The sequence below is a fragment of the Chrysoperla carnea genome, chromosome 4 (assembly GCF_905475395.1).
Source record: "Chrysoperla carnea chromosome 4, inChrCarn1.1, whole genome shotgun sequence".
Lineage (NCBI taxonomy): Eukaryota > Metazoa > Arthropoda > Insecta > Neuroptera > Chrysopidae > Chrysoperla > Chrysoperla carnea.
The window spans coordinates 54,194,251-54,265,785 of NC_058340.1; the positions used below are offsets into that span (position 1 = coordinate 54,194,251).

General features: G+C 29.0%; 8 protein-coding genes and 1 non-coding gene across 14 annotated transcripts; 7 read left to right on the forward strand and 2 right to left on the reverse strand.

Moving 5' to 3' along the window:
- The first annotated feature begins 1,258 nt into the window (after positions 1–1,258).
- On the forward strand, positions 1,259–5,586 carry LOC123298794 (ankyrin repeat and LEM domain-containing protein 2 homolog). The gene is made up of 6 exons (XM_044880890.1): positions 1,259–1,337; positions 1,654–1,988; positions 3,048–3,359; positions 4,635–4,787; positions 4,857–5,529; positions 5,576–5,586. The coding sequence occupies exons 1-6, from the start codon at positions 1,265–1,267 to the stop codon at positions 5,584–5,586; spliced, it is 1,557 nt and encodes a 518-aa protein (XP_044736825.1). The 5' UTR covers positions 1,259–1,264.
- A 46-nt stretch (positions 5,587–5,632) lies between these two features.
- On the forward strand, positions 5,633–8,279 carry LOC123298364 (ankyrin repeat and LEM domain-containing protein 2 homolog). The gene is made up of 3 exons (XM_044880347.1): positions 5,633–6,238; positions 7,342–7,473; positions 8,015–8,279. Exons 1-3 carry the CDS (start codon positions 5,748–5,750, stop codon positions 8,229–8,231), a joined length of 840 nt encoding a protein of 279 aa, XP_044736282.1. The 5' UTR covers positions 5,633–5,747; the 3' UTR covers positions 8,232–8,279.
- A 3,112-nt stretch (positions 8,280–11,391) lies between these two features.
- LOC123298370 (MATH and LRR domain-containing protein PFE0570w-like) lies at positions 11,392–14,215 on the reverse strand. The gene is made up of 3 exons (XM_044880356.1): positions 13,143–14,215; positions 11,795–12,425; positions 11,392–11,551 (listed from the first exon to the last, which is right to left on the reverse strand). The coding sequence occupies exons 1-2, from the start codon at positions 14,202–14,204 to the stop codon at positions 11,796–11,798; spliced, it is 1,692 nt and encodes a 563-aa protein (XP_044736291.1). The 5' UTR covers positions 14,205–14,215; the 3' UTR covers positions 11,392–11,551; position 11,795.
- A 3,181-nt stretch (positions 14,216–17,396) lies between these two features.
- Positions 17,397–17,469, forward strand: Trnar-ucu. Its single transcript has one exon. It is a non-coding gene; the product is annotated as a tRNA-Arg (tRNA).
- Positions 17,470–19,507: 2,038 nt separating this feature from the next.
- On the reverse strand, positions 19,508–38,337 carry LOC123299231 (SWI/SNF-related matrix-associated actin-dependent regulator of chromatin subfamily E member 1-like). 4 transcript variants are annotated; one of them, XM_044881536.1, is made up of 14 exons: positions 38,202–38,337; positions 38,055–38,141; positions 33,754–33,798; positions 30,590–30,636; positions 29,363–29,446; positions 28,644–28,850; positions 28,138–28,222; positions 27,958–28,050; positions 27,476–27,750; positions 26,653–26,850; positions 24,112–24,174; positions 20,956–21,285; positions 19,635–20,391; positions 19,508–19,570 (listed from the first exon to the last, which is right to left on the reverse strand). In XM_044881536.1, exons 2-14 carry the CDS (start codon positions 38,113–38,115, stop codon positions 19,524–19,526), a joined length of 2,292 nt encoding a protein of 763 aa, XP_044737471.1. In that variant the 5' UTR covers positions 38,116–38,141; positions 38,202–38,337; the 3' UTR covers positions 19,508–19,523. The 4 variants fall into 4 exon arrangements, with proteins under 4 accessions (XP_044737471.1, XP_044737470.1, XP_044737472.1 ...); XM_044881535.1 differs by having other exon boundaries at positions 27,958–28,065; XM_044881537.1 differs by lacking the exon at positions 33,754–33,798 and having other exon boundaries at positions 27,958–28,065.
- Positions 38,338–38,390: 53 nt separating this feature from the next.
- On the forward strand, positions 38,391–44,341 carry LOC123299230 (zinc finger protein 568-like). Its single transcript, XM_044881533.1, has 4 exons — positions 38,391–38,418; positions 39,793–40,044; positions 41,146–42,407; positions 43,228–44,341. The coding sequence occupies exons 2-4, from the start codon at positions 39,901–39,903 to the stop codon at positions 44,306–44,308; spliced, it is 2,487 nt and encodes an 828-aa protein (XP_044737468.1). The 5' UTR covers positions 38,391–38,418; positions 39,793–39,900; the 3' UTR covers positions 44,309–44,341.
- A 10,154-nt stretch (positions 44,342–54,495) lies between these two features.
- Positions 54,496–60,217, forward strand: LOC123298453. Of its 2 annotated transcripts, none has more exons than XM_044880454.1 (4): positions 54,496–54,689; positions 59,026–59,178; positions 59,243–59,383; positions 60,076–60,217. In XM_044880454.1, exons 1-4 carry the CDS (start codon positions 54,612–54,614, stop codon positions 60,187–60,189), a joined length of 486 nt encoding a protein of 161 aa, XP_044736389.1. In that variant the 5' UTR covers positions 54,496–54,611; the 3' UTR covers positions 60,190–60,217. The 2 variants fall into 2 exon arrangements, with proteins under 2 accessions (XP_044736389.1, XP_044736388.1); XM_044880453.1 differs by having other exon boundaries at positions 60,025–60,211.
- Positions 60,218–61,966: 1,749 nt separating this feature from the next.
- LOC123297488 (40S ribosomal protein S10-like) lies at positions 61,967–63,404 on the forward strand. 2 transcript variants are annotated; one of them, XM_044879161.1, is made up of 4 exons: positions 61,967–62,042; positions 62,289–62,489; positions 62,828–63,074; positions 63,321–63,404. In XM_044879161.1, the coding sequence occupies exons 2-4, from the start codon at positions 62,290–62,292 to the stop codon at positions 63,351–63,353; spliced, it is 480 nt and encodes a 159-aa protein (XP_044735096.1). In that variant the 5' UTR covers positions 61,967–62,042; position 62,289; the 3' UTR covers positions 63,354–63,404. The 2 variants fall into 2 exon arrangements, with proteins under 2 accessions (XP_044735096.1, XP_044735097.1); XM_044879162.1 differs by having other exon boundaries at positions 62,024–62,140.
- A 1,726-nt stretch (positions 63,405–65,130) lies between these two features.
- LOC123298795 (lipid droplet-regulating VLDL assembly factor AUP1-like) lies at positions 65,131–69,688 on the forward strand. The gene is made up of 4 exons (XM_044880891.1): positions 65,131–65,254; positions 66,240–66,505; positions 67,981–68,382; positions 69,040–69,688. The coding sequence occupies exons 1-4, from the start codon at positions 65,131–65,133 to the stop codon at positions 69,529–69,531; spliced, it is 1,284 nt and encodes a 427-aa protein (XP_044736826.1). The 3' UTR covers positions 69,532–69,688.
- The last annotated feature ends 1,847 nt before the right edge of the window (positions 69,689–71,535 follow it).

Here is a 71,535-nt window from a genome sequence, read left to right on the forward strand (position 1 = left end):
ATCACGATATCTCTGGAACTATAAGACCTAGAGACTTGAAATTTGGCAGGAATATTCCTTTTGCCAAGTAGAGGTCAACTAAGAACGGATTTTACGAAATTCCACCCACAAGGGGAGTTGCGGGGGTGTTCATGAATAAAAAATTCATATTTTTCAATTATGGCTTTTAATAGTTCAAAACTTGGTCAGAATGTTTTAAATTACATTTAGAAATTTTCTTAGCCTTCGGAGGGTAGAAAGATGTAGCGAGAAAGTGGGAAGGAAATATCGAATATTTACAAATATACCTAAGTGGGGTATCAAATAAAAGAGCATGACGTGTACATTACAAAACTGTTATCCAACGCAAGGAAATGTGGAGGGAGGGGTGCAAGTGGGGATGTTGCCCAGCAGAGCGGGTAGTTCCCAGCTAGTATATTATAAATACGAAAGTAAGGATGTTTGTTTGTTTGTGTGTTTTTTTATTTGTTATGCGCTTTCACCCAAAAACTAACGAATGGATTTTAATGAAACTGTACAACAACATAGCTGATACATAAGACTAACAGACTAACACATGGGCTATAATTTATAACAATATATATTTTTTAAATTTAAGACATTTTACTGCTCCATCTATGATCAACATTTTGAATCATAAATGAATAGATCAAAATAATGCAAGGGTTAATAATGACGGATTGAAATTAAATTGCTCTCAGTGCTATTCTACGCAAAAAGGTGTTTTTTTTCTGATAGCATGATTTAGCTTACAATGTTGCTTATAATTGGTTCAATTTTATTTCATCCAATTGTACTTTTTAAAATTATTACCAAAGAATACAATACGCGCGCTATTATATTCTATATTAGTACGCTAGTAAAAATTAAAACTGTAATAAAAAGTTTTAAAAATAATCAATATAAAACTTTATTAAGTTTACGTTTGATGGGGTGCCCATTTAATGAATAATTCGGGAACATAATATATAAAAATAATTTAACGCCCAAATGTTCATAGATTCGAAAAAAGGATAGTTTAGCCCTCTATTAATGTAAATTATAACTAAGAGGCTATATACAAAATACAACTTTTTCTATTTAATTTGACGTTTAACGACGTTTCAGTTAAAATATGATACGTTTTAACCATTTTTCAGTAATTTAATGTACTTTAAAAGTTATACAGTTTATTTTCTCATTATTTTTTCTAAAATTATTTTATTAAATAAATTAAATATAGCTAGCAATCGTAAATAATATAAAATAAATTTGAACGAAAAATATGAATTCAGAAATCAGTTACTATGGAGTTTTTATACCTTCCGATTATAATAAGCAGATTGATAACGATAGCTGTAAGTACTTTTTAATTTCAAAAAGTAAATATAAAAGTTTATATTTTAATTTTTTAAAACCAAAATATCCCATATCCGAATCTACAAAATACAAAATATCCGAATCTACAAAATACAATTTTTTTTCAAATTTTGTCTTGCTTTTGGACGTAATTAATTCTGAAATTTCTAAAATACATAATATTTTAAATAAAAAAGGTTTCCACAAATTTCATGATTAGTCTGAATAATTAAAAATATGAAACTATCTACTTTTGTAACTGTTTTACTAAATTTATGAGACATTTCTTATTCAGGCAATTCTTTTACGATTTAGGTGATCCGGTTTTTTCAAGTATTCATGTATACACAGAAAAAGAAGATGCTTTAAAAATAGTCAAACAATCGAAGAAAGCACGTTTTAAAGTCTTTAAAACACGAGGTGAAGCAGAAAATTTTGCATTGAATGGTTCCGAACAAGTTCATAGTGAACTTGAAGTGAAAAATGTTATTGTCGGTGAAAAACCAATACAATTTCGTGGTCCAACATCACAAGATCTCGTAAAATTAAGGAAAATGATTGAAAATGGTGATATTGAATTGTTTAAAAAAACTATTTGGGATAATCCAAGATATTTAATTAGTAGTGGTGATACACCGTCAATTTTAAAAGTATGACCATTTTATATCGTCAATTTATAATAGAAATTAATATTTTCATTTCAATTTTTGTCCAACTACTGTGTTAAGTGAAGGCCGGATTAACCCTCAACGGGGCCCTAGGCAATATCAATTTGGGGGTCCTTTTTATCACGTCCGTTCCCTTCTTTTTTCGATTAAAAAATACAAACTTACATCTTTCATAAAAATTTTATTATCACAATGTAATAATATCAATAAAATTACTATCTACATTTTAAACATGTCGTTTTCTACATTTGTTTTCGGCAAATTCATCAATTATATCATCAATATCGATTTTGTTCAATAAATCTGGCTCAATGCAAAGTATACCTAACATCTCGAGTCACTCTTGTCGCGTTGTAGCTCTTTCAGCAGCTTTGATTCTTTATAATTGCGAGAAGGATCGTTCGGCAGAACAATTTGTGATCATTAATGTTAAAAAAATCCGAAGAGCTATTTCTGTGTTAGGAAATACATCGGCTAATTGATCTTCTATTAGAATCTTATACAAATGACTATAAGTTTTTTGTGCATCAGTGTATCTGGAGTTCACGTAACTTTGGAATTGTTTAATTTCAACGAAAAATTCATCATTCTAGTTGAAATTTCCGCTTGAAGGCTTCTACACCCTCTGTTCCAAAAATAACCGAAATTTTTCAAAATAAAAACAACCAGTGTACATTTTGAGATAATTCTTTTTTATTATTCAATATACTCTCCTTTCACTTCGATACACTTCTTTGCACGCTCATACAATTTGTCAAATGAGTCGGAAATGTCCTTTTTATGAACCTTGTCTAGTTCGTCGGTCCTCGCCTTATGAAAGCGGTCAATTGAGTTTTAATCATTTGAGTAAAATTTATTTTCAGTTCTGGTTATATTTTTCTTTCATTCTCTAGAATTTTATGTTTGTAAGAAAATTTTAGAAGTCTTTTTCATTTTTCGGGGGCCCCATGCAACTGCCTATTCTGCCTACTTGTTAATCCGGTCCTGAGTGTTAATGAGACTAACATATAAACTAAACTATAAGAAAATTGTTATTTTTAGGAAGGTTACCGCTATAATTCATTGCATGTAGCGGCAATTTCGTTAAATGCCTCTATATGTGATGTAATATTACAAACAGTATCGAGTCCAGAGTTTATTCAGTTATTATATGGAGAAGATAACTTAGAAATATGTCAAGAAAGAGCCAATATTTTACTAGATTTATATTTAAATACACCAGATAAAGGTTTAAATGAAACACCATTACATTTTGCTGTTAAATATGGTGGAGCTGATTGTGTGGAAGTTTTAACGTCTTATGTACAATGTGATAAAAATTTAAAAAATCAATATGGCCTATACCCAAAAGATGTAAGTATATCTTTTATTTACTAGCTTATAAACTATTCACAGGATGTTAGTCGATTGAGATCTTCTCAATATCTTATTTATTAATGTTATTTTAGCAATAACTTCAGGATATGTAGCCAAAATCATTCCAAATATTTTTAACCAATTCATTGTCGATACAACCCATCTTTTGTTTGTAGCAGGGGTAGGAATTGAATCTTCGAGTTAGTTTAATTCTTGGATTACTCGTGATCAAAATAGGTATTGACATCCGTAAGAACTTAAGATAGAAGATAAATAATCAGTAACTCGGTTCGGAAATATTACACCAGGTGTGTTACATAGCTTGATTTAGTCGCTGAGAAAATATATCATAAATTACTAGCCAAATTTGCGCGATAATGCATATTTTTCTCTCGCAAATTTTAAAATTCAATGTCATTTGACCATGTGAATATGTGAATACATTAAGGTAGTTGGTTCAAACAAACAAAAACTTAAAAAATCTTCAAAACTTTGAATATAAGTAATTAAAAGCCAAAGTGTACACTCTGTTAAAATTTGAAGGCAATAGGGTATTATCGTTAGTCAAAAATAAATCATGAAATTTGAAAAAAATTAAAATTAATGTAAAAATATACTTAAATATTCTGATTTCGAGTCATAAAAGCACTTTTTTCTTTTATAATAGTAAAATTAAAAATAGCAATTTTTAAACTGTATATCACTTGACCTAAAACGCGGGTAAGCCCTGTTGTGATGTCATAGCGGTATGAGTCATAGACCATCAGTTAGTTCAGTGTAGACAGCTGGGTATAATATATACATAGATAAGTATTTATATTTATTATAATCAGATGTCTATGAATATATCTTTCAAACTTATTCGTCTTATTTCGTATAGTGATACCCATATTACGTCATCAAATTGGATGCCCGCGTTTTTTACAGTTTAAAAAAGGTTTAAAATTTAATAAGTTTTTGGCAAGAAAATGTGTGCATTTTTCCGAAATAAATTTTTGGTAGCTTTTTATTAGCAAAATCAATTCACCATTGAGTTTCCATTAATTATTACATTTAGAGGATTATTTTTAATGGAGAGGCAGTATGTGCGTATTAATTCTAGTTTATATGTGTGATACAGTATATGTAGAGGTACAGTAACAATAAAAAAATCTTGGTTTATAACCTTAGTTATATACACACGTATAGCATGGGTAGAACTACCTTAATATATTTCTTCTATTCCTTTTCAATAAAACATCTATTAGAGTTTGATGTATTATCTTATTATAGATAATTTGCCAAAGATGCACGAAAGATGATCCAGTATTACGTAAAAGAATTGCAACTTTATTAGAAGAACGATATTATGTTCCTGTTTACCGATCTGAAGATGGTGTTACTGTTCCACAAATAGGTGCTCCATTTTCACCAGCAAGCCCACCGGTAAATTACTTAACGTTTACAAAAAAAAATTTTACAAATGAAAATTAATTAATATGCTCCTTATTTCAGCAATTAAACCATGATCCAATAAGTCCACGAGTCGAAATTCACGCTTATGCTGGTCCAATGAAATTAGACGAAGCAATCGAATTTCGTAAAAAATGGAAAACCCCACCAAGATTAATGCAATCATCATTACAACGTAGAACACAGCATGGAATAACTCCACGTAATCCATTTCGACAAATTCACGATCCAGAAAAAGGTTTAGAGCATATTGGTCGTGAATTAGCACGCGAACAAAAAATCGAATGGAAAGAATATTGGCCATTTTTAGAAACATTCATTGATCTAACAACACCTGAAGGTTTAAATATTCTAGAAGAACATATTGGTCGTAAATATAAAAATGTTGTCACTCAAATTTATACACCACCAGAAAAATTCGAAAAAATTATACCCAAATTTGAATATGAAAGTGATACTGAGAATGATGTTAAGGAGATTGTTAGTCCAATGACAGATTTATGTCGTGCATTTAAAAATTGTACAATCACTGATAATTCAACAAATTGTATTGACCGTCAGAAAATATTTCGTATTTCAAATAATAATCATGACGATGAAAATTTATTTACAAATAATCCAAATATCAGTCCATATTTATGTGTGGAAAAATCCTTACAAGTATTTGCTACACGAATTTATAATATTTTAATAAATACATCGTTGGATAATTTAAGTGGATTAAAAATTGAAATACGCCATTTAAATTCATTAATCTGTAGCTATTTACTAGATGATCGATTTACTCCAGTCGATTTTCAATTTGTTCATTTTAAAATTGCATCCATCGTTTGTGATAAAATTCAAGATGAATACCTACAATCTGAGTTTGATAGTGTTATACAATTTTTATTTTCAATTATTGAAAACAAAAATGGTTACGATAGTACGGCAATGTCACCGATTGAATTTGTCAAAAATCAAACACCATTACTCAATCAACATATTACTTGTATCATTCAAAATATAATCAATACGTTACAAAAACGTGGTGAAAATTCACGCGGTGAAAATAATAATACAGAAGATGAGTGTAAATCATCTTGGAATCAAGGTGATAAATGTAAATGTACGTGGGAGCGGAATATGTTTAAACAACGTAATAATACTAGAAAATCATTGAAACGTGGTGGATTTCAACGATATCAACGTTCAACATCTGAGTCATCGGATTTATCACCAGACGTATCAAGACGTTTAATTTTTAATGAAAATAAAAAAGGAGAGACTGAAGATTTATTAACTGATGATTCGAATTTATCATCGGATGATGAAGATGTTTTTTATACACCTCCATCAAGCCCTACAGGTAGTGTTAAGGCCGATTCGGATGATGAGATGTTGGATGTTACCGATGAAGGAGCTGTGGATGTTTTCTTAGATGGGTAAGTTTAATTCTAGTTAATGTTGGTTCACGCACACTGTCATCATTTCTCGATTCTGTCTGAGAGCTAGGCGGCTCGAAATAATATTAATCATTTTTACTGTCTTTTTGTTCCTATTTTCTATTATCAGTTCTTAAAAGAACTATAAACAGATCTAGTGACTAAAAAGTTGACTTGAACGGTAATCTACTCACTGGTAGTCAACTAAAAGAAATTAAACTAAGTGTATAAAGTCACTTAATTTAATGATTATGTTAAATAAATCTAAATTTTTAATCTAGCACGTTTTGCGTGTTAAGTCTGTTCACTCTGTCACAATAGGGAATATTCATTAAATTTAAATTTGGTTCAAATATTTTTCTTCCGTAACTTTAATGACTGGACATTTTAACTAAACCATTATTTTAGTAATTAATATCTTTTTAATTACTTAAAATTAATTAATAAAAGTACAAATTCAATGAGGGCATTTAAAAATTTCTAAAACGGAAATTCAAATTTTTATACGGACGTGACATCATAGTACGGGCTTGTCAAATTTGTTGACATACTGTATGATATTAATTTCTTACATTTTATATGGTATTTCATTAAATTATACTATTCTACGGCTTTTTATTAGAAAACTTAATAATAACGAGTGTAAATTCTGTGTTGTAAATGCATTTTTTTAAAGTGTAAATTATACATTGAACTGTCACCAATTGACAGATCACGTACTTATACGTTATCAACAGAGAGCGCCAAAAAAATGCGTTTAAATATCTCAAAATTATAATGTATTTTAAATATTTTTTTACACTTAAATACAGCATTTTTAAACAGTATTTATATTTTGTACTTTGTTATAACGGTGTAAAAAATGAATTAATTATATAAAAAAAAAATACATTAATATTCCCTATTGTCTAAGAGCAAAATTTCGATATTACTATTGCTAGCAGTTCCCCGTAGTTGAATGTCATAGATCCACACAGGCTATTAAAAAACACTCGATATAATATCCCTGTTAGGTTTTGTAATATTACATTGATTACGTTGAGAAAATATTAATATTTTGAGAAATAGAACAAAAATTTAAATTAATTTTGTTTTGTTTTCAGTAATCATCCAACAAAAACAGATGCACATGTATATTACGCTATTAGAGATATTCCAATTCAACCAACAGAGTATCCTAATATCTACAGATGGAAACATTCGATACAATTATATACCGACGATGAAAGATCAAAGTGAGTATATTTTTTATAGACGTATTAACACAACACAATTAAATAGAAATTTCTTGCTAAATTTATACTGTACACCTACCAAACATAAATTGTATAAATAATTCTCTAGGAATTAGATTATATCCAAAAATTTATCAAGACGAGGAGTCTTCCGGTAGGAGGTGCTATTAAAATCAGATGAAGCTAAAAGATTCTGTCGAGGCCTGACGCCACTCAGAAAGCCCACAGCTTCTCCGTCGGAAGCTGTCCCAAGATAGATGGATCGGATCCAAGGTTTCGGACCCGAACATACAGGCGCTTCAAGTGGGATCATTATAGATTCAAGTGGGACCATATTGTGAAGGTGATAGTTCAATCGACAGTGTCCTGCCAAGAGTCCCACTACCCTTCTCTGGGTTTGATTTACTTTTGCGATTCATTTTTACCATGTAATCGAATATTTCTATATTTTTCACTTAATTATGATAATAAAAAACTCTTAGGGAACAGGCTTCCAAATCAATGCAATATATTATTCAACAAAAATTTTGTTTGTTTCAAGATGGTCAAATTCTTCACGATATTTTCAACATAATACACCAACAACACCACCAAGATATACTAATTTAAATAATTCTTGTTCATCTGTATCACCAATGTCACAATCGTGGGCAAGAATTACGGGCATTCATAACTCACCAATAACATCAAAATTATGTCATACACCATCGTCTACAAGTTCAACAGCATCAAGACGTTTATGGAAAAAAGAGAATTGAAGAAATGAAAACTAATAACTATAAAAGATAAGAATAATTATTATAAAAGCACACTTATTTTTTATATTTTTTTATTATTAAAAGCTATTATTATTATTATTATTAAATATAATTTATATACAGAATGTTTTTCTAATAAATATGCTAACAAATAATTCAGCATTTTGATATAAAATTGAATAGCACAGAATTTGGGACCAAGGGTAATATTTTGCGCGTAATATTACCCGTTGTTTTAAGTAAAAGAAATTCTGAGAGATCTCTATAGCTGTACAGAAGAATTGAAGACTTATCTAGTTGTCGATGAGTTACAAATAAAGTAACAGCTGTTACATTTTCACTGAACTTGAGATGGCTTTCTGTGTTGACCAGAACGTCCCAAGTGTAAGCTTAAATACGGGCTACAATATCAGTGTGTTCATTGATACGTCAAAATCTTGGAATATAGAAGAAATGAGATAAATTACTGGTAAATATCTTCTACTGTTGGAATTCACACCTCATAATGAGATGTAAATTTGTTTTTGCATGAAAAATAATATGCTTATCTCTGAAGGCGTTTGTCTTTCTACAAAATTGTAAAAATGTTTTGGATTATATGCACAATAAGAGTATATATATGCTTGTAATGCAATAATGGTCTAATTAGGTGATTTTATGAACACCTATACTAAAATTTCGTTTTTCGTATCATCAATATTTCAAAGCGTTACAAACTTGGGACTAAAATTAGTATACCTTGATATATGTTTCATATATATAAGATAATATAAAAACTAATGAATAACATATCTTCTATTATTAAAATATTATTTGAAAAGAAATATCTTGTATCTTTGTCCAACTTATTACTGACTGTGATTGTCATGAAATGTCAAGGCATCTCATTTAAAATTAATTATTTTACCCCAATTTCTGTGCCTATCAGTATATTTCAATAGATTTCATTGCCAGTTAATGATTTGATGAAGATAAAACAAAAATATTGGTAGTTTCATACTATATTTTTTTACAGCAAAAAATTCAATTTTTTTTTCATAGAATTCTTAAAATTTAGTGATTATTTAAAAGAAAGCAAATTAATGAACTTCTGAATTTTATATATTAAAAATAAAAGATAACACGCTTTTAAATTACGATTCGCTTTTCTCATTCGGATGTCTCAAAAAAATACTATATTAACAAAATACCAAATATCTTTTATCTTTATGAAACTTTAGCGCTGATTGAAAGAGATAAAAAATAATTAGTGGAATATTTTTATTAGTATAGTTTCTTGATAAATTATCCAAACACAAATCGTAATTTAAAATAAAGAGATCTATTATGAAAAGTTCTACTTTTACAAGTAGCTTTTATATTTTGAGAATGTATTTCTATTTCGCAATAGAAAATAATTTAAAATAAAAAAAAGTCTATTAAAGTAGTCCGGCTGTTTGAACAAGTACGGTGAATCACAGATTCTGTTTATGTTTATTTAATAAAACATTATTTTACGGCGCTTTCCAAAAAGAAAACATGAAAAAACTTTGGTTTTTGACGCTTTTGCGATATTGTTAGAGCATTTTACTACACAACAGCCGGACTACTTTAAAAAGGATCTTTTTCCACTCAATCCCTACTTTGAATGGAGTTATACTTAAGCTAATCTGCAACAATTTTAACGGTATTAATTGGGAATGGAAAATAAACTGTTCTCGATCTGTATTTTAGTTTTATCAAAGTTTGTAGTAAAACAACGATTGCTTTTTTGGGTATCATATTTGTTCTATTGATCAACATCGTTACAAATTAGCTTAAGGATGACGGTGTTTTGATAAGAATCTTTGAGCATAAACAGAAATTTTAAAAAGAACCATTATATAAGAATAAAAATTAAGTAATTATTTTTTTAATAGTTCTTTACAAAAAAAAAGTAATGTTTAATTCATGACTGATGAGCTGATGACTCATGTTGCCACTAGCTCCCTAATTATCAGTGATCAGTAAGAAATCTAAATAAAGACTGTCTTCGAAAAAAAATAATAAAGTATTTTATCTCAAGTAAAATAAAATAACATTTTCCTAATAACAGATGCACATTTTTTTTTAGTAAATTTCGCAATTTTAAAATCAATCTGTTGAAAAAGACAAAAAATAATATAATTATTGTAATGTAAGGAAGTCGAAACATTTTGATACCTTCCTTAAATATTTAACTAATAACAACAAAAGTACAGAATGGTCCACTAAAAATGATACATATAAAAAAACAGCATTTGTTGTTTGCAGAACAAAACTGTCACCATTGATTGCAATTTTAGTAACTTAATATAATATTATTTTTTTAAATAGATATTCAAAAGTTATTGTGTAACGAACATTGTGCAGTAATAAGTATGGTAAGCTGTACATTTGCATTTGATACGCAGTTATCTTCCTAATGGATTAAAGAAAAAGCAGGTATCTGTCAAATTGAAGCCTGCGGACGCGATCAAAACATTTCCAAGTCGCTTCAAAGAATAACAATTATATAGTACAAGAGAGACGGTACGGTATAAGGTCGATCTTCACCCATCTGATAATCAGATAAGACATAGTTTTTATGAAATTGTATTAACTTAAACACTCCTATCATAGTTTTTCTATCGAAAAGTGTTCATGGCTATTTTTATTTAATTTATTTTAATCAATTTTTACCATGAACGGTTTTTTTTTTCAGGTATCAGGAGAAAGATAATTTAATTACGAAAATAATGGTATAGTTCATGAAAAAATTGATTAAAATTAATTTAATTAAAAATAGCCATGAACACTTTTCGGTCTAGAAAAATAAAAATCAATTTCATTATTTTGGAAAAATTTTTGAATTTTTATTCTATGCATATCATATAGTTGGCCAGTCTGTATGTAAAAAAAATAAAGGCTGTGTAAGGCTTTTTTAATAAGAACGATTTATTAAAAAAAATTTTTTTTGTAAAATAACACTTTTTAATAAAGAAATTTTATACTTGTTTATAACATTTTTTGAATAATCACAAATACGTCGGCTTATAAGTGACACAAACTAAGTCAGTGTTATTTTCATTTTTGAATTATTTGGTTTTTCTGTAACTAAAAAAAAATCGTCTAAATTCAGTAATCATTGGGCACAAATTAGTAAATTTTATAAACGTGTTGTTGAGTTAGTACAGATAGCTTTTTTATAACTTGCGAACCAACTTTATTGCCATTGAAATTTAAAAAAAATTTACTTAGTTTTGTTTCACGTGTAAACCGACAGTATGCTACAAAATTTTAATACACAAAAAATCACTACCACAAGTTAGAAGAACACGTACCTGAAAATTAAATGTTATTTTTAAATACAAGTCATATTACTTGAAAATTTAAGGACAAATGTATATAAATTCTAAGGTGGAAAGTTATTTGGGTTTTTCCAATCTGCACTCTTAACGAGGTAGGACATTGATAATTTTTAATAAATTTGAAATTTGACACTTTGACATGGTTAGTCAGGAAGTAATGATCGAAATGTTATTAAATTTAGAAAAGTATCATATCGTTTGAATGTTGGTACTTACCTCACATCCAAAAATCATCGTTCTTATTGTCAAATCCAGTAGAAATTGGAGAATTTAAAGAATTCGTATTTGAATTGGAAGACTTATTATTCGGGATATCTTCAATACTAATCTGCTCCAAAATATGCACTAATTGTTCTTTTTCTTGCTGTTTTTTATCTTTATCATCAATAATTGCTACAATATCTTCCGTCGAACTATATACTTTATTTACTAAACTTTCAATAATATTTTGTAACGAATGTGAAGCGGTATTGTTTGTTTCTTCTTGGTCTTTAACTTGTGAAATTATCGAATCGGAGTCATGTTTAGAATTCGTTGGTTCGTTCATACGACTATACTCGCTATTATTATAGTTTTTCGAACTAGTTGCTTGATCAATATCTGAATGACGTGAACAAATTGGTTTTGTACTATGATTAGATGGTGAATAGTTTTTGGTTTGATCTTCAATACTACCAGCATCGCATTGTAATGGAAGCGAAAATGCTTTAAATGGTTCAATAACGTATTCAGATCCAACTTCTTTTACTTCACTAATATTTTCAGTTTCTATAGTTTTTGTATTATTATTTTCCATGTTTACTATTTCTTGGATAATTTCTAATTGGGATTGAATTCCATTACCGGACTGATAAACAAAATAGAAAAAAACGTCAAAGGCTAAAAGTTTTTAATTTAAAAAAAAATATCGCATCTAACGATATAGAGATCATCAAAAAACTTGCCAATCTGACCAAGTTAACCGGACCAATTCGGATTTAAACTTTGAATGTGAATGTTGAATAATCTTTTTTGTTATATTTATGTAAAGTTGAGATTCCTTTATGTAAGGAATCTAAAATAATAATTTCCAAATTTACTTATCGCATGCATTGGGTAGAATTAGTTATTTATCATTGCAAGGAAAATCGTACAAAAAGAGAGAACTAAAAACCTGCATTCGGAAAAAGCAACTCGTGCCGATTGTCTATTACACACTCGCTAAGTATTAAAAATGGTGCATCATTGTTCGAATTTCTAACTTCACTCTCGTGTGTAATTTACCGCATAAGTTGAGTAATATACTATTTTAAAACAAATTAACATATAAGGGGGGCTTTGAATAAAGCACAACTTTCTAATTTACAGTATTCTGCATTTTTTTTTTGTTCAAAAAAATATTTTTGTGTTTCAAGTATATGTCAAGTTAAAAAAACACTCCGTATAGTTCGAAAATTAAAACTTTAAGACTATATGTAACTTTTCTGCTTCTTTTGATGCAAGGATCCTATGCCCCAAATTTGTAACTGAATTTTTTAATTACAGAATTAAAAAACGACCTAGAATGCTAGAATGTGCTACTTACATAATGGCCGGATTGATTATCTTCCATATTTTGTTCATAAATAAATTCCATCGAATTTGTCTCATAAATATCCAATTTAAATTCCTCTTCATTTTGATATGGTTTATTTTGTAACTGATCATCAGATTTTACAAAATCTACATTATCAAGTGTTTGTATACTTTTCGAAACATTTATACTATCAAAAGTTTGAACACTAGACGATACGTGTGAAGTTTTCTCATTCTCCAACCGGAAAAACCAATCATTATTAATCAATGGTGCATCAATTTTCGAATTGGCAGTTTTAAAAGTTGGAACACTTGCAGTTTTCTCATTCTCTAATCGATACCATCCTCGATCAGTTAATGGATCAATTTTTGATATAAAATCATCCATGATATCATTTTCTATATCATTCAACGGCAGAAAACTCGATTCTAATTCTTTTGCTTTTAAATTTATTTTATGCTCCTGTTGGAGAGTATCGCTTTTCGGTTTAATTAAATTATCGGATAACTTTGATGTACTTTGAACAAACGTATTCAAATCCCTAGATACCTCTAAAACCGTTGATTGAAAATTCTGAAATGAAGATAGGATATTTGTGTGTAATTCCTCAAACAATGGTGGTAATTTTGATGCACCAAATTGAGGTGGTTCAGGAATTTGTTGTAATTCATCTTCTGTACCAACTTTCACATCATGTGTAGAATCGTTTTTTACTCTTTCATAATCTGTTAAAGCATGTTCATTAAGTGTCTCAACTTTATCTGTAGTGTGCGTAGAAGTAGAAACGTTTTGATTAGCAACTATTTGTGTTGTACGCCATAAATCCGCGTATCGTACAGATGTTTGAATACAATGCTTATCATAATTCTCCTCAACTAATTGAGTTTCAACTTGTAAATTATCAAGTCGCTGTTTTGTTTCATTCAAAATGTCAATAATTGAGGCTGCTGGACTTGCCGATTCAGAATCACTTAAAAAAGTTTTTTCATTTAATTTAATATTCGATTTTTTACTATGTAAAATTTCATTTTCAAACCTTTTATGTTTATCAATTGTTTGTATCGATTTCATTGTATTCTGAAATTGACGATTTAATTCATCGGAACGTTTATTTAATTCATTTAAATAATTCTCTAATGTTTGATTCTTTGTTTTTAATTCAGTAATTTCAGCTAATAATGAATTATTTCTCGAAATTTCTTCTTGATGTTTTACTTGCGTTAAAATTGCGCCCGTTTTTTCTTGATCCAATTCATTTTTCAATTTAATATTTGTTAATTTTAAATCACTGATTTCTATGTCATATATTTTCAATTTATTGTCGAAATCTTCTTGCATTTTACGAATAGTCTCTTTTAAACTCAATATTTCTGAATCTGTTTTGCTAGTTTGTTCTTTACTGGCCATTAATTGTTCTTGCAATTTTAAACACTCATGTTTTAAAAGTTGGGCAGTTTCTTTATATCGTTTTTTGTTTTCTTCCTCTTTTGAATATTTCTGAAACATATAAAACTGCATAAAAAAAAAGAAAACCATACAACTAGCCTGACAAATGTTATTGCAACCGCTGGTAATTGCAACCCCGCCAAATGGCGATAATAATTCGTACTAATTAAAACAGGAAGTGGACTGTTCTCAGTAGTTCCAATTTAGACTACCTTGTACTTACCATTTTGAAAAGCCAATAAAAATATTCAAATCAGATAAACCCCGCCTAACTTTCGTAATAATAATTCGTACTAATTAATACGAGAAGGGTAGCCTTTTTCAGTAGTCCTAATTTAGACTACCATGTTACTTACCATTTATTAATAGGTATATAAAATATAATCAGAAGATAAATTGTCAAAAAATTTATATTCTAACATTTTGATTATGATACTATTATGATACTATTAGCAAAACATTAAAATTTTCATTTTACTAATACCGAGAAATTTCAAATGTTGTGATGTACCCTTTCCTCTTTTTCTGCATACAAATTTTGTTCATTAATGAATTTGACTTTTCTAATATCACAGATATACCAAATTTCATCTGATCGGGTGCTAAAGGGTCAACAACGAAAATAATTTTTAACATCTATGAGGATTTTAGAGATATTGCCGTTATTTGAAACCAATCCCTAAAATAACCCAATTTAGGTTCGTTTTGGATTTAATTCCCAAATAATACGGATTTATTAAAAAAATTTCAAGAAGAGTAGGTTTTAGCGGGTTTTAGAAGGGTATCTCACTTTGTTTAGCGATATATCTAATCCTGTGGATAACAGTTAACTTCATCCTGTTATGTTCGCACTTTATAAGAAAAATAAAATCATTTTTCCAAAGAAGTATATCTTACAAAATGTTCGTTCAGTACTTACTTGTTTCAATTTTTGAATATTATCGTTAAAATTTTCAAATTTTTTAAGTTCACAACGTAATTTTTCAATAACTTCATCTTTACTGGTAAGTGTATTTATATAAAAACTCATTTCCTTATTAAATTGTTGTTCCATTTCTAATAAATTCTCTTTTAAATGCATTTCCTTGCATTCAAATTCATTTTCAATAGCATCTTTCATTTTATCAAATTCAATTTTCTGTTTTGTTTCCGTATCATTTTGAAACTTATCAAATTCATTCATAAAAAATTTTACAATATTATCACGTATGAAATAAATGTTTGAATTCTTTAAGAGTGCCTTTTTGAGTAACGCAAAAACCGCATTGTTCCATTTACTATATATAGTTTCATTTTTATCAGTCGTTTCTAAATCCAAGCTTTTACTCGACGAGTCAGATGTTATAACCGTACGTTCGATTAACACTCGTAAAATTATCGTTAACAGTGAATAATTCGAATTTTTTAAATAAAATTTACAAATTTGTTCAGCTTCTAAACTATTTTTAAATATGCCTAAAGATTGTATAAATTCCATTATATCATTCTTATCAAATCGAAATAGTTCTTGTGATTTTGTTAGAGATGTATTTGACTTTTTAATTGCAGACATATCAGGAAATACATTTAAAAATGTTACTTCCGAAACTAATATCGATAAACTATAATAATATTGATTATGTAATAAATATTCAGCAACTAAAAAATGTATTGTCCGTTCCTTCGGTAATATTGGTTGTTGTGTGGTTTTCTCTGCTAATGCATTACCAATTTGGGTGTCTTTCAGATATGTAATCATTTGACATCTCATGTATGTTCTCATTTCCGATAAAAGACCACGATCTTTAAACCATTTTATAATTTTTGTTTTAAATTCATCTTCACTTAATTCATCCACTTTTAGTATATTTTCTATACTCGGTATCGAATCTATTGTTGCAGTATTTAGCTCCATGATTTTAATAGAGTACGTGTTTTATTTAAGACTATTTTTTACATTAATTTTTATAGTTATTTTTGTGTAACATTTTACCTAAAGTATTTTCGATAAGTATCTGCATGAAATTTTGTAGTCAACATCATCCGATGATATTTTTAAACATAGGGGAACAGCTTTTGTTTTGAATTTAACAGACGGTATCCATGGATACCGTTATACATCGTTTAAATATGCATAATGTATACAGGGTGCAAAACTATTTTATTAAGAGTGAAATGATGCAGAATAAAATTCTAAGCAAAATTTTCATAAAATTCCCGTGCAGTTTATGAGGCCGATATAAAAAAAAGAAAACGAAGTAAATCTATAGACGAGTGATATAATAGACTGTCCCAAAAGTATTCAGGATATAAAAGTATTCATCTCGTGGTCGAGGCGAAAAAGCAAAAATTAACATAATGATTGTTGATTCGCCACCGCGATGGACTTGACCTCAGCAACTATAGTAGTGAGAATTGATTTTGTTCATGGTTTTATATGTATCACGATAAGAAGGCGGCTGTAAAACTTTTATATTCGTTAAGTTACGTTCGTGCAGAATTTTCATGTTTGTTCGTTTTGTCCGAGCCATGCTTGTGTAAAATTTTTATGTCTGTACCTTGTGATTATAAGTGTTGATAGATACTTAAGGATTAATGCCAAAACAAACTGACTGGTAGTTTTCGTGCAAAATGATGGACAAAATGTTCAACTTCCTAATATATTTATATTACTTCATACTTAAATATGACGAAATTGGACTTTTTAGAGTTTTCCACTTCTCCTGACCTGACTGAGGTGGCAGCCCTAGTATTAATAAAAATCATCGAAAAATTACTAAAATCGTTATCAGAAACAGTATTTAAATAAATACTGACTATGAAACATAATCGGTTACGGTCCTTGTGGCGCAGAGGATAGCGCGTTGGACTTCTAATCCAAAGGTCGTGGGTTCGATCCCCACCAAGGATGCATGAAATTTTAATCGAAAAATATAATAGAATGACCTTTATATTTTTGTAACTGTACATGTTTTCATTTTACTGATAAAAATTACCTTATCTAATACGGAAATAACACCCTAAAATAATTTCAACATTTTCATATTAAAATACATAATTATTACAAATTTATTAATAAGTCAGCCTGACAAGTAATTTTTAATTTAATTTTTTTTTTTTTTATATAATTTTAAGTACTAAACTTTTTTAATTAAGGTAATGTTAATAATTTCCATATGTAATTCATTTAATTGTAAAAAATTTTCCATTTTCAGACCATACATATTATCAAGTTTCTGACATGATTTTAGTTTGATAATGAATAAATATTTTAAACACGAAGATACATTTTGAAAATATGAGCACGAACTTTTCATGTCCCAAGGTAATTAGACAATCAATTTCTTTGATATTGCATACTCATTTTTCAAATAATAATCGAGTTAATGAAGATTTCCTCTCTTTATTTTCAAGAAATGAACTTCTTTGATGAACATTTATTTTAATGTTTTTACAATTGTTACAAATATTTTTTAAGTTTAAAAGGTATAGATCGAATTTCCCATCTTTTCGGCGTGTTTGATGATTCGCTATAACTTTAAGGTAAAGTAACTTATCTATTCGCCATTTTTCAATTGTTTATTCTTTATCAATGATATAAATGACAGTCTGATCAAATTGTTCACACTAAGCTAAAATTATTATTTAAAAAAATCTTAAGAATTCGGATTAATCGTAGTCAACGGATCTTTCAAATTGGAATAAAAGTCTATTATAATTCAAAATTTAATGACTCTCAAACTCCTTGAAATCAGTTTTAGAGTATTTCGTCTTATTTCTAGTATGGAAACTTGTAGCTGATATCTTTCAAATATTTCTCTTAATTTTATAAAATTGAGAAGGGTAAACTATTGATCTCATGTTTTTTATGTAAAATTTTTTTGAGTATGCATGCCAGTCTTTAATAATAATTTAAAATAAGTTTCAATCTTATTAATCAACATTGGATAAATTTCACTCAAAACGATGTTTCAATTAAAAACTATTACCTTAATTTTTAAAGCATGAGTTTGTTTAAAACATAAGTGCAATATTTCAGGATTAAGCTATGTAAAGTTATTTTTAAATATTAGAAAAGTTGAGCTTTTATAAAATAATTTGAATAAATCAGATTCCAGTTGAAATAATTGTAAGCTGTTGTGAATTTTATCTAATGTGACTACGCCGTGGCTTAGTTAACGTCAAAAAAGCACATATTTTTTTATCTCAGCCCAACATCAAGATAATATTTTAAATGAACTTAAAATATTTATTTTAAGTCATTAATACACTACAGCTAAATTTTATCCAATTAGCAAAATCTAGACTAGCTTTAGCATGTAAATTTGCTCTACAAACTAGCGTAATAAAGTTGTTTCAATTGTACGTAGCAATAAGTACTAACTAGATTAATAGCTAGCTTTATGTATACTTTATCTAAGTTCAGTATGAACAACAGTTCTATAATGTTTGTCTAACTAGAAAAAAGTGTTGTCTGTTCTTTATCGTTTTAATCTATTCCCATCTCCGATGGGTCTTGGTAACAATTTCTTCAATCCCATGTTTTACTATCCTAGTGTTTGTGTTTTCCTCATTTATTTTTAAAATTTTTGTTTTTATTTGATGTCTGTAACATATCAATAATCTGTTAATCCCAAAATAACCCTTGCCTTGGTTTCCAGACATGAAAATATACCTGGCTATATAAGTATTTTATTTCAAAAACTATAATTGAGTTGAAAATTTAAAATTTCTTGTGATTTTATATTGAGAAGAACAGACTCTGAATGCGGCAAAAAGTATACATAATTTAAAATTAAAAAAGGTTTGTATTTAAATAAAAACATTTCATACGCAAAGAAAATTTACTTTTATTATTGTTTTAAAATTAATTAAAATATGTGTGTTAAAAAAACATTTAATTACAAAAATTAATTACCTGTTTATACCATTAAATAAAAATTTCATATAGGTAAGTATGTCTAATTAATCTTTATTTTCATTTTTTTCATTGTCTTCATTTTTCTTGGTATCTGTAAAAAGAAAGTTGTTTTTTATTCACTGTTCATTAAAATCGTTATATTTTATTTTTTGTACCTTTTCCATCATCTTTGTTCGAATCTGAAGGATTTGAGTCTTCATTATGAGCTCCATCAGCTGACGGTGGACCTGCCGCTGTTGGATGATATGGAGCATCACCTGGACCACCAGGTCCAGGTCCTTCAAGTGGCCCTGGTCCTGCAGGTGGATGGCCTGGATGAAAATGTGGATGCGGTGGTCTGCCCATTGCATGAGGTGGATACTGAGGGTATTGTGGATGATGATAATATGGATGCGGAGGATATTGGGGGTAAAAATGGGGTGGTTGTTGTTGAGAATATGGAGGATATCCTCCGGGAACACCGGGATGTGGTGGTCTTGGTGGTAGCGGTACTGACTGTGGACTGCCTTGAGGTCCTGGGAATGATCCCGGTTGCTGTTGATAAACAACGCCTGGTCCTGGTGGTGGAGGAGGTTGCATGTGTGGTGGAGGTTGCATGTGAGGTGGTGGAGGCCCTCCTGGTTGATTTGGAGGAGGAAGGTTACCTGGTGGAGGATGTACACCGTGAGTAGGAGGACCGGGTGGCCCTGGAGGTCCATGCATTCCATGAGGTTGGGGTGGGGCGGGCCCTGGCATAGCTTGAGTATGGGGAGGCATACCAGGATGAGGATGGGGAGAGCCTGGTTGCATTTGAAGTGGTGGTCCATGTGGTGGTGGCCCATGCGGCATCATTTGTGGCATTGGCTGTTGTGCAGGCGGTGGAGGTTGTTGAGATTGTTCTTGAGTAGGAGGCATTGCACCAGGTGGTGGTTGCTGTGATATACAAAACTAGTTATCTTAAGAACTTCCTAAACTTTTTTTAAACAAATTTCATAGTAAGTAAATCAAGTTACTTTTTAAAATTAGTGAAATTATCTACACTTGATTTGTATCTATTAAATCGCTATATCATGCTCATGATATATTTTATGGATTAGTTGTGTAATGGGATAGCGTATTTAAGTAAAATTGGTTATAATTCAAGAGGATGATAGGAAATGACCCTTTTTCAAGTTTCAAAAAAGTCGCTGGATTTTCGAAATTTTTTAAAAGATGTACGTAACTTTTTTAAATTTGTTTAGGACATATGTCAGATAATTGCATCGACATTTTAATACTCGTCAAATATATCATCCTATCTGCCGTTTTACACCAAGATTCGGTTTCGTAACTTCCAATCAGAAGGGAGATATAAACCTTCAAAAATTGAAACAACTCTAGAGAGGTTTTATTCGACATAGGGCATCGTGCAACATGGACATATAGATAGCGTATATAATAGACCGCTAGCACTTTGCATTTCCATTTATCTTCTTACTACAAATTATTGTTGTATACCTGATTGTGGGGTGGCAAGTGAGGTGCACTATGCATAGGAGGTGGTTGTTGCTGCATTGGTGGATGGCCTGGTGGATTATGTTGTATATGTGAATGAGGTGGTGTTGTTTCCATTGGCACAGGCGAAGCAGATGATTGCGGGGGTTGTTGATTTAATATCGGACGTGTCGGTTCGGGAGGTCCAACCTTCGATGATGGTTCATTATTTACAGTATTATTAGCACTGTTAGCGTTACTGCCACCATGCATACCACTTGATGAAGAGCTATCTTGACTATTATCACGATCCATTTCACCAGCTGATTTTTGAGGATTATCTTGTTCCATTGGCTGAAGAAGTGTAGCAACAAAATATTATAGTAATAAATGGATATTCTATAAAATTTACTTTTAATTCATGCTTGTAATACTTGATGATAGGTAAGTATTCTACGGAAAAATTTACAAAAAAAAAAAAAAACAACATGCTTCATTTTTTTAAAGTTAGTTATACATTTATAATTTTACGACCATATGACCTCAATTTATCTTGGAGTGACGATAAAAATTATAAAAATGATCAGGCGTGAGTAGGTGAAAAAGTTTAGTATTCGAAAATAAAATCCCAAATACTATGTTGAACGTAATTAAGACGTTTGAGGAATATAATATATCAGAAGCTTTCAAACACTTGCCGACAGAAATTAATTAAAGTATTTGTTTTTTTAATGATACTACATTTCTTAATAAATAAATAAATAGTCCGGTAAAATTTACAGAAATTATAGAAGAATAAAACAAAAAGTTTCAATGGTCACAAACATCAAAAGTTCTTTTGTTTTTCAAAAGCTGTATTTATATATTGTATACTTTTGTCTACATTACAAAGTTTCCATATCGTGAAAATTACATTAACTAAATTTTGTGTGGTAAAAAGGTAATTGTATGAAAAACTAAATATCATTTTGTCTGACACCCTGTTTGTTGCCTGACACCTTAACAATTTTTGCTTTCAGGGAGTCGGTCGAAAGGACATCTTGCTTTGTTGAGAATCGGACAAAATGATTTTTGAATTTTCTATTCAATTATATTCTTATTTTAAAGCGCCCTCAATGAAAATTCATCTATTTTAAACTTGCAACGCAATCGAAGCTCTCTGAAGAGAACGAGAACTCCTCGGCTCATTATGATTGTTTTCAACCATGAGTTTTCGTACAGGAAGAATTTGTTTGGTACGACATTTACAATAGCCTCTCAAATTTCTAATCGTAAATTACTGTCTAACGCTACGTCTAGAAGCAAGAATTAAAAAAAATTTCGATCGCCATAAGCCCCGAATTAAAACCCTTTTTGCAATAAGTTTTGTTTCCCAAAAATCTTTAATTAATAATAGCAACTTTAATTCTTGGTTACAATAAAACTGGAAAAGTCTGAAAAATTGTAATTATTCGTGCGGTTTTAATATTAAAATATTTTAAAATTACATTTCACATAAAACATTTTCATAAAAATAAAAAACAAAACAAAAATATAAATTTAAAATTGTTTTCATAATTTTAAACAAATTGTTTAAAATCAGAATATACAATCATTACTTATAACAGAATAAAATCTACTGAAACATCGATTTTCCGTTCATTGGTGAACATGTGTTTTAATAGAATACCCTAGATTTCGTCAACAATAGTAATAATACAAGTTGAACTCTGTTCAAAAAGGAAATTATGGAGTATTAGGGTATGCATTCGATGTTTTTCGCTGTGCATTATTTCGTATGTCGTAAATTATCTGTGAATAATTTATAGTAAAATTACAAATTAATGCTCGTCCCAAAGAAACTAATACCATAATACTAATAATACCATAACCATATTTGTACTTATACATCCATCCCTTTTTGACTCCTCTGCGATTACTAATTGAAAGAAAAAAAGATTGTTAATCTCTTGCCCTTACACTTAGTCTACTAAGAACTCTAAAATTTTAGAGTTGCGGTGAGAGATCGTCTACAGAAAAACGTTATTCCTATTATTTCAGTTAATTTACTGCAAGAAAAGGCACTCCATCAAATATGGTGGACCTATTTTAAGCCTTTTTAGGAATTGATTTATTATAAAACTATTCTAAGCTAAAAATTATTTTTTCTACTCTGAAGTTCTTTTAGAAAGTCTCAATGAACGGAAAATCATTAATACATTAAAAGATTACATAACCCAATCTATTGATGATTCTGAATTGTATTAAGTGAGATAGTTCTGAGAGAATGAAAAAGGTAAGATTTGTTTGCCAGATAGACAAACTGTCTCGAAATTTAAAAGATGATAAAATTACTTTTACAACTTTTATTTTTTATTAGCAAATTATCCACTTTTATTTTATAAAATTGTTGAAATTTTGTTGATTATTTATTTTTTTATTAGGAACATTTTTTTATATATAAACTTTTGTTCTATCTATAACGGTTTACAAGATGAGTCCTACGGATCCAAGACCCAATTAACCTAAGTTGTTTATTTACAAACTCGACCCCGTTTTACTCTTTTTAGCTTGATATCTCTTTTCGTTTTTGAGTTATCGTGCTTACAGACGGGCAGACAATCGGAAATGTACTAATTAGGTGATTTTATGAACACCTATACCAAAATTTTTTTGCTAGCATCAATATTTTTAAGCGTTACAAACTTGGGACTAAACTTAACATACTATGATATATTTCATATATACATGGTATAAAAACACACTTTAGAATAATGTATTGCAATTTATTCCTTACTTATATCTATAACAATTGGCTTCGGTACAAAACAAAAGAAATTATTTTTGTTTAAAAATTATTAAATTATTAAATCTATTTTTTTAGATTGAAAGAATCGTCTGTGTGTCACATTTTCTCTATATTATCAAAATTACCTCACTTAATCCAATTTTGATATTTGTTTTGCTACGTATAGATTGGGCTATTAAATATGAGGTTTGGTTTAATTAGTAATTTTATTAAAATTATTGACCTATTAAAATAATTTGGCGCATTATACATTCAGCAAATCACACTTTTATTATTAAAAAAAAAAAAAAAAAAACGTTAAGATATTATGAAAATGTACTCAAAACAAAAAATAAATAATTCAAACAAATTAAGAAAGTTTTGTTATTAGTGTTAGATGCGAGGCGATTTACCTGAATAAAATGAAGTTCTACCATCTGTTTAGATGCGACAGAACACAAGGCATCCTTTACTATCTACATAACATACTATTAGACTATCTCATTTGAAGAAAACATTATTTTGATAATTATCATTTTGATTTTGAAAATGAATGTCTGTCTTGCTATAAGATCTTGCTCTTGTAATACCAAATTTTGATCGAGTGAAGAGCTTGTTGCAGTAGCGTAAAGGTAGACAAGACATGCTTACTTTCCACCAGATTAGAAAATGCTTTACTAGATATTATATGTTTTAATTATTGAACTACTAAATTTGACGTTAAGGGGGGCATTTTGATTTGCGGGTTGTTCATTAATGTATGCTTCTGAATTCTTCTGCGTAATTTACTTTAATATAAAATTATTTCCACCCGGTTTTTCCAACCACTAAGATGAATTTACCCACCCTATCTTGACTGTTTAAAAAAATTTAGACGAATCCTTTACTTCATTTGATTTAATAACTTTTGCGTTTTTAAAATATAGTTTAAAGAGAGAAATTTTCTAAAATTTTTATCTGTAACAAAAAAGTTATTTTGAAAAATCATGAACCTTAAAAATCTCAGCTCCTCAAACTGAGAAATTGAGGTTTTACGAAAGCATTTTTTAGGTTTTTTAATTGCATCAAAAGGCTAACATTGCAGATAATGTTGAAAAATTAAATTTTTATTCTTGCTAATATATTCTACACGTCTTGACTTTCCGTACTAACGCAAGAACTTCTGTATGCGATCAAAACTTGGTGGTTCAAGTTCTTCTAATATTTTAGCAACAAACAATTTTATTAGAACAAAAGTTGTTTTTGTTTTCTTAAAGTAAGATATACTTAATTTATTTTTAAATAAAATATTTTATTTAAAAAAAAAAGAAACACTTGTGAAAATTACACAAAGCATTCTTAAGTTTTCTTTGTGTATTTTCCAAATCAAACAAAAAAATTTACATATTTATTTTAGTTCATTGTAATAAGCAGTATTCAAAATCGCCTAGATTTAAATTTAGAATTAAATCTAAATACCAATAAAAAAAGTCTATAAAAATTATGTTTTGTTACCAGTGATAATTTTTAATTTTTCTGATTGGTTATTTATTAAATCTCGCATTATAAGAAAAATGGCTTGGTTAACTTGGTAAAATTAGACGTATCCTTTTTTTAAAAAAATCTCTAGGAATACAAACAAGGTTCCATGTTATAAAAGTAAAAGTAGTTTAATTTTTACGTCCTAGCTTCTCCTAAATAAATATCAGTTATTAGAATTAAGATTTTTATTTTAAATACTGCCTTCAATTGATTATAACTCTATACCACGAAAAAAAATCTTTTATTTTTCATTAAATAATAAAATAAATAAAACGTAAACAGAATTTAAAAAAAATATATATTAATGAGGCCAATCATACTAAAAAAACTTGTGCTTAAAAGCTTTTCTAAACTACACTAATTTCTATGTTTTGATTCAGATTACTAAAACAATACAATTAAAATTGGACTAAAAAGTTTAAACAAGCGTTTTCGAAAATTTTAGTTATTTTAATTTTCATAAATAATTTTAATTCGTAAAAAATTACTAATAAACCACGAATCTTTCCAAGAATCCAAATAAACTTGAATAAAATTAAAACGTGAGAATTTTGTGTATACATAGAAGAGATGCTATGATAAAGTATTTCTGCATCCCTTAAATATTTTTCCAACCAAAAATAATATGTAACATTACAAGGGTAGAAAGTTTAACTTCGAATCAAGCATCATTATCGCGCAGTTCAGGGCCCTAAAACTTTCTGCCCTTGTGATGTATACTATTTTTCTTTATTTTCGACGTCGTCCATCATTCTTGTAAACATGGATTTTGAAACTTTTTGTAGCATTTAGCTAAAATTATTCAATTTTGTTCGCAGTGAAAAATGTTTGAATAATAAGCAGTAGAAAATTAAATCTTTCTGCATTGAACAGTTCTCAAGTTACGACTAATGCACTTGGTCTGTTTTCCCTCATGCCTTATACTCTCCACCGTTTTTATGTAGCTTTCCAGCGGCAATAAGCATCTAATTTATCTTCTATACCACCCTACCGCCTTTATTATTACATTTTTGGCTTATTAATAAACTAGTTTAGAAATAGTTAAATTTCGTCTAACTTGTTTTCGATAACGCTTGAATATTTTTGAAAATTTTCGACCACTCAAGAAATTAGAGTAGTTAAAAAAACTACACATAAATTTAGTTTTAAATAATTTACATAAACAAAATTTTTGTATAACATTTACATAATTTGTTTCTAAAAAATGGAAATATCCGATACATATTTTCTCATAAGAATTAGAAAATTTTAATATCTTCTAGATATCAAGACACATTAAATTTTTAAAAAATGTGCCTTAATATCAACTCTCGTTCGTATATGAGAAAATAATTTTTAAAAACACATTTTTAAATAAAAATCAAAAGAATAAAAACTAAGTTCTAAATTAATTAATTTATCCAAGATGAAGTAGTAATTTGTGTTGAACTTACTTCTTGATTTGAATGTCCATCTTCGGATGTAGCATTAACAGCAGCTGGTACTGGTTCAGCTGTTGAAGACATAGTATCTTCATTTGAGCGTGGTTTATTTCCATCTTCATTACCTTTCGTACGTTCTTTACGCAATAATTCATATTGTCGATCAACCATTTTTTGGAATGTATCTTCATCAACAGCTTGACGACAATGCTAAATATTTTAGAACAAAACAGTATATGCATTAAAAAATTAAAAGTATTAAATATGGAAATAGTAAATTAAATCATATATTTGCATTGCTACACAGCATTTTGTAGGCCAGGCAGAGCTGCAGTCCAGACCCAGAATGTCGGTGGTTATTCTTTTAAATGATATTTCATAACTGATAACTAACAATTTTAATTTTGTATGTGGCTTTATCTTGGCGAGTCGGAAATATTTTTTATTTGAAACAAGTGAAAACAAACAATTGAGTTAATTGTTGAAATACCCTATATAGAAAGTGATGAATGTGAGAGCTTGCAGTAGTTTTTTTTTAAATTAGTAGAGTTTAAAATACCAACACAATTATGTCGGCCTTTCAGCCACCATTTAAATGGTTTTCCAAAATTTCGAAAGACTAGAATTTTTTCGTTTTTCGAGACCACTGGTTGAAGCTACCTGCAAATTTTTAACGCCCTATCTTTTATAGTTTTTACCCTCACGAGTAAACAGTGATGTTTACGAAAAAAGATGTTATCAATCTCGCTATAATGAAGTTTCAGTCTCAGTTCAGACTTGCGATTAATGATTTATAATTGTTGAAAATTTAAATTTTAATGATTACGTGACAAACCTTTTTCAATTCTTCTTGAAATAATTCACTACTTTCAATAAATTTACGTTTTTTCGCTTCAAATTTTTTCTCAATTTGTTGTAATTCAGCCTCAAGTTTTTCCTGATGCATTGTTAATGATAATACTTGACGCTTTAATACTTGCATTCGAGCAGTAGTTACAACAGATCTAACATCCGGTACAACCGTATCTGAAAATATTTCATTTATCAAACGATGATTACGTAAATAACGAGCATATGCAACATGTTTCACAGAATATCCATCATCTTGATCTGAAAAATAAAATAATATTTAAATTAATTTAGTATATATACTAGAAACAGCTGGAATTCTGAAATGCCCACCCAAAGATTAAGTTTAAAGAGACTCACGAAAAAAATTCTTTTTTGGGAATTATTATCGGTAATATAAAGTTTTTGAGGTCAATCGGAAGTAGGGCACTTTTGAAATTCCAGCCATAGTAATAAAATTTAACTTACCATCTTCGTCTTCAGCAGGTTGAATATCAATTCGACGGTCTGTAGATGATGATTTCCCTGTTGTTTGTCTGGCATCATGAGGCTCTCGTTCATCTGAGGACGGTTGGGCTAATATAAAATGACATTTGGAAAAACCTTGGTTCATTTTAAAACCTTGGTGATATTGTAAATTTTACTTACCTGATTTGCCACGATTTTTAGCAGCTATATAAGCTAAATATGCTGGTGAATTATGGTAAGTTTTCAATGATTTTTCATACTCAATCTAGAAAATTTTCCATTAAATATAATACACAACTTCTATTCACAGGCAACATTGTTGCATCAGTTAGCTTAGAGAAAAAAATAGACGGATTAAACTTTTGTCGAGAGGTGATATATTTTAATGTGGTTTTATAGACAGACTGGCCACGGATTAAGATCCTGATCAAGAACCGAATCCGATGGCAAAAACTCGTTGAAGCCTTATGCTCTATCAAGAATTTTCAATTCCTATTATTATATTAGACTAGAAAAATTATAAAACAAAGGTAAAAATAGGTTCGAAAACCTGGGACAGTTAAAACTACTTTAATTTTTTCTCTTAATTTAACTGATAAAAACAATCTTTGTCTAGAAATAAAAGTATGCAGAAAGCTGTAACAGAAGTCATGTTTAGAATCAATATTTCAAAAATAATAATTTACTTTTTCTGTTTCATATTCTTCTATGTATTCATTTTTCTCTTCTTCGGGCAAATCTCGCCACATTTGTCCAATGATACGTCCAATTTCCCATAACTTTAACTCTGGATTCTGTGCTTTCACTATATCCCATATTTTACGACTGTATCTCATATAGGGCATAAGCGGTTTCTCTGGAGGTTTAGGTGGTTTTGGCAATCTTGGATCATTCTAAATACATAACGATTATGTAAAAACTATTTTCAATATTCGTATAATAACATTTAACCCTTTGTATGCTTGGTGGAATAAATTTCTTCACATACTCAATTTCAAAGCACTAAAACTTTTTATTTACTAATCCGGTAAAACAAAACGATTTCTGGCATTCCAGTAGTTGATTAATAATATATTCTTTGTATAGACTAACACATTCAAAATAGTTGTACTACTACAATTGAGTTGAGAGGATACTCTTAAACTTACACAGAATGTAATAAATCAGGCTAGGCATGTTGCTTTTGGGTGCTTTAGTTATCCAAGCAAAAAAAAATTTGTTACTATTTGGGCTCTCAGCATTGAGTTTAGACATTGTTTACTCAGATTATGTAAAACTTAATTCATATAACATAGAACATAGATTAATTTTCATTCTAATCTGAGATCATTCCAAATTTTTCGTATGCTCTCCAACTTGATAATCCAACCAGGCGTCATATAAAGGGTTTAAAAAATATACATACTGCAGTATTTTTGCCAACTTTCTGTGGTGTAAAATTAACGTTGCCATGAGAACTGTGTACAAATGGACTTCCAGCTGGTTCCTTCTAGAAATCGAAACAACATCGTTTAAGAAGCGAAAATTTTACTATTGTGAATAATATAGACAAGTCATTTTTAACGTCACATTCGTTATAATAAAACAATTATTTTCACATATATATTATCTAACGATACATCATTTGATGACATCTGTTAATTTGTTTGGGCTTTAAAGCGTGATAGATATTACTATGTCAAGCGGGCTATGGTCATTAAATGGCCACTGCTACGAAAAAATATCTCTGATCTTCATTTAAGACGATTACTTCAGCTAAAATTAGTTACTAAACATTTATTAGCTAACACTTCATCATTTCCACAGAATATTTTGTCGAACATTGTACGATTATTCACTCAATTTCGTCCATAAAGATAAACCGAGTTTGGTATTTCAGTCGAATACCTGACTCATAAAAACGCTTCATAATATTTCTATTTTTCAATCACTTAGCGAACGTTATTAACGACTTATACTGCATTAGTAAATAGACAAAGAAAAAAAGCACTAACAACGAGTCAGCTGTCGAATGAAAAACTGGAAAAGGTGGGAAAACTAGAAATTAAATATCGATGGAAATGAATTTTATAATTCGGTAGTTTTTGGGGCCGCTGAACTCGAATGTCACAACGAAAATGGCCCCTGAAATACCTGGTGCCCACGGTGAGAAGTATACACCTCGCCTCTTTGAGTTTGACTAGAATATGTAACATATTTCATCGGAACTCGTTACTCGGGTTGTTTTCAGGGTCGTTAAATACGATTACCACTAAAAAATTTACCTTGAGGTACTTGATGCTCAGAGCGGACGAAAGGGTGACTACCAAGTACGAAATATGTTACAAATTCTCGTAAAGCTTCGAAAGACATGCGCTTCGTTTTGCCCTCCATGGATACCAGGTACCTCGGGAGCCATTTTGGTTGTCATATTCGAGTTCAGCGATCCCAAAAACCATTGACTAACAAAATTAGATTTCCATCTCTATTTAGTTTCCAGATTTATATTTCTCCCATCATCACTTTTGTTCACAAAGTTTGTATACGAATCGAATGCAAAAAACCGCATCCCAATCCATCATAATGCTCACAAAATCGACAGTTCATTGCTTTATTTCTTCGACTAAAATTATTTATTGCAAATTTAACTTACCGTCGATCCAGTTGAGGAATTCGAATTACCCGATGCTCTTAATCGTTCTAGATAATGCAAAAAATATAAAATATGAATTAAAATAATTTGAATATACTAAATCCATAATGAAATCAAATGATTGAACTAAAATTATATGTACTACACCAATATATTTTACACAAACGAACGATAACGAACAACACTGAAATATATCCCTATATGAAATATACTTACCAGTTGTGGGATCAATATTTTATATTTATGTGAACTATTGTATGAATGATTAAAAGCTGATCCTAAGCATTTGTTTATTTGATAAAAAGCCATATTTATAATTAAATAACAAAAAGCATAAGGTTTAGTACAATGGCCAGAAACATTTTTGTGTTAAAATCTCATAAAAATTTTAAACGTAATTGAAAATATTTAATAGTTTTTGATTAGTAAAATTTAAAAAAAGTATTTTTTGTGATTTAGATGGTGGTGCCTTCAAATAAATATTTAATTGCTAGTTTTATAATAAATACACTAGTCATCAAAAATTTCGAGCAGTATCTTTGATCTAACCGAGATCATCATAACTCATTCAGTTGGACAAATCTACTGGATCATAAATTCGGTAAATTTTGGGAAATACCTAATTTTTTTTTAATAGGTTTCTTTCGTTGTAAAAAATACAGAAAAGGAGTTTTTGATCCGAAAAGGTTTCGGAACGATTCACACAACCTTCTCCATGTGGTTTGAGTCTCTACATTGATTTCATTGGTGACGTTTTCTTGAATATCTCTGCTTCAATTGACCGGATTGAGACGAGTAAAAAAAAAAGAATTCTTAAGTCGCAGTTACCTCATATTTTCAACTTTCTCTGATAACTTTTCGAAAAATGAAGGAATTGTGTTGCAATTCTGGAAAAAGATGTAACTTATGGTCATAAATAAGGGCGTTAAATTTTAGTCCGATACATAAACTCAATTTTGAGAAAAACAGTTCGTACAGTTCAGACAAATCATCGAATTTTAACTTTTTTTTTTTGCAGGTTTTTTATGTACTTTTGGATTTTTTTTCAAAACCTGATTATGAGCCGAAACATTACAAAACAAAAATGCGAAAAACAGCTGCGATCAGAATGCCTTGAATCGCGATTCATTCGGTTTTTGTTCTTTTTCAAGGAGTTTGTGGTTTTTAAACTATTTACAATTTGTCTTAATATTTTAGATATTTACGAAGAGATTTCCAGCTAAAAATTTTTATAAATTGAAAATATCTTGTTTTGAAAAAGATTAATAGGAAACACTTTTTTAATTTACCCTTCAAAAACTATTTTCTTTCAAATTTTCAATTAGTTTTCAATTTTCATGTGGTTAAAACCTTAGATAACTGTACTAACAAATCAGTTATTTTTAGTTATTATAACGCAAGCGCTGCTAATTACATTTCTACAGTTATTTGATTACTTGTTCTTTTAATAACAACAATTAAAATAACTAAAGCATTTAAAAATATTATCATTTGTTTTATTAACGATGTACATTTTTGTTTTCAATAAAAGATCCAATTTTATTAAAGAATTTATTAAATTCTTGATAAAAGTGTTAAATTTTGTGTGTTTTTAATCGTAATCGTAAAATTTTGATAAACTATATTCTATACCAACCGATACACTTCATGAAACAATAATTAATGTAGGGAAAATATAAGAGTGTCTTCATCTTAAATGCAACACACTGTATATCGAAAACGGTGAGGTTAGATAAAAAATGACAAGTGTCAAAAATTGTTTAGAATTATCCAAAATGTAAGACCATACGATTTTTACATCAAATTTTTGGCCAGAACCACTGTAATCTTCAGTAATCTTTATTTTCGCCAATAACGAATTTACGGCAAAAGCCCTGTACTTTTTTTTCTCAAACTCTTATAAATCGAAAACGGTCAGGTTTGGTAAAGATTGTCAAGAATAAAAAAAAATAGTATCGCATGGATAAAATTTTATTCAGTACACTTAGACAAACATTTTCCTCCGGCTCCCACAAAAATCAACCAGCGAGGAATCGATTCTTGAGTTTTTCTGTTTTATTTCCTCGATTATTAGGTCTGCTTCGCTTGAGTATTTCAATACTAGGTTATTCGTCAAGATCAATATAACTATTCAATTGTATAGAGGTACTGATTATAATGCTATATTGAATTTTGTGACGTCATCTATCGCTACGATATATCTGAAGAAAATACGAACTTAATGATAATTGTCAAAATCGATACAATTAATCACCAGAAGTTTGAATACGACCCGTTGTTAAAATCTTTTACCACTCATAATTTCATTTTATGAATGATATATTATCCCTTAGGTGGTTTCTTAGACCTTTGATGCGATTTTATTGGAGAACATTTGTCGCGTTCTTACGTTTAGATAGGTCAGTTTGGTTACTCGACGTAAGCGATTCGTATTTCAAAATCAGTTCTTTTTTCTAAGTTGCATTAATCGTAAGGTGATCGCAAGTAAGGAATTATTTTAGAAAATATAGGTAATATCAACAAGACCTAGAATTCAAAAATTTAAAATATCAAAAAATTATTACTTGTTTTCAAATAGAAATTCGAGAGATTTGGCGCAAGTTGCTTTTATTGTTAGTGTGAATAGATAGTTCTATTGGTCGAATTTTATTGCATTGGAAGGTTTATTGCAAACTAGCTGTGAACTACCCGCTATACCGGGCTACATCCCCACTTTCACCATTCCCCCATTAGTCTTTGCGTAGGGGTTGCAGTTTTATAATGTACACGTCATTTTCTTTTATTATGCATGTATTATACATTATAAAAACCTTCCCCTTGAATCACTCTATCTCCTTGAAAAAACCGCATCAAAATCCGTTGCGTAGTTTTAAAGATCTAAGCAAATAATTTAGGGATTAGGGACAGACAGACGGAAACGATTTTGTTTTATACTGTGTATTGATTTTCAATACACGTGCAACCAGGATAATATTTGTTGGTTAAATAATTTTAGCGACAATTAGAAATTACATTAAAAACAAAGGCGAGTAAAACATTTTTACGATCAAAAACACATTATTAACTATTTAAAGCTTTTTGTAAAGCAAAATAAACCAAAAAAATGTGATGAACTTTGAAATGAAATTTTTAAATAAAAATATATGCACGCAACACGCCATTACCTTTAAGAATGTTGAAAGTCATTGGAGCACCAGAGGACAGCATATCTGGACAACAAAACACAAAGCAAACTCAACGTTAAAGTACTGAGAGCCAATAACAGTATTCAACTGGGTCTATTTTATTATCCACATTGGTACATGACCAATTTGATGTCGAGGTTTTTTAGTTTAATACTTACCATTTTGAAATATAATTCGATGTTTTTTAAAAATAAAATTTTAACAAATAAAGGAAACAAAATAAAACCTCAACCGATTTAACGTTTGTTTTGATATATTTTAAGAGCCAATTTATCGAAAAAAAGTTGAATTACAATCAGCAGCCATTTTGATGGTGGAAATGAATTGAAATCAAGAAGTTATTTTTATGCATTTGACGAGTTTAATTTGACGCTTACTAAAATATGTAAATAATTAATGAATGGCTGGATGGTAAAGTGTAGTCATCAGTATTTAATTTTAATAAAAGCATGGCTCAAATATAGTAATTTTCCAAACAATTGGAATTTAGGACGTTAACTTTTTTAATGGTTATTCAATACTGTATTCAAATTTGTTGCTGAAAAGAAGGAAGCTTTCTTATAATTTTACTTAATTTAATAAACAAGTGGAAAAACAATTGACTGAATTAGTTGAAATATCCTATAAAGAAAATGTTGAATGTCCGCGTTATTTTCATTATTTTCAATACCCTCATGTTTCCTCATGTTTGTTACCCTAATATTTTCGTATTTATAGGAATATTAATTTGAGCAATCATACAGGGTGATGGATTATACTTTTTAAGTACTTAACCGTAATCAGAACTTTAAAATCAGCCTACTACAAATTGACAAATAGGGCAGATTCTTAATAATTTGCCTGGCGCCAGAGATTGTTAAACATAGCAACTTTTTGTAATATTATTTTTCGATATCTCCATCTATGACGCTAGACAAAATATAAAGAATTGATCCTAATTCTCAATTTGTTGTAGGTTGAGTTCTGATTTCGGTTAAGTATCTTAAAAAATGTGACCCATCATCCTGTATGCCTGGGCAAATTTTCAAATCGATATTCCTATAAATAACGAAAATATGAGGGTGTCTTTATCTTAAATGCGGCACACTGTATAGTAGGATATAAATATTTAGGACAATATATTTCAAGCATCAAAATGGTTGAAAGTTGGAATTCAATTTTTTTTCTCTGTAGATTGGCTATTAATTTAAAAGTTCTGTTGTAAAACTTGTATATATAGGGAAGACGCATTCACTTTTTTAATTTTGAATCTATCAACAGCCAAAGTTGTGCAAGATTGTAACGAATTTTAAAAAAAAGATTTCTATTTAGTAAAACACAATATCTCTGAAATCTGACAAAAAAGACAATTATGTAAGTATCAAAAAACAATAAAACAATCCCAAAATGAATATTACACTTACTTATATTTCATTTGTCAGCCCATAAAACGACATACAACTTTAATTTCAGAATAGGCTTAAAACGTTTTGTTATGATGGGAGTTAAATGCTAAGAAAGACTCTATCTAGCGATAGAAAAAATGACTATAAGTGTTAACTCGAATAGATAGATATATAAAAAAACAGGAAAACTATTGAAAAAACAGGAAAATTATCGCAATTATAAAAAGCAAGGGAAGTGAATACGGCACAGAAAATTAAAATGTATAATCAAGTAGATATTTTTTGCTTTTTCATTCAATGAAAAAATGAGCCGAGTCTAACAGGGATGGTTTTCAGTTTTTCTTAGCGTTAAAATCAAATACAGCCAATTTTACAATAGTAATGGCATGCCTTTTTGTCGATTATCGAATATCTATACCAAAATATTTACTATAGAAAATGCTTTACTTTAAAATCGACAGTGCGTTAGTCGATAAAACTATGTACGACTTTAATAAAATCATAAAATAGCTTAAAAATGATTATAAAGATAATCGTTATCTTTTGCAAAATTTTGCATATGTTTAAGGTGGATACTGTGCCTATTCATGCGCACAAAAAAATCTCTGCCTCTTCGGGATTTATTAGTATAGTCTCCATTTTTGGAAAGTTTAAGAATAGGAAATTCGGGTAGGACGGAAAACATCTGAACCAGAAATCGACTGCTCGTTATTCGATTTTTTTTTTGGGCGTAAATCGAAGAAGCACAAGTTCGCATGAATATGATTTTGTTGAGTACACTCTTTCCACCGGCTCCCACAAAAATCAACTAACGAGAAGTTTATTCCTGGATTAGATTGTTTTATTTCCTCGATTAAATATAAGAAAACGTTTTTGGTTCACACACGTGGATCCTGATTTTAAAATATAGATTATAATTCGACCATTGAAGTAAAACCATTGAATGTGCAATTTTTCCTTGCTTTCTAAAATGTATATTTTAAAATAAAAAAAACCCCTGTCATGCGTCTTCCCCATTATTAGACCCAATCTCATATGTTCAAAAACTACAATACTACAAATTATACATCTACTTGGCGCAATTACAAAACAAAAGAAATAATTTAATCTAAATTTAATATTTCATGCTATACAAAAATTTAAAATATTTTTTGTTTCAAAAAAGGCACTCACATTCATAACTTTTTTTTTATGATTTTGAAATTTTTATATAAACTACTTCTCTGGAATACATAGTAATAAAAATATCGTTCATTCAAAACACTTATCAAATATTTAAAAATTCTTTTTCTAGGTTCAAATATTATATCAAGGATTTTAAACATATAAAATTTAAAAGAAATCAAAAACCATGTACCTCCATTTTCCCGTCCAAAGGTCATTTTTTGCAAAGAGCTTCCTAAGGCATATAAAAATTTGCGGCAAAGATATACAGACTCTATCGTGTGTTGAACGTGAGTCTCACGTTAAACTAATTTGAAGTAGATAATTAGCGTGAACAGAATATTATCTAAGTTTTTGGGGAAAAATTAATATTTTTTCCCTGTAATTTACGTTCATTCACTAGTCCCCAAATTCTGAGAAAAGCTCAAAAAATTTAAATATTATTATGTTCACGATAATCACCTACTCCAAATTATGTTAACGTGAGACTCACGCTAAACATATGATAGTACCCTTATAACCTCACCCAAAAATTTTATCCTTGGTACGGCATATTACGGTTAGTTGGAGGAGGTAAGAAATTTTTGTTTTTCGAAATGAAAGTGATATTTTCGATAGAAGTTAGAAATTATTGATTTTTCTGGATTATATGAAGTTAGAAACAATTGATAACCACGTCGAATGATCAGTTATATCGGTTAAAAATTAGGGTAAAATTATAGATTTTCGTTAAATAATAACAATAAAAACGGATTTTTACTTTTGGTGCGGAGCCCTAACTTTTTTTAAAATAAAAAATCGGTTAAGTAGTGAACTCAAAAATGAAGATTCGTATATATTTTCCTACAAACTTTTATCCCCTATTTCACCTATTTAGGGGATAAAGTTCGGAAAATCCTTTCTAAAATTATACACCTACAGTATAAAATCAATATCCTCTCGAAATTTCAAATTTCTATCATTAGCGATTTAGGCTAGGCGTTGATATATCAGTCGGGGCATTGCATTTTCCCCCTCCTGATAATTTCCCCCCTTTGAAAGGTTTCTGATTTTAAACAATATTAAAAGAAACATTAAAAACAATCATCAAAATCGGAACTGTGATTGAGGACTCCCTAAGAATAGTTATGTTATGTATTCCTTTATCCGACAAGTCACTAAAAATGTAAACCTAATTAATTTTACTAGGGGTGAATTGTATATTGACTTCTAAAATATACAGAAGTGATGGAAACAATACGAGTTTTTTCAGAAATTAAGAAAAATCTCAGTGTTGCAAAATTGTAAACACTGTTACAACCCTTTGGTCATTCACCGGGCCTACGTCCATTAGTTTTCACTATTTGGGTGTATTTTAGCAGTCAGTTAATTAATATTAGAATTAAAACTTTCCGAACGATTGGCATGCGAGGGAACTATAAGTTTTCCGTTACTTATAATAAAATCGAAATTATCATTCAGTGAAATCTTTTAACACGCGTCATTTAATCAAACAACCAGGAAATCATTTTTTAAAATGTCAGTTTTGTAAATTTTTTTAAACAAAAAAACATTAATTTAGTACATTTTAAACAGAACGCTTTTAATAATAACATTTGTTTTGTAAACCGAATAAACAAAAATTCCTTGATACAATATTTACCATAGCAATAAACATGCTTATTTTTTTACTTATTTATGTAATTAATTCCTCAATGTAAAAATACTCAAGTTATTGATAATATTACTTACGACTTTGGGAGCTAGAATTGAAATTGACGGCGGCTTGCTTGTAATTAGCAGGTAATGCCATTATTTTCTTAGTTTATGTTTCACACCCTAAACACACACAAAATTTGATTTTAAAATAATTGAAATAAAAAAAATTATTTAACGTACAATTAATAATTTGATGGAGAATTCATTTATTTCTCATAAGATTTACTGTGTGCGTTATACAAAAATTACAAGAAGGCTTCTTTTAATCATAAATTTTTTCTGTCACAGGAGGACTGCATCATATTTGATCATACCAACCAGATACCAACATAGTCAACACTAAACTTGAAGATGTCAAAAACACCAGAGAATATATCGGTCTCTAAAAACACTAAAGGTAATACCACTAGAGTTGTAAGTACCAAATACTAAGTAACGGGTACGGCATCTAGTACCGAGTACTAAAACGTTACTCACGAATTTAAATTGAAATTTTATTTGGTAATATATGTATCAAAAGCAACGAGTAACGTAACGATACGATTGTAACGGGTACTGATTATTTCAGTAACGAATACATACGGGTATTCAACTTCTCGTTACTTTTTCAGCACTAAATACCACGGTATTCAAAGATGTAAAGAATGCACTGAGCAATACTGGCACAAAATTGACCGTTCTGTAGAAAGAGACAAAGCAATTGTGTGGCCAACACCTGTCTCTTTTTAATAGGTCTGTAGAAATTCTAGCAAGAGGCAATGGGGAATACTCAGTCCATTCTCTATGTTTTTGACGGTATCATAGATATCGAAAACATGATCTACAATGCTGTCGGTGAAAAAACGAGCGTCTCGCGTTAGTATCATGTTGTGACTGCCAACCAAGTATGCCACTGTGATTTAATCAAATATAACTTAATTAAAATTCAATATTATTTAATTTTACTTTAAATTTAATAGTATTTAATATTAAAAATATCCGTTTTCTGTAATAGTGTGCCGTTTTAGAACGCAAGTGCTAAAATCTTCAGAACTCAACTCCTCGACAAAGTCAACCAAACCAAAACGTAATTATAACAAGCCAGAGTTATCAAAAAATAAAATAAGAAATGTTCAAGACAATAAAAATTAAGGGTATGTTGCGTAATATTCACCAGTATACTGGCCAGTGCTAATGACGCCATAAACCGACGCCATACTGGTGAATCGTTCCCAAATATACTGACCAGCGTGTGTATATATATATTCTTAAATATATATTCTTATAGTATTCGTGAATTACGAGTAAGCCTTTTCAGACGCCATTATTCCTTCTTAATGAACAATAAATAAATAAATTTCTTGCACAAACACTCGGTGAACACATGTACACTATCATGCCCGTTTTACCAGTACAATATGGCGTAGTATACCAGTACAATAAGGCGTCGATTTCTGACGTCATGAGCACTGATCAGTATACTGGTGAATATTACGGAACACCCGAAATGAAATAGACAAAAAAAAATCCAATAGAGTTACAGATGATAATAAATTTAATAACATTTCTTATCCGTATTACAAATTAATGACTAATATAACATACATGATGCTAAAATACATGTCATAATATAATTTCAAATTATTACAGAATACAGAAAAGTATTAGAAAATGAATTATAGACAAATTAAATAATTACAGTCGTTTCATAAACACCTCAAATTTTACACAGTAATGTAACTTTGCTGATTTGCTCCTACATTTATATATTTATTTTGATTTCTTGTTTTAGGTTGGAAACCCTGGCTAGGGCTGATCGTCCTAAAGAACATAACCAAAATTAGCAAGAAAGATCAGATGTTATTACTTCTAGTTCTATGAAAATTACCGACTTTGTAAAATGGCTGATAAAATGGTTGATAAAAAGAAAATTATAAAAGAAGATATCGATGTATCGTGTTTGCTGTGCCTTGAAAATCGCAATAGAGTTTTCGATTTAAATAACAAGCTAGCAGATACAATAAATGATGTGTTATTTATTAAGGTAATCTTTTGTATCAATGAATCAGAATTAGGTTATTTGTAAACAAATCGAGTTGAATATCGTTTTAAAACTTATTTCAAATTATTGACATTGTTATAAATAATCGTGCATATGCACTTTGTAAATAAATAAGTTAATTAAACTCAATTTTATCTACGAGACCAGTGAAGTTAGGAAATTGTCTATTATGATTTTAGTTGAAATCAAACTTAAATATCTAGAAATAAAAGATATATCGAATTTGAAATTTCTTCGTACTAAATGTAATCAAATAAAAAACTTTATTTTACTGATTATTCGTTGCACTTAAGAGCCGAATTCTGCTCCGAGAGCTCTTATACCTCTTCAATATATTATTTATAAGAGTTTTCAAAAATTCATTAATAATGAAAAGATATCTAGAATATTAAAAATATTCGGAGCTAAATTCGAATCTGAACGCATTAAGGTAGTTGTCTTCCCATGGGCATATCGACAGATAATTTTAAATTTGTGTATACTTATTAGGAATATAATAATACATTAACCAAAAAAATTTGAAGTCGATTGACCGTCTCGAGTTATATACAATTAAAGTTCGGATAATTAACATGAAGGGCATAGGAAGGTTGCATTTTGTTGTGTTTTTAACCAAGTTTTTTAATTCTAGAAAAAAACTAGATTTAAGATATTTTCAAAAAACTAACTGAACATTCATGAATTTGTGCATGTGAGTTTAAAAAAAAAAACCAAAACTGTTGACCGCTTCATTCTTGAGATATAGTCACTCAAGGTTATTTAAATTTTTTGTATAACAGAAACAATTATATTTAGAGTATAAGTAGTGTAAGAGAGATGTCTATTACATACAGAATTACAGATGTTTATTATCATGCTATTATCATACAGAATACATGATAAATGGACAGTCGAGTTAAAAGCATTAATACTTATTAGAAGGTGCTAAGCATATCTATACGTACATACCACTGCTGTATGATGTAGTACACTATTTTTACAATATTGTACAAAGACAAATACCTTAAATGGTTTTCGTTATTTGAATAAGTAATAAAGCTATAATTAAAGCAAATACAAATTTATTTTATTTATATTTTTCAGCTTGAAAATGTTATCAAATTACCGAAACGTATATGTTATCGGTGTTATTTTATTGTGGAATATATGCGTGATTTTCGTAATGTGACTGTACGTAATGTAACCGTAGCAGAAAATAAATTAATAGAAGATAATTCGTCAATAATATACGATAAACCATTAATATTTAATATTATAACTGACAAAGTCCTTAAGGAACAAAACATACCTTATAATTTGAATGTTACTGAGTATATCAATAAACAAATGGAAGAAAAAGATAACGATGTATTAATTATACCTCAATCGTACAGAGATGCGAGTCTTAACGAAGACGATATATTACCATTTAAGCAAACAATTTTTCAATGCACAAACTGTCCAATGACATATAATAAAAAAACTAGTTTAGTGCACCACGAACGTAAACATAGAAGACAGCAACGTAAAGAACGTATCCATAAAGTAGTAAGCAGTCGTTCAAAAGTGTATTCATGCAACGTGTGTGAATCGGAAACAGTATATTCGACGATCACAGAATTACGTGAACATAAAAAGTTACATGTTTCATCAATGTGTTGCAGACTGGGCTGTGGAACAGATTTTAATGCCTCTCTTGAGAGAGAATTTCATGAATCGATTTGTAATCAAAGATTTTCGTCAAATGATTTAGAACAACCGGGAGTTCGTACCAGATCTAGAAGTCGTCTAGGTTCTGTATCAACCAGTAGATGTCCATCGATCGACTCTTATCGTACATTCCATAGATCAGGTTGGAGTTCAGATGAAAGTGGCGATTCGAATTCTGGAAGAACATCTATAAAAAGTCAAAGAAAGCGCAAAAGTAGTTATGCGAGAAGTGTTAATTCGGATGTTTCAAATTGTTCCACAATAACAACAGATACTAGCAGACATAAAAATTTAAAAAATTCAAGTCGAAATGAATCAGCATTAAGAAATGGAGATCAGTCACCTGACTCTATAAGATCAGCTAGACCTAGGACTAGAAAACAGTCAATTAAGGAGACGGACAGTGTGAAATCTTATCCAGAATTTTTGGATAGAATTAACTCTGCATCTACAGGCTTTCAACCAAAAAACATCGTAGAATCAATATATTACCTTAAAAACAGCAAACAAGAAACAAAATCAAAAGAAAAGTTTCATTGCTGCAAATGTAAATTTTCGAGATATGATGTGGACGAGGTTTCTAAACATGAAACTAAAAAACATAATATTCAGCCGTGGTTTCCGTGCAACGAGTGTAGGAAAACATATACCAACCGGTAAGTTTATTTTATTTTTTTGTAACATGCTAGTACAATAGGGAATATTCATGTATTTTTTTTAAATATTTTTAATTCATTGTTTACACAGTTAAAACAAAGTAAAAAATGTAAATACTGCTTAAAAATGCTGTAAATAAGTGTAAAAAATTATTTAAAATACATTATAATTTTGAGATATTTAAACGCAGTTTTTTGGCGCTAGCTGTTGATGACGTACAAGTACGCGATCTGTCAATTGATGACAGTTCAATGTATAATTTACACTTAAAAAAAATGAATTCTGATAAACAAATAGGTTAATGAAATTGTGATTGTAACTCTATATCATCGAACGTTGGATTTGGGGATGTGGGAAATGAAAAATTTTGAAAAACTTGCATTTTTTTGAAAATTAATAGAATTGATTCTAGAATCGTAATCTAGACTAACTTTTTGGCATCATTAAGTTTAAAAATCTGAAGGCCCTCAAACAAATCAGGAAGTGTGTAGTGTTCATTATTGGGCCTGTGGAAGTTAATTAATTTTAATTTCTATATAATTTTAAATTTGGGATTCAATTACATCAATTCAAATGTTTATTTAAACGTTGAATCAAATAACACCAATTATTCGAATACTAAGAAAATATTGAACTTGATAATTATACATTGGCCAAAAATTCACTACAATATTTTTAGATATATACTACACTTTTCGCTAGGATAATGATTTTATTATATTTCACTATTTTATTTCGCTAGGGTAATGAAAATCCGTGGCTCAATTTCAGGCTAAATTTGTAGTTTCTTTCATATTAATTAATTTTGTTTATTTACAGAAAATTATTGGATCATCATAAGAGTGTAACACATAATATTGGTCCATTAGTATGTGCCATCTGTTCAGAAATCTTTACAATTCAACAAGACTTACAGTTACATTTATATAATCATAGAAACACACAAAATGAATGTTGCATTGCCTGTGATAAAAAATTCTTAACTCTAGCACAATTAAAAGTACATATTGATGGTGAGACAGATGAAAAACATAAGTTATTTAAAATAGCATTCCAGCTTCAAACGCCATTTAATAATGATACTCAACTCGAAGACGATACTCAACTTGATGATAATTTTCAGATTGTTGAAGTTGTTTCCTTGCAATCAAGTCGTCCCAGCACTCCGTACTCATCCTTAACAAACGACGACGTTGAATTATCTGAATTATCCCTGGATTTTAATGATCAATCATCTGTGGATTTTAATGACCAATCATCCCTGGATCGTAATGCCCAATCATCCCTGGATCGTAATGCCCAATCATCCCTGGATCGTAATGACCAATCATTCCTGGATCGTAATGCCCAATCATCCCTGGATCGTAATGACCAATCGTCCTTGGATCGTAATGGCCAATCATCCATGGATCGTAATGCCCAATCATCTCTGGATCGTAATGCCCAATCATCCCTGGATCGTAATGACCAAACATCCCTGGATCGTAATTCCCAATCACCCCTGGATCGTAATGCCCAATCATCCCTGGATCGTAATGACCAATCATCACTGGATCGTAATGGCCAATCATCTCTGGATCGTAATGACCAATCATCCCTGGATCGTAATGACCAAACATCCCTGGATCGTAATTCCCAATCATCTCTGGATCGTAATGCCCAATCATCCCTGGATCGTAATGACCAATCATCCCTGGATCGTAATGGCCAATCATCTCTGGATCGTAATGACCAATCATCCCTGGATCGTAATGACCAATCATCCCTGGATCGTAATGGCCAATCATCCCTGGATCGTAATGAGCAATCATCCGTCGAATTTAATAATGTTAATACCGAAATTGTCATTGAAAATACTATTCCAGATGATTTTATTCAAGTTCATGAACAAATACAATAAGTTTAAATATTTTGTAGTAAAAAAAACTTGGATAAACTTTCTTTTTTTTAAAATAAATTTTAATTTTTTTCAAATTAGTATTTCATTTACATTTGAATTAGCAAAGTTCAGGAATGTTTAGAAAAAGTATTTGAATAACTAGGCTAATGATTAGTCATGCAGAAAGGAACTAAGACGTTCACGGGTTTTTATTGTAGGAATCGTTCAATGGGTTTTTACCAAATATCTCCTAAACTAAGCAAAATTACAAGAAATTCTGTGTAAATTTTATTATAGAGTTTCAAATACGACGGATTAGGATTAAATTTAAAAAAAATAATTCATGCCAAAACAGTTGAAACAAACAGGAAAAAAATGATAAAATTTCGATTTTTTGTGGTTATTGCTTTTTTTTCTGTATTTTATATTCCTAAATAATAAAAGTAAAATATCTTCTTCATTAAGTAAAACAATAATTTTTACAAATAAAATGCGCAAAAAAGCCAGGTTTGAAATTACTGTATCTCGGTCAATTTTTAACCAATTGTTGTAATTGTTAAATATTCCTAAATAATTAACGTAAAATCCCTTTTTTCATTGAGTGAAAAATAATTTTTCAATCAAATGCGAACGAGAAATGAAATGCGGAAAAAAGTCAGGTTTGAAATGGCTGTATCTCGGTCAATTTTTAACCAATTGTTGTAATTTTCAAATATTCTTAAATAATAAACGTAAAATAATTTTTAAGCTTTTTTCATTGAGTGAAAAAATAATTTTTACAATAAAATGCGTACGAGGTATGAAATGTGAAAAGAAGCCTGATTTAAATGGCTATCTCATTCAATTTTTAAGTTTAACCAAAAACATTTTTCAGTATATCATTTAAATTTAAATTATATTGTCTGTTGCATTCCCTATACCTATCTTCGTCCAAAAAAAAAAAAAGATATAAGCAAAAAAGCAAAAAGTCATTGAAATTGTATTTATTTATTTTCCTATTTGCTTCAACTGCTTTATTTTATTCATAATCGAAATAATATCTAAATTAGAATTTTTTTGTCTTTTGTAACAAAATGGGAAATTTTGAGGTTATGTTTATGAACTGAAACAATAACTTATAATTAAATTTGACAGTTAAATTTTAACCAACTGAGCTTTTAAAAATGTTTTTATGATTTTTAATTATTATTTATACGTATTAAAGTTGATCAATAAATTATTCTATTGTGTTATTTTAATTTATTATAAATTTTTTCGGATCATTAGTTGTAAGAAAACAATTCAAAAACGAAGGCTGATTTGACTAAAGTGTTTCCTATCTCGATGCTGATAAATTACCTTAATGAGTGCGAAATGTAACTACAGAAAAACAGTTTAAAGTTTAAACGGTTATTACATACTAGCTTGATACCCGGCCGCTTCGCTGCTCTCACTTATCCCCCTTCGATAACACTTGAAATAAGGGTAGGGATTGTTTCACACTGGTAAAATATATTTACAGATAAAATTTTTTTTTTAATGTTTTATGTAATTGTAGCTCATGTGTTATTCTGATGTATGAGCTATATTATTGTTTCATTCAAATCCATTCATTAGTTTTTGCGTGAAAGTGTAACAAACACACAAACAAACATCCTTACATTCAAATTTATAATATAAGGGATAGGAAAGGGATGTACAGCTTTTAAAATTTTGAAAGAATTTTATTTCAATTTTCGACATGAATGTAATAAATTAAATAAATTGATGATCCATAAATTGAAGAATCCTAAGTGTTGTTTAACTTTTAGGATTTTATATTATGTTTTATGAAAACTTGATGTGAAAGTAATTGATTGTTTATAATTAAAAAAAAAATGCTGAATCGAGTTTTGCATTAAAAAAAAAAAGAATCATGACCTTGGAAAAGTCATATTATGTTGCAATATGCAGTGTTATAGGGTGTTGTTTCAATTAAATTTATGTTTATTAATATTCTAAATAGCATACCTTTAATTCATTTAAATAATACGCGGAAAAGTTTCTTGTAATAAATAATTCTTTGATGTTAGTTAGTATAATATATGCTTATTATATACCATAATATGTAAATAATGGGTACTTGGATCAAAAGATTGATTAGAAAACACACTGTTTGGTCTTTCTTGCGGTTTTATTCTTTTTCTTATTAAAAACATTAATTGCTAAAATTAACCTCTGACCTGTACTCTAGCTGGTGGATGCCCATGCTGCACTCAAATTTTTTCATATATTAATCATTGAATTTAGTTTTCGAAGATGTTATCTCTAAAGGCGTGCCAAAAATTGCTCTGATAATTTTTTTGTAAACATTTAGGAAAATTGAAAATTGTTCGATGACGGAGAGTTTTACAAATAATGACTAGAATTTTTTGTACATAAAATGGGCTAAAAAGTTCATAAAGCTGTTTTCCCACCCAAAAAGGAAATTTAATTGACTATAACAATTTCTGGAACCACTTTTGGACCAAGAGAATTCGAAAATTGAATTTAAGGTTTTCAGAGCCTTAATCTTCAATCTTAAAACTTTATATTGATTCATAAATAGTGATTCGATCTAAAAAATGAAGATGGAATGAAGGAAGCAATTGATTTCAAAATGCATTATATCATTCTATCTCTTGTTAAGATAATTTCTCCTAAGTATTAGGTGTACCTAGAATTCTAGACAAAGGTCCGGTTGAATTCAGAATCTATTCAGAATTACAATTAAACGTTTAACATACTGTTAAAAATTTATACAAAATGGATTTTGATAAATTTATAATTTTTAATTATGTGAAAAAATATTCATAGTCATTCACTTATGTCATCCAAAAAAAATATACGATTTTTTGCTGCTTTAAATATAATTTTAGGTGAGTAGTATATAATAAAAATTTTATATGCACGCCATGAAACCTCCATATAAATAGACGAATGGGAATAAGGAATACTGAAATATATATAAGTCAAGACCGTCATATGGAAAATTCCATTTCTAATTTTACACTAAAATATGGAATAGGTACTTATGGTAAAAGTTTAAGCTATTTTATGTTCGCCTTGCTCTTAGTGATGAGACCAAGAACAAGCCCAAGAACATAGTTGTAGCTTGATCTTGATCTTGATTTCGACCATTGTATTTTGGTATTGGTCTTGCATTATTAGTTTTAGTCTTGGTTTTAGTCTTACAAAAATATGTCTTGGTCTTACAAAATCGAGTCTTGGTCTTGTAGAAATGAGTCTTGATCTTGGTCTTGCAAAAATAATCTTAGTCTTGGTCTTGGTCAGAATGGTTGATTATTTCAGAATTGTTGGAGTCTTACTTTCAATAATCGTTACAAAGTTAATCAATTTTGTACATAGGTATATACTATACCTAGTGTTCAGTTTACATGTAGGTATAGACGTACCACGAGTATGTCAGAGTACATGCGTTAAGCAATGCATCTAAGTAAGAGGTGTTATAGTCATATGTTGAAGGTTCGATACGCGTTGAGTTAGTTGTAAGACGCTTGGAGTTTGTAAGACATAGTTTTGCGATTTCATATTAACATCTATAATACCTCTCACTTAGATGCACTGCTTGACGCATGTACTCTGTCATACTTGTGGTATGTCTATGCCTTGATGTAAACTGAACGATTAGTATATATAAAATGATGAGAACACATAATCAAAGTCTGTCTTCCAAATCCTGTGTTATACCAAAAGTTAGTAAATTAGTTATTGTTTTTTCTATATTTCTCTGGTTTTACATAAAATGCGAAAGAAAAACTTACTCATGTATAATAAAAAAGTACTTGGAAAAATTAGCTAATCGATTTATTAATATTTTCAACAATAATTCAATAAATTTACAGAGTTAGTTTTCGATCTTGCAGAGTTGAGTCTCGATTCTTGGTTGCTTGGTCTTGTCGAAGTGATATTGGTATTTATCTTGATCTTGAAAAATTTGCCAGGCCAAGACCGAGACTAATTTTGCTTATCACTACTTGCTCTGGTATATTAATTAACTTTAAGATTATACGCTAGAAGTCGATGGATACTGATGGACATAGCCCTTCAATGTTAGTTTTTTTTTTATGAGGTAGGTACAATTCTCTAATTTAAAGTGTTATTTTATCTCTTATCGCTAGAATCTAAATTAGCTATTAAAGAAACTCTGCAACTTTTGTTTAAGTTATTTTTTGATTGGCTATAACTACAAAATGAGCCATTAGCCATTATATATTAAAATGGCCCACCCTGTATATAAAAATGTAGGTAGATAATTAATAGACCTTTTAAAGGTCTATTAAGTCTAAATTAGACCTGTGCTTGTAACTACATGTGGAGTTTTAAACTTAGCACTTAGTTCTGTTTATCTATACATTTCCGTGTATAAAATTATTACTTTATTAGGAACCTCGAAAAGGGTAGGTTGACTCAAATGGAGATCTTGTTGGTAGGTACTAAAACGGCACCATGTATGGAAGTAAAAAAAATACTATTAAATGTAAATGAAATAACAATATCTACAAAAATTTTAATTATTTAATTATATTTATATTTTATACTAAATCGTCGATTATAAGATTAAATTGTTATTATTAATATTTTTTTTTTAGGTTTAATATTCGTATCTTTCAAGGTTGTGGTCAGTTTTTAATAGGATTTTTTTTTAGATAATTAAAAAATCATATTTTTATGCATGCGTATACGAAGTACTTATGTTATAACATGGGACACCTTCCACAAATCTTCTTACGTCTAGACTACTTTAATTTTATTTTAAGCTTTATTTTGCAATGTTTGTCTTAAAGCTACAGCTAAGTATAATAGCAAACTGGTATATGTTTGCAACATATGTGGCCACAGCTAATAGTACGGTGGTAGCTCATCGAAAAAGTTATCATTCTTTCTGTCAGCCATTATTATAAAGCGGTGTAAAATATTTACCAAACATGCCACAAGGCTGAAGGTCCACCTCAGAAATTAAGAAGAACTAGTTTTAATATCCGTCCCCCACCCCATAAAATTTTCAGAAAGGGATGATCTACGTAAAGTCTTCTTAAAGTCAGCATTTTCGAAAAAATTTAAAGGGTTTATTTATATTTTTTATTATAAGAACAAAGGTCTAAATAAAGTTTTAAAATAGAAAAGGAAAACAAAGAAATCTTTCTATTCCCGGCGAAAGCAACTCTTTTAATCTAAAATTTGACTCTAACTCTAATTTACTAAAAATGAGAAAAATTTCAGTTAATCTCTTGTGCTCTAGGGTCTATAAACTAGCGTGAATTTAACAAAGTTTTCCCTAAAAATTCAATGTGAAATAATTAATTGCAGATTTTTTCAAAGAAATTTATTCTTGTTATTTTATTAACATAATTTAGGAAAATCCGAATAGTTCATTAATGGAAAATATTATAAGTTTAAAATAATCTATTAATAATTGGAAAAATAATTTTAATACATATTTAATTAATGCAAATAATATCTATTGATATTAATAATAAATTTATTATATTTTTAACATTAATGTTAAAAATATATAAATATATAATATTGCAATTTTATTTAAATATTTAATTAATATATATGTTACAGTCAAAACGCTTAACCGGCCAAAGCTACTTTTAACTGACAAAATCAATCAAAAAATACTTTTGATCGCAGGCTTTCGTCAATAGTACTTTTGAATAAGTCATTTTTGATTTTGAGGAAGATACAAAAAACAAAAAATTACATTTGCAAATCGAACAATTTTAAGTTTAACCGCTTAGGAACAACAGAAAGCGTGCAATGAATTTTTCACTTTCGTCAATAGTACTTTTGAATAAGTCATTTTTGATTTTGAGGAAGTTACAAAAAACAAAAAATTACATTTGCAAATCGAACAATTTTAAGTTTAACCGCTTAGGAACAACAGAAAGCGTGCAATGAATTTTTTTCCCATAGAACTGATATTTTGACTGTTATTAAATCACAAAACTACTTTACAAGAACAAGCCGTGGATAGAATCTGGTGCGACCCTTGACGTCCACCCAAATAACTTCCCAGCATAATAAAAAGTTAAAAAAAATTTTTTTTTAAATAAAAACTCGATCGAATGTTATGAAATTCTTTTCAGATCATATTGGCGTTAATACGCTTCGATCGGCACCTCAACGAATTACTCCAGATTATTGTTATGTCATAATTCACCATCAAAATTAAAAATATATATTTTTATATTTGTGTCCTCACTACCATACTCGTGCATCCTTAATTAGTCGGGCACAACGGGTTTTATTTGTTTTCAATAATTTATTAAGGTTTTAATTTTAATTTAAATATTGTTTTTTTTTAATTTCCACCGACTAGTTTTGGAGAAATCAATGAAAACATATCCTCCATCTACCGTTTTCCCATAAAACCAATGTTAAATATGCCCACTTTTGAAGTCATTTATTTATATAAATAATTGGACCAAGCTATTTATTTAATATTGCCTTGGTGCTCGTACATCCTTAATTTTTGTAATCCCTCAAAAGCATTTATAGAGTAGATAGTTATACTACCTGAAAATTTCCATTCATGTTTACTTTAAAATATTACCACTGAAAATTTATTTTTACAATCCGCATACCTTTTATATCAATGTAAAACTAAAAAAGTTTGAGAAATGACGTATGGGTTAATGATTTGACTTTGAATTTAAAACGGATTTGGAAAACAGAATCGAGAATCTGATGTACCTACATAGCCTTTTGTTTAAAGTATTTCCAGCATCGTATTTGCAGTTCCTATGCTAAAACTTTGGTAAAACCCACTTTTCCACAGAATTTAACGAATTTTTTTTCACTGACTAAGAATAGGGATTATTATTAAATTCTAAAGTTTCTCGAAAAGAAAACGAAGTGGTGCTATTTTTTCTATTCTAAAAACATTCTTTCAATTCTTCTACTTCTTTTTTCAATTCTGTCGAGGGAATTTTTAAAAATCGTAAAAAATAACTGAGAGGGCAGTGAGTTTTACATGCTTTGACCCTCGCGATCTAAACGATCAAAAATCCTGCAACTACGGGATCTCACAGCTTACATTATTCTGAGTCTCTGAAAAAAAGGCCTATCTGTCGACATGTTCTTTTATGCTGAAAATACCTTAATAGTCTGCTTCGCTCTAAAATATATAAGAATCCTGACGCCATACAACATTTTTGTTTCAATTCGGGATTTTGAATCATTAGTATAAATGGTGCAAAAGTCCAATTTACGTAGCAAAAAAAATCGTTATTTTTGAAGTTAAAGCGAATGATAATATAAATGTATTTTGCAGGGATTCCAACATTTTCGGAGTTTTCGGGCTTATGACCAATCAATTAGTCATCAAAAGCATTAGCTTTTCCAATAACATTCCTTACATTTAATATCAGTATTACCTTGTACATAAATAATTTAATATACCTATAATATTAACTAGGATACATAAATACCTCTGCACAAGACTAATTAATTGTATTGTTTTTTTTTTTTATTATAATTAATCATAATAAATATAATGAACATAATTTTATAATTATAATGAACATAACATAATTTTATTAATATAATTATTTCAAAATTAATAATTAATTAACGACCAAATTCACAACTATATCTGCTAAATTACACAATTGAATTCTAATCTTATTAAATTAAAGGATTTCGATAAAAAGGTGGGTATTAGACTTAGAAAAAATTCATAGGGCAGGAGCTGCGTTACCTAAGCGAATTCCCTCAGAGATTGGGGAAAATAACACATTTTAAAAAAAATCGAATATTGCATTTTTAATTATTCAAGAATTTTTATTTCCAAATCTAAGCGTTTAGTGAAAAAATCACAAGAGTATTTTTTTGCTTAAAACTGATCGAAAAATAGAAAAATATTTTTAATTTTGAAAACATTTGTACCTTGCGCATCCCCCCACCCCTTGTTTATCGGTCAATTTTTCCCATTAACGAACTTGACCTTTCAAATACAAAATCTCTTCTTGATACCGCTTTTAACAGCTTTTATTAGAAGTATTCTTTTATTATAAAATATTTATTAAATATACAAACCAATACAGACCAATTTTTTAATGCTATAAAATGCACAGTTCGATTGAATTGCAAACAATTGAAGGAAAACGTGGAAAATCGTTGATTTTTCCGAAATCACCCTCTTTTTTTAGGCATTTCAAATTAACATAGGTGGCGACATTGCTACCTCCAAAACTTATAAACAGTAAATCATATGAAATTTCATCTAATTTGATAGAAGTAATAGTGGGACTATACGCAGTTTGAAACCGAAACTGTGCGTTTATACTTAGTGACTGCTACACTTAGTCTTTATTCAGACGACTATCGGACACGCTTGCTTAAAGCGAGTAAGGTTCTAAAACGAACGTATCCTACATAGAAAACTATACAGAACCCACCATAATTAAATCTACGTTACCCATTGACTGACCGGCATACTTTGTTTACGCATAGCATAATAATCAATTTCCTTGACATAATAGTCAATTCAATTGACAAAATTGTAATACGGCAATTGCCTATGGCCTTATTTAATATTTCCTTCGGAAAAATGGCACGTTGGTACATAAAGGTTCGCCATCCCTGATATAAAGGTATAATAGGTACAAAAAATACAGACCGGATCATTTTTTAGTAGGCATAAAAATTATTTGGCGAACCCATTGTTATCTTTGTTACCTTTTCTTAATGGTGCAATTTAAAAAAAATTACAATTTTGTGTAATTAAACATAAATTATTTACCAAAACCACGAATATACTTAAGAATCCTTGATTCAGTTTATCATTATGACAAAATTATATGCTCATCACATCCATAATTAAATATCCATAATTATAGTTTAAATATTCAATGATCGCTATCAATAGTAATAAATAAATTATATGTAGGGCTTTTGGAATACAGTTTAATAACTTGCTGATTTAATTGATTATTATGTTTAAATTTTACTACAAGCTATAACTAGGTATCTACTAATCGGGAAATTATAAATTTTGAAAGAAGGATTAAAGTTTTTGAACATTCAAATATTAAATTATTAATTTAAAAAAAAAAAAAAGAAATAAGTTCTAATAAAATAAAGATATTTTCTACAATTTTGCATATATCGATTTTCATGACAAAATTCGCGTTTTTTATTTTTTCATTTTTTTGACCACACTCCAAACAAGTTTGTTGAAATATTTGAATACATACCACCATTAAATTATCAATTTGTCCGGTTTTTACATTCCATACTACACTAATTATAAAATTATAAAAAAAACTTTTATAACTAGTGTGCTATGGAATGGTAAAAACAGGAAAAATTAATAATTTAATATTTTATGTATTCAAATATTTCAATAAACTTGTAATAATTTTGAGTACAGATCAAAATAATGAAAAACTTAAAAATGCGAATTTTGTCATGAAAATCGGTATAACATGTATAAAAAATATTCTCAGCAACTTTTTCAAATAGTTTTTATGATATCTCTAACTTTCTCTGACGTTTGGCAAACTATTAAAAATCGGCCCTATTTGTCAATTTGTATTAAGCTGAGTTTAAAGTTCTAATTTCGGTTAGGTATCTTAAAAAATATGACTCATTACCCTGTATGACAAAATTTCGAATCGATATTCCTATAAATAACGAAAATATGAGAGTTTCTTCATCTTAAATGCGACACACTGTATATTATAAGTTGCAAAATATACAACAACAAAAATTAAAAATTCTCAAAAATTTACAGAAAGAAAGACATTTAGAAAGTTATTCTGAACCTCCTTACCGAAAGCCCCCCCCCCTCCAAGACCATATCTACCACAATTTTTTTTAAATCTTTGCATTGTGGATATCTCAAAACGTAGACATAATTAAAATAAACAAAAATTTATTTCCATTTTCCGGACAAAGTCATAAACTTTCTATCAGATAGATATAATAATAACATAAATATAAAATAGTTAATTATTGATTAGTGTGTGATAAGGTTCGGTTATATGAAGCGTTACATGATATAGATATCAACAAAAAAAAAGAATTATAAAAATTTGAAAAAAACGGAAACTTTGGTAATGAACTTGGATGGTGGCTCGTTTGTTTTGTATATGATGATGTATGAATAATTACACAAAAATGGTGTACAGAAAAATGTATATATAGTTCGCATTTAAATAAATATTTTTATTAAAATCATTGTCGAGTGATTAGATGTTTAAAAGTACCTTTCCATAAAAGGTACATTTGTTAAGTGTTGAAAATTTTTACGTGTATTCTCACATCGACAAAAAAAAACTTTTTTTTTTAAATCATGGCTTCAAATAATTTAGCAATGATCACGTTTTCTTTAACTATTTTTTCATCAATTGTTGCAATCGCGTGGGCTTGTGTAAGTACAGACTATTAATTATTTTGTTTTGTTTTTTTATTTTTATTTATATATTTTGAAGAAAAAAACTTGTAGTAAACAAAATACGCGACAAAAATTATAAATATAAAATTAATGTTAAAAAACTAAAACCAAAACTACCGATTAAACAATTCATTGAATAAACATTTTTTGAAAAAAAAAAACCGCCGAAAAATTTACAAAAAAGTAAAAAATTAAATTTTAGTTAAGTACCGAATTAAATCAATAATTTCCTTTGGAGCAATTATACGATTTGAAGTCGACGCGGATGAATCAATTTTTTAGCTGAAGATATGATTAGTAATTATTGATTTGAGTCGGTACTTTATAAAAATTATTTTTTACTTTTTTTGTTGGTTCCTCGGTTCTATTTTTTGCAAAAAATTTTTATTTTATAATACACAACTCAACATGAAAATCTGTGAGTGACCAATAAATGACCCATATTTTCACACGCTTAGGATAAGAATTTTTTTCCCAAATTAATATGGGACCAACTTCGAGGTATATACTACCCAAAAAAAAAAATTATCAAAATCGGACTATTCTGTAAAAAGTTAAACTGGTCATACATTAAAAAAAATATATACGCTTCGACTTGAGAACCTCATCTGTTGTCTGTTGTTTTTTCAATTCGCTAGTTTAGCGTGAAAGCGTAACAAACAAACAAACAAACATTCTTACTTTCACATTTATAATATATAGGGATGTTAAAAACGCAAATTTTTATATATGTTAAACAACTCAAATCTAAAAATTTAACACTGTAAGGGGTACTAAAAAATTTACTTGCTTATAAAGGGCATTAATAAGAATGTTTATGTACGATTTGACGATGATTCTAGGAAAACGTGATTTTTTGAGAACGTCCTTAAACAAAAAACTACTTTTGTGTATCTTAACACAACGCTTAGCTTTCGAAATAAAAATTGTGAAAATCCAAATGATATTTTTGTATATCTCAGCTATGGACAAACATGTCACGGAAGGAATTTTTTAAAATTTATCAAAGAACCGCAAGCGACTTTTAATAAGATACTTATCTTTAAATGTAAACAAAAACTCCAAACAAATTAGACACTTAATTAAAAATTGACGGAAATTTTATTCCTTAATATGGCAATATTTAGACAATTAAGGCCTAAATCTTCTTGAATTTTTAAATTGTTGTACCTACTACATAAAAAAATTTGCGATAAAATTCAAAGTACCAGGGAGATAGTGCCAAATACCTACCAGTAATAGGTCGCAATCGACCTATTACTGGTACCTATTTAGAGAAATTAATGTTACCGATTTAGATTTATGTGAACATGCTCATTAATCTATTATTAATTAATTAATAATAATTTTTGCAAATCTTTTTGTTCGGTATTTGAAAATAAAATACAAAAATTCCAATTTTAGTCAAAACCATTTTTAGCATCATAAAATAATCTTATAATCAAATATACAGTATGGCCAACGATAATTTCCACAAATAATTTTCATAAAAAGTTTCGAGGAAAACCTGTTGGCATTTAACAGTAATTAAAAGCTTTTTTTCTATATTTTATTATCCTTAGCACTTTCTTAAGTAATTTTAAGGGAAGTGGTCAATAGTGTGTGGATAACTAAACATATAGGGTTTTTTTTTCGAGCAACTCCGAATAAATTTTCTAAATAGCAATAATGTTAAATTATGAGATTCTTTTTTTAATACTAAAAAATGTAACGGAAAAAACTTTCAAGGTCTATTTTATGGGATTTTTGTAAATGGCTATTAATAAAGTCGGATATATTCTTAGTAATATAATTCAGTTTTTTATTTATATTTTTAACCGGTTTTTAATATATTATTATTGTTTAAACCAGAATTATTCATGCAACAATTTATGTGCAATTATTAGTTAATAATTATTTTTCAAGCTTACTTTTCAAAATAATTAATTTATATCAAAATAATTATGTTCTACAGATAGGGTTATACTTTTGCATAAGAATAAATTATCACTAGATTCTTTATTTCCAATCTTAAAACGAAACACTCATGTGAGTAAGTTAAAGTAGTCCGGCTGTTGTGTAGTCAACTAGGCAATTTGTATGACGTAAATGTAATAAAATGCTCTAAAAATATCGTAAAAGCGTCAAAACCAAAGTTTTTTGTTGTTGTTGCATAAACAGAATCTTACAATACCACGCAACTACAAAAATATATAATATATTGTGTGCAAGTGATGCTTATAAATTAGATAATATAGATATCACTCTTCAATCATCAATAATCTAACTGTTGTCGTCTCTGTTCATCAAATGATGGATCTTCGATGAACTCATAATTAAATTTAAATGTTTTTATATTATCGACAAATTATATTTCTATGGTATTATTATAAAAAACAAAATTGTCTAATTATTTAAACAGTTTTTTATCACACTCTCTAGATTTTTTGATATAGAAATATCCAATTGAAAAGGACAACCTATATGATTCATCATTTTTTCAGCCAACTTTGAACGATAAAATAATAATAGAAAGCCCGATGACCTAGGTATTTTTTGTGATTTTTTGAAACTTTGTTAATCAAAAAATGTATTTACTAAGTTTTATTGAAATCCCTAGTACTATCCAATTATTAAAGCTCAACGCTAAAACAAAAGATTTGGCAATCCTACCTGTATCCTATATATTCCAAAATTATACGAAACTAAAAACAGACTAAACAAATTTCAAGATGCATATTTATTATTTATGCATTTCCTTAAATCAATCATCATAATTTTTAACCGTCATACTATAATTAATAAATTATTTTTCAAAACAAAAAATCGAAACACGTGCGATCATTAGTCGCACTTGCTTTACCTGCTGGACAATTATTATCTAATTAATTTCTTTTAATTATTTAATTATAACATATTTATTGTAACTAAAATAAACTATGTAACTAAATTAGTTTTGCACGCAAAGATAAACAATCTGAAGAGTACTTAATATGATTAAAGAAGGTCGGGGTCGAACAGGAAACGTTGAAAAGGAAATTAAAATACTGACGAACTGTGACTGCATTAATTTTCTTTGTAACGTTTAAAAACTATGTTAAGTACCATTAATACCTATATTTGCAGAGAAAGTGAAATTTTTAATAGAAGTTTATCCTTCAAATTATAAAAAGAATTTTATTATGCATGACAAAATATTAAAGTTACTATTAACATAATTAAATGGTTTAATCTTATTTGTACATAATAATTTTAGAATAATAATAGATCGTTACTTATCCACTGACTAAGCAATTAGATTCCATCGAAGCTAGTTCGATAATTGGATGACAAGGGAAAAAGTATAAAATACATAATTTAAAACAAAGTCGCTTTCCCCTGTCTTTCCCTATGTTCCCATGTATGCTTAGATCATTAAAACTACGCAACGGATTTTGAGGCGGTTTTTTCTAATAGAGAGAGTGATTTAAGAGGAAGGTTTTTGTATACAAAAGGAGAGTAAGTGACGGCATATGAAGTGAAGGTTAAAACACAATAATCTTTGTATTATAAAATTGAAGTTGCCCAGCGAAGCGGGTAGTTCACAGCTAGTATTATATACACAAAAATTTCGTGTAACATGTTTGTTCGGGATAAATTACGAAACTACTAAACCGATTTTGGTCAAATTTCGTAACTATCTGTAATTTGGTCCAACTTAAAAGATAGGATAGTTTTGTAGCCCCGACCTGTCAAGGGGAAGGGGACAGAGGGATGTAATTTTGAATAAAAAATCGTTATTTTTGTATTCACTACTTAACCGATTTTATAAATTTCTTCGCCATAGAATGCTACATTTTCAGCAAATAACATGGGTTATTAATGCGACCTTAGCATTCGGGTTCCACTAAAAAGTTAAATCCCATGAAATTGTGAACAAAAGGAGAGACAAATGAAGGCTTATTATTTCATATGCATATTATTTCTCCAGCCTGTATTTTCTTAACCACGCCAGATTTTCCTTATTCCTTTATCAAATTCCATGATTAACTTCTCATTTTAAAGCTTATCGTGCTGACTAATGACGAAAAATAGACTCACGATCTAAAGATGTACCACCTAGAAAAAACAGGCTATAGAAATAATATTAAGATTTAATTTTGTTTATTGTGTAATTTGTGTATCATATCTGTAAATAAAGTTGCCTATAAATAAAAAGAAAGTAAAATACTCTCTTATACATATATTATTTCTCTTGTGGACACTAGAGGTTTACAGAGTGACGCTAAGGATAATTTGCAATTTAATATTAATATATTTGCACGCATTAAAAATTTCCTTTTTCTATTTCTAGAATGGATACTCATTGAAAATAAATGAAATAAAAAGTTGTGGTGGTCCAGATCAAATTATTACACTATCCGATGATTTCACAGTTTGGATGGATGACGATTGTAATATCATAACCAAAGGTTGTGCCAAAGTTAAAGCTTTTAAAACCGCAGTTGTAAGTTTTTTTTTTTTAACAATAAATTATTAAAGTTTTTATTATAAATTGTATAATTTTCTAGGGAAAATATAAGGCTGTTAAAGCTCCATTACCTCCATTTGCTGGAGAAATAGATTTATGTGAGGCGGTTGTACAGTACGCAGATTTAGTGGATCCATTCTTTGAACTATTAGCATTACCAAAAAGATGTCCAGTTGATGACGTAAGTTATACCAATTTTCATTATAAATTTAATAGATTAATTATTTAAAAATTCTAGCTTTGAAAAGCGCGTTGTTTACAGAATCATTCTTTAGTTTTTTTTAATAACTCCAATTTTACACTAATTAAAAATCGAAACAGGGTCGGATTTAGGTCTTACCTACTCGTAGGTCTTATGCCCACCGATTACCGAGTCAAGACAGCTAAGATAATAATATTGTTTAAAAAAGTATGAAATCAATTATTTTAAGTTTGAACTTCCCCTTCGTTATCTAAATCGGCGTGCTTTCACTCAAAACAATAACCTCATTAGGTCAAAAATTATATTAAAGGTGAATACTTTTCCAGTCCATTACCATGGCACAGCACTTTGCGGTAGTCATTCGTCAGTAGACCTGAGATCATATATGATTTGAGGTTCTCCTAATTCCAAAGTCTACCCTAAGATTATTCAAAACCGAATAAATATGACTTGCACCTTTTAGCAAAAGAGAGCGAGTTACCAGAGTTTTAGAGGTCGTTATTTTTACTCAAAAAATTTATATATTCTGGTAAAGATTAACATAGATGGGCTTGGCTAGTATATGACTGGCACCGATATGAAAAAGTATAAAATTTAAAAAAAAATTAAATATTTTTCAGATGGATTACTGTTTAGATGGAACAAAGAAAGTGAGCATTGCCAAATACAAGAAGAAATTAAGCATGGCTGCTGGTAAAATTGATGTACAATTAAATGTTACGCACGATACTGGTGTCTCTTGTACGCATGTAAATTTAGAAATTATTCGACCTAAAAAAGGATAAATAATATCTAAATATTAATTAATAAATTGTATAAATGTGTACCTAGAATTATTATAAATAATTGTAAATAAAATATTACAATAATTGCAATTTAAAAAATTATTATTAAATCCAAAAATATTTTTGTAATCATTTTTTTCAGATCCTAAAATCGAAGAAATCGTAACTTTTTTCAAGGAATAAACCTTCTTAATAAATATTGTACACAATGGTATATTTAAAGGACAATTAATCATTTTAATTATTATACTTTTCTATTATTTTATGGACATGGTGTAAATTATTTTTCAATTTTTTATAGCATTTGAAAAATTAGATTTGCAATTACTCATTTAATAAAAAAATCCTTTGTTTATTGATAACTATGTCAAGTATTTAATTACTCAATTAAAGTAAAAATTACATTGAAAAAATCCTTCTATGATTAATTTAAAAGTACATAAACTCTAATTTATTACAATATATAATGACTCAAAATTATTTAAATATGTATAATTAAAAATATTTAATTATAATTTATTCACCATCAGATTTTTTCTTCATCTGTAATATTAAGATCGATGTGTTGATCATCGATCTCTTCATTATTTGATTATATTTGGTCAACGATTAATAATCTTAATTAACCTGCAGGATTAATTCATTAATAGGTTTTACTATGGTTAGCCCTCCCGCTAAACACCATAACTTTATTTCCATTATTTTGATCAAATAGAAAGCCTGCGGCCAGCTTGGGCCCTGGAACTCGCTGCACTCGCATGTATGTCCAAATCATCAATAGCTATATTTAATTATGCTTGGCCCCACATAGCCCGGTTGCTAAACATAAACTTTACTTCCATTTCTTGGCCAATTAGACGGCATTCAGCTTAGCTTTACTTTCGGAAGTAATGCTAGGCCATTTCATGAAAAAGCTAAAATATTAGAACGAACGCTGAGTGATCCCTAAATAGCACTACTACATGAACATAGCAATCTAAACAACCGGATTCTTGTGGGGATAACAACTTTCTAATTTCCGTAAAAATTTTAAATTTTCGTATATTTTTTTCTGTAAGCCTGATTTAAGGCTCAGTTGTATCGGAGATAAGGAGGAGGCGATTTAAATTTTCCTCTTCGTCTTCCAAAACCAGTTCGCAAAATCAGATTCCATCAATCGAATTTATTTTCGTAGAATGAATGAATCACAGAGAGGTCTTTATTTTAAACATGAAAGTATGGAAAAAATACTGGATTGATCTTTATCTAAGAGAACATATCTTCTTCCAACAAAGGGCCTTCATTCGATACCGCAGGGCTTATGCCTACGAGATTCTATGATATTCTAATAATGCATACAATCAACATTACATTAATGATATGATAGTTGCCGTAGTAATTGAAAAACGAAGTTTGCGTTTTTACATTTTGGTTCAATTTTTCTACATTGATATCTCAGTAATCAAATCACAATCTTAATAAATAATAAAGATTTAAACAAAAAATTATTTTAAAATTAGAGATTTTACATCTACGCTATTTACATCTAATAATAAGAAAAACGAAAAAAAAAACAATAATTTTAAAAAATCTATTAAAATATACAAATGCATTTCATCGTGTATACTGAATAAAAAATATCAATTGTTCAACTTTTAGTCAAAATTTTTGCGATATTAGTAAAATTAATCAAAGTCAAAATCGTACTAATAATTTTTTTAATACAAATAATATTAGCGCTCTTTTTTTAAATTGTGATTATTTATTACTGAATATAAAATTCCCTACACTCTTTATTTTTCATTGATATTGGTATTACTGATCTATGGTTCCTTTCTGTTAGCTTGGAGGTGTTTAACACGTTAGTTTTTCAAGTATGTGTCGAATAATGCTTTAGTTAATCTTAAATAATTCAATTCATCAAATAAAATTTTATTAAATAAATAGTTAAATTACATTCCTAAATACGCAAGTAATAAGTTCAGTTATATATTTTTATTAATATTTGTTTAATTTAATTTTGAAAAAACATGGTTAAACTCAAGACAGTTTGATGAATTCGATTATAATCAATATCATATGATCCAAAATGTTATTTTACTAAATATTTTTATTTTCAGAATGTTGATGCCCAAAAAAAATCGTGTCTCAATATATGAGTACCTCTTCAAAGAGGGAGTAATGGTAGCTAAAAAAGACTACCATGCCCCAAAACATCCTGAATTGGAATCAATTCCTAATCTTCAAGTAATTAAAGCTATGCAATCACTTAAATCAAGAGGATATGTTAAAGAACAATTTGCATGGAGACATTTTTACTGGTAAGCATTATATATTTTGTTTTCAATGATAATTTTTATTTAACATAATTCGGATCGAATTTTACTAACGTACCCTGTGTTTATGGGATATTTTGATTTTTAATTCAAAATGTCTTAATCCCCACAGGAAAATCAATTTTGAGATAACCTTATTTTTTTTTGCGGTTGTTAAATACAATTGACAGTTCTGGTTATTTTCATACAATTACACAAAGAAAAATTCTGTTTTTCTGAATAAATTTTTTGTGGCTTTTTATTAGCAAAATCATCATTTTGAAGTACTTTTTCAAAAATAGTGGAATACCCTATTCTAACTCTGGCTAAATTTTTGATTTTAGGTATTTAACAAATGAAGGTATTGAATATTTACGATCATATCTTCACTTACCACCAGAAATTGTTCCATCCACATTAAAACGGCAAACAAGACCAGACACAGCTAGACCACGACCTGCAGCTGGCCCACGAGCTGAATCAGGCCGACCTGCTGAGGATCGTACAGCATACCGACGTGTACCTGCTTCAGGACCTGCTGGTGGCGATAAGAAAGCTGATGTTGGTGCAGGAACCGGTGATTTAGAATTTGTAAGTATTATTTTCTTTATACTCCCAAGACAAATCAAATACCCTGTGTTTTTTGAGAGGTTTTGATTTTAGTTCAAAATATCTTGATGCACACAGGAAAATTAAATTTGAAGTACCCGTGTTGAATTGTTTAATTAATACAATAATCAACTCCGTTTACTATCATACATTTTTTATAATAAGGAAATTCAAAATTTTTGGCTAGAATGTATCAAAGTCTAATTTCGTAATTTTTTTTTTTTACAGAGAGGTGGATTCGGAAGAGGACGACCACAATAAGTATAATTATTTTTATTTGTAAAAAGATTTAAATAAAAAATTTGAAAAAAATAAAAGTTGTTTTTGTTAAAGAAATCCTGTTTCATCTACGTTAATATTATAAAGAGGGAAAATTTTTTGTTTGTAGTGGATAAACTCAAAAACTGTGAAACCAAGTTATATAATTTTTTCGGCTATAAAAAGCTATTATTATCTACTAGTAACGTGAGATGTATTTTTTATTTTTCGTGAAATTATATTGTCTGTTAGTAACGTGAGATGTAAGTTCCGCACCAAAAAATTAAAACTCATGAAATTGTGAACCAAAAGTGCGGCAAGGAACGTGAACACGATACTATTCTTTGTTTTTAAAGAAATTGTCCAACGAAGTGGGTGGGTGATTGATTAAATAATATCAAGGGGATGATACCTTCAGCAAACCAATATTGGAGCTATCATGTGGTAGTTGAATTATATTTCTATTTACTAAAAATTCGACAAGAATTTAGACGAATACATATGTATAAATATTTTTATAATCCTTGGTGTTCATTGGCGTAGAAAGGACGTGTAAGTAGTAAAACTTTCCACATTCTATACATGGAGGAATTCACGCTGACGATAAACCTTTTTCGCGTAAAGACAGTACTTAAAAATTTTCTCAGATGCTCCAACTACACATTAGTCAAGCAAATTCACATAAGATAAAAGCCTTTTTCATGTAAACCTTGTGTGGTAAAGCATTTACTGGCAAAATTGAGAGCGTCGAGTGATTCCATGGAGGATTCCCTTTTTTTATTGAAGAGAAAATTCTTTATAATTTACTATGCTTAGCAACCCGGTAAAAAATATTTCTAAGGTTTTACGTTAAAAAATAATTTAAATCCTTAGGCAGACCAACATATTTTAAAATGGTGTTATATTTCATAACTTTTTTGTCTTTTCTGTCTTCTAAGAATTTTTTTATCGAGTTTACATTTCTGAACTGACAACCCTTTTTTACTTCCGTTTAACGGGGGTTCCCCACAAACGCTGATATAATTAATTATTTCCAATAATTCTCTATAAATACAATCATATTTTTAGGGGATACCCTTGTATCCTATATTCCTACATGCGAAATTTTAGGGGAATCTTAAAAATATCAAATACTGGGTGCATAAACCTGCCATAGTTTAGTGGGCATCTCTATCCATGTTTATGTTTCATTTGGAGCTTACAAATATACATATACTCTCATGAACTTTTGTATACTTGTTCTATAAAACTAAAAAGTCAACGACTTGTTCATATGACTAACATATTAAGTGAATATTTTTAAACATTTCCAACAATAAGCTAGCTCATGACTTATTGTAAAGAGCGACGAACATTATTTTTGTCCGAAGCGGCAAAATAGTTAGATTGGTTCCTGGCTAGAGGAAAACGTTATCAATGTGAAGCCCTTTAAGGTCTTGGATCTCTATTAGCACATAGTGACTAACGAAGCGACAGTATAATCATCATTATATTATTCTATGAGTATAACAAAGAGTATTTAAAAAAAAAATTGGCAATATATTATTGGTATCTCCTTAATTGGTATAATATGATCCTATTGGATCCAATAATGACAACTCAAAATATTTTTTTTTTAATTTAAGTTGGAGATGAAAATAACTGCGTAACTACTATGCTCACGCCCCTCTAATTGGGATCTGACATATGGGCGGGGCTAAAAAAATATGGCTGACATAAAGTTGCAAATTTTAAAAATAACATAGCAATACATACCTTTGTGCAATTTTTCAAGAAGAGAATGATTAATATTAATGAAATTTGTTGTTGGGGACAAACAACACCGAGTAATCGTAATTTTACTGAAGGTGAAAGACTTTTGAAAGCAGGTCATGTGATTAAATGTGGAAAAAATCAAGTCGAAAGTGAGGAGGATGTGCTCAGTTTAACGTCATACTGTTTACAAACAACTAATTTAAAAGAAAAGCCTCATCAAATCGATATAGATAAATAAATATCTTTTCAAGTATTCTTGATGCCAAAACACAGTAATCTTTTTAGATTTAAACATATTAGCTCAATACTACATTATAAACATTGTACTTACTTGATCAGACATAATCATTTTTTTTTAAATGAAGTAAGCATACTTTTTAACTTGGTAAGATATTTTTTAATTGCAGTGTTTTCTGCCATAATTTTAAGACATCAATTTTCTCAAAATTATCAAAATAATTTTCAACTTTCGTGTAATATTTGCCTGCTTGAGGCAAATTATAAAAACTCAGATTTGTATTCGTATTTGAACGACTTTGGCAATTTTTCACACAACACTTTACTCTTTTCCTGCTTTTAAATTGAGAGAAATACTTTCCAGACGCCATAATTAAATTTTTTTTTATCAATTATTGATTATTGTTGTAATTATAACTTGCAAAAAGTAATCAACTCCAAACTTTTCAATGCTCAACACTAAAAGTTGTAACTTGAAATTAGTTTCTGCTTTGACATCCAGGTGTCATGCCTCCTTTTGTCAGATCCCAATAAATATGATTTCGACTTTTCGAGGTGTGTATTTTGTGATCTATATAGTTTTTTTATGTCTATGATACCCGTATTGTGCAATGACATCTATGATCATGTGTGACGATTAAGTTCAATGAATCTAAAATAAAATTTTATATGTCAAATTAATGAACTATTCTAATGATAAATAAATGTAATAGAAGTTATTTAAAAATAAAGTGAATAAAACTAAATAAAAATGCCGATTTTAGAAGTAAATAATTTATTTAATGAAAATAGGTATGATGATTTTTATTTTTTTAATTTTTTGAATGTACATTAACCTATAGTTCGATTTAATTTGATGAATTATTTTTAGATTTTCAGACTCAATCATAAAAATAATATATTTGTTATTATATACACCATTAGGTTTAATTATTTTACTTATACGAATATTATGTGGAATAATTGCATTATTACTTGCATCGGCTTTACCTGATGTGTCAACATTACGTACAACAATTACAAATTTATTCAGTTTCTGTTTTGGTATATTTATTAAAAAACAGGATTGTCATCATCGAGATTGTAATGTTAAAATTATTGTTAGTAATCACATCTCTAGATTAGATCATTTAGCTTTACATATAGCAGCTGATAGTTACACGGTATGTTCACGTTTTTCCCCAATTTTATTTTATTTGAAGATAAATTTGATTCAAATGAAAACCAATATTAAAAGAGCCAATAATAACACAGGTCTGCGACTAAAAAACTGCATAGGATTTTTTTACATTTTCTTATAGATTTTGACCTCCCAAAAACAGGAAAATTAGTCAAAACATGCTATCACATAGGTTTTTATAGATATTAGTAACAACATAAACTAGTCTTAAAGCGTTATTATTTAGTATTTTATAGTAATATTATATTAAACTAGTCTTAAAGTATTATTATTGCACGATGAAAATAAATTAGCTTCGCTTCCAATGGTGTATTCTGTGCATATGGAAGAAAACTAACTGTAATAATTTGGCCATTATCCTGGAAAGAATCAAATATCAGGTCCATTAATGAATGGTTTGTAGGGACTGTTAGGTCAACAAGCAGCTGACGATGCTTTTGGGTCAGCAGGCAGGCTATACTAAGTACCCTTGCTTCTTATACTTAAGGGATAGTAGAGCCAGAGAACAGCATTGGACTAAAAGTGATTGGCCACCTCGAGAAACTTTAAAACCTGCAGAGAAAAATGTTATCAATACTAGTTTTGTGCCGCCAGAAAAAGTTTTGTTACCACCTCTCCATATCAATTTGGGTTTGATGAAACAATTTGTAAAACTCCTGCAAGAGGGTGGTTACTGTTTAAAATATCTATGTACAAAATTCCCGAAGCTGCCAGAAGCAAAGTTGAAAGAGGGAGTTTTCACTTGTCCCGACATCAGAAGGCTTTTAACCGACACTCTTTTTGTGGAAAGTATGATTGAGAAGGAAAAATAAGCTTGTGTATCATTCAAGGATGTAGTGTGAAAGATTTTGGGAAATACTAAGGATCCTGACTACAAAACTATTGTTCAACTAGCAGCATACGAAGCTCAAGGCTGCAAGATAAGCCTGAAAGTCCACTTTTTTCACTCTAACATAGACTTTTTTCCTGAAAACCTGGGAGCTTACAGCGAAAAACAGGGTGAGCGGTTTCACCAGGATTTCCGCGATATCGAGAGACGGTACCAAGGAAGATGGGATGTCACTATGCTTGCAGGCTGATGTATAATTTTTAATAAACAAGTGCTTTTACCAATTTTTGTTTTTGAATTTGCAAAAAAAACCTTACGTGATAGAAAAAAATGGCCATCATTTCTGAAATCAGCGCATTCTAAAACATATAATTTAGTAAAAATATCTTATGCAGCTCACAAAAAATTTTTTCAAATCCATTTTTTTCTTAAGAACAGCGATGCGGGTGGTGGGCGATAAGTTAAAAATATTAATTAATCAATTTCAAAAGATTACTTGATCTGTCTTGATTAAATGTTATTGGCGAATTTTAGGGAAATGGTTTATTATTATCAAAAATTTAGTCAAATTTAACTTCAAATAAAGAATAATATATTTTTATGATATCCTAATTATATTCTTTGCTTAGCCAACAAAATATCGCATGCAAGATATATTAGAAAATGCGTTGGGACTCATACACGTCAATCGAAATATAACATCAGATGCAGTAATTAACTCGGATAAAGTATTAGCTTTTTTCCCTGAGGAGGCAATTACAAATGGTAAAGGTTTATTAAAATTTAACACGAAAATATTCGATTGTGATATAAATGTACAACCAGTTGCTTTACGGATATGGCGACCACCGATTGCTGAAGTTGCTGTTAAATCGTTAGGATCGCAATGGTGGTCAGATGTTATGTCATATTTATTTGTTCCATACACATTGTATACAGTTCAATTTTTACCTGTTATCAAAAAGCAACAAATATCTGAAGACCAACAGTTCGGTGAAGTTGTTCGAGATGCTATTGCTGAATGTTTAGGAGTAAGTATAAGTTTTAATCATCCTAATGTATTATATATGCCACTGGATTTTTTAAAAAATCATTAGTTTATAATAATAATCGTTATTTACAATCTAACGGTTGTTATTTTTGTTAGATTATAAACTAACGATGGCCAACTGTCAGTTTATAATATAACGATTTTAAGGCGTCAGTTTTAAACAAACATACAAGCTATCGTCCAATTATCGCTTAGTTTTATTGGTATAGGTAGCACAAATTTGAATCCATAGAGCTACTAACCGTATTGCTTTGTCGAAGAAAGTATTTAGGAAATGTTCTTCAAAAGTTTATTCAAATACAAAAGTTAAACAAATTGGTTATTTAGAGTTTATTGAAAAACACAGATTATTTATCTCTCAAGGCGTGAACAATTCTGTCGCGTCGATCTTATTTCAATATATGTTGTCGGTTTCGAGTACTCGTTGTTAGTACTATTCACTGTTTACAATTATTTGTACCACTGGATCTGAATGGGAATTACTTTTCATTATAAGCACTTTTTCTTTTTGTTTAAAAACTGAATGAATTAGGAAGAAATTGATCCCCAACCGAATCTCCAATTAAAAATCACCCAAAGCAAAGAAATTGTATATAATCTACCAATATTTATTCAAAGTTTTTTAATTTTTTCTCAGATTCCAAAAACAAATTTAACAGCACGTGATATGGTCGAATATGAAAAACGTTATTTAATGGATCAACGACGTGCAATGTTACGAAATCCAACAGAATCGCCATCAACATCACGACATACACGTATCGATCCAAATTTAGAAATGATGGCGCGTCAAGTAAAAGAAGTGCTTCCATTAGTACCACAGCATGTGATCATACAAGATTTAACAAAGACACGTAATATTGATTACACAATTTCAAATATATTAGATGGGCATGTCCGTTATACACCTGAAACACCTAGTACTACGCCAACAACGCAACAATTATCAACGCCGTCTACATCATCGTCCAATGAGTCAATGTCAACACAACAAAAACAAATGAATTTTCCAAAATCAGCTAATGCGCGTATGCAATCATTTCAAGAGCGTAAACGTGAACTTATTGAGAATGCTCGGAAGAAGTATATTGAGAAACATGGGTTAAATATTGCATTGAATAATTGTTAAATTTATTTATAGATTCAGAAAAAAAAGCTTCTTAATCAAGTAATATTTTTGATTAAACAATGATACTTGTTTTTAAACATACTTAGAGAAAAGCTCTTGCATTTGAACAAATGTAAAATTAAACGGCGAAGAAAGTGAAGTATAAATATTTGAATGTTAAAAACAAGTTTCATTTGATTTAAAATAAAGGAACTGATCAAATAATAAGAAAATGTAATTTTTTGAAATTTTCTATCGTCTGTGATAAAGCGCAATTTATTTAGAACTTTTATTTTTCAAATATGTTAATATTTAAATAGATATGACGTTTTAGCTATTTTTTTTTAGTAATTAAAAACCATTTTGTAATTTTTATTTTAAATAAAAATTAAGATCTAAATAAATATTGCTTGATTGAGTTGAGAACAAATTATTTTGATTTTTATTATTATTATAAATATAAGTTATTTTTAATCATAAATACAAATTCTATTTATTCGTTTACAATCACATTCAAAAGTTTTTATAAATTAACCTCATAGATAATGATAATTTAGCTGCTTAATTTTAAAATATTCCCCGTAAATTTTTAACATGAGACTACGAATAATTAAAGAATGTTATAGTGGAGTAGCTTTAAAATTAGAACTCTTTAGTGTTCAAGAATAGAAGCGATTTTGATTGAATTTTTTTTAAAATATTCTTTAAAATGAATTATGGTTGAAGTTTTCGAAATCTAATCGGTAGTTCTCCGATCCATTTCCATTTTGGAAAATAGGAATCGCAAATTACTTTAGTAATTATATTAATAGAGTCGTACCAAATATAGTGGACTGGATTTATATTTTCGCAATCGATCGTTTAAAAAAAGAAAAAATATTGAAGGAGGCATCACTCATTGAAGGAGGCACCATTTCTTGTTTAAATTCAAATTTTATCCTAGACTTGTAATAACCATTCTGTATATGACGTCGTAAAAACCGATTTTAGCATCCGAGCGTTTTCATGTTAAGATTGTGCATGCCAAATTTTATTACATTTGAACAATTATTTTATGATTACCAGCAAAAATGAGCCTGTTATTATTATTGGTTCGCATTCTCATTTGTATTAAATCTTTAACAATGTCGAGATTTTATCGTTTTTCTGATGCATATATTCTGATATGAACGAATTAGCAGATACATTAAACTAAAAGTACATGAAAATATATATTTGGAAGGATTTTCAGAACTTATGCATACACACTCTTCTAAAATCCAAATTATTAAAACAGGTAACTCTCTTTGCAGAGACGAGGGTAAAAAATCCGTTACAAATAAAGGTTCCAAGATTGCGCAGTGATAGATTACCTTCTGTTTAACCAGGATGCTGTAATACATTGGATAGATTATTCCCTGCTTGACCACCGAACCTTTGCTAATAAAAATCTTAATCATTACGTATAAAACAGCTGTCATTATTAATTTTGTATAAAACAAGCACAAAACGGTAATAATAACAAAAGAGGAGTACCGCAAGTGGACTCCTAGCAGGTAGACCATGAGTTCTCTGTGCCCCCTATGAGAACGACCTGTCATCCAAAGACGAGACGTCTTCAGATTAGAAGCATAAAACGGTAAATCATCGTCATTAATTAAACATCGAATTCGTCATTTAAAAATTAAAATACCTTCAATATATTCAGGATAATAGAATTCAGAAAAATTTACTTAGGTTTATCATACTTTGTTTTAAGAATTTTTTGATAAAGCGTTTTCATTTGAATGATTTAATTAACTGCCATTTTGGAGTAATAATGAATTTATTTTTAATTTGAATTCAATGAAGTTAATTATTTTTTTAATTACTGCCTATTTAATCAAATGACTTTTTATTGACTTCGAATTGAAAGATAGTATAATTCAAATAACAAAACTTTCAGCCAACAAAATTTTGTTTCTGTTCTATTTTAATATAAGTTTTGTTATTTAAATAACTGTACTGTCTATTTTTGTTAATGTATAATTGTCTGTAATTAACATA

Bases quoted from the DNA above. Each gene is read 5' to 3' on its own strand.
- LOC123298794 (XM_044880890.1), top strand. From the start codon at position 1,265: ATGAATTCAGAAATCAGTTACTATGGAGTTTTTATACCTTCCGATTAT. The intron at 1,989-3,047 runs GTATGACCATTT...TGTTATTTTTAG, and splicing joins ATACACCGTCAATTTTAAAA to GAAGGTTACCGCTATAATTC. The intron at 3,360-4,634 runs GTAAGTATATCT...ATCTTATTATAG, and splicing joins ATGGCCTATACCCAAAAGAT to ATAATTTGCCAAAGATGCAC.
- LOC123298364 (XM_044880347.1), top strand. From the start codon at position 5,748: ATGTCACCGATTGAATTTGTCAAAAATCAAACACCATTACTCAATCAA. The intron at 6,239-7,341 runs GTAAGTTTAATT...TTTTGTTTTCAG, and splicing joins GTGGATGTTTTCTTAGATGG to TAATCATCCAACAAAAACAG. The intron at 7,474-8,014 runs GTGAGTATATTT...GTTTGTTTCAAG, and splicing joins ACCGACGATGAAAGATCAAA to ATGGTCAAATTCTTCACGAT.
- LOC123298370 (XM_044880356.1), bottom strand. From the start codon at position 14,204: ATGAAATCGATACAAACAATTGATAAACATAAAAGGTTTGAAAATGAA. The intron at 12,426-13,142 runs GTAAGTAGCACA...TTTGTTTATCAG, and splicing joins ATAATCAATCCGGCCATTAT to TCCGGTAATGGAATTCAATC.
- LOC123299231 (XM_044881535.1), bottom strand. From the start codon at position 38,115: ATGGCATTACCTGCTAATTACAAGCAAGCCGCCGTCAATTTCAATTCT. The intron at 28,851-29,362 runs GTATGTATATTT...TTATGTATTTAG, and splicing joins AAGTTGGCAAAAATACTGCA to AATGATCCAAGATTGCCAAA. The intron at 28,066-28,137 runs GTAAGTAAAATT...ATTTTATATTAG, and splicing joins TAAAAATCGTGGCAAATCAG to CCCAACCGTCCTCAGATGAA.
- LOC123299230 (XM_044881533.1), top strand. From the start codon at position 39,901: ATGGCTGATAAAATGGTTGATAAAAAGAAAATTATAAAAGAAGATATC. The intron at 40,045-41,145 runs GTAATCTTTTGT...TATATTTTTCAG, and splicing joins ATGATGTGTTATTTATTAAG to CTTGAAAATGTTATCAAATT. The intron at 42,408-43,227 runs GTAAGTTTATTT...GTTTATTTACAG, and splicing joins AGGAAAACATATACCAACCG to AAAATTATTGGATCATCATA.
- LOC123298453 (XM_044880453.1), top strand. From the start codon at position 54,612: ATGGCTTCAAATAATTTAGCAATGATCACGTTTTCTTTAACTATTTTT. The intron at 54,690-59,025 runs GTAAGTACAGAC...TTCTATTTCTAG, and splicing joins TTGCAATCGCGTGGGCTTGT to AATGGATACTCATTGAAAAT. The intron at 59,179-59,242 runs GTAAGTTTTTTT...ATAATTTTCTAG, and splicing joins AAGCTTTTAAAACCGCAGTT to GGAAAATATAAGGCTGTTAA.
- LOC123297488 (XM_044879161.1), top strand. From the start codon at position 62,290: ATGTTGATGCCCAAAAAAAATCGTGTCTCAATATATGAGTACCTCTTC. The intron at 62,490-62,827 runs GTAAGCATTATA...TTTTGATTTTAG, and splicing joins GCATGGAGACATTTTTACTG to GTATTTAACAAATGAAGGTA. The intron at 63,075-63,320 runs GTAAGTATTATT...TTTTTTTTACAG, and splicing joins GAACCGGTGATTTAGAATTT to AGAGGTGGATTCGGAAGAGG.
- LOC123298795 (XM_044880891.1), top strand. From the start codon at position 65,131: ATGATTAATATTAATGAAATTTGTTGTTGGGGACAAACAACACCGAGT. The intron at 65,255-66,239 runs GTGAGGAGGATG...TCATAAAAATAA, and splicing joins TGGAAAAAATCAAGTCGAAA to TATATTTGTTATTATATACA. The intron at 66,506-67,980 runs GTATGTTCACGT...TTCTTTGCTTAG, and splicing joins TAGCAGCTGATAGTTACACG to CCAACAAAATATCGCATGCA.